Below are 72089 nucleotides of genomic sequence, written 5' to 3'. Positions count from 1 at the left end.
CCAGATTGCTTGACGTACTGGGAACCATTTATTGGGGTCAGGTTCCAACAGGTCTCTGGGCTTAAGGGAGTCAAGCTTATGTTGAAGGCAGAGGGAGAAGAGGACATAAAAATGAATTTTAATGCTTCCACACCACAAGGCATTTGTGCCAACGTGACTAATGTGTGTCAACATTAAGGAATCCTTCCTCCTGGGAACCAAGAGGAAGTTTCTCAAAACTAGGAGCGAATGGTGTTTTTCCCCTTGTATCAATCTAGCTTTGGAGATATTCTATTACTGATGTATGCCCTTCCCCCCAAACAACACTGAAATGTTCTGTGCGCTAACAACATAGCTTAAAAAAAGTAAAACAAAATTCTGCATTTTTATAAAACTTGGTAAAAAAAATAGTATTTAAAACTGTACAGTTAGCAGAGGTACACAGTTACCCATCATGCACATACTCGGCATCTCTAGCACCTTCCTGTGCCTGGTCTGTTGTGGCATCTCTGCTTTCTGCAGGGTCACTCCTGTCCTTGTCAGCCTCAGCTTTCCCCCTTTTCCCTTTGGGTACCTTCTTCCCCTTCTTTGCAGGGGTCTTTTTAGGTTTGGCCTCCGGCTTTGCAGGAGCAGGTTTAGCAGATAACCTTGCAGGTCTTCTGTGGCTCATCCTTCACCTTGGCTTTACTTCCTTTAGTATCCCCTCTAGCCTCTCTCATGGGCATCGTGGCACTGGTGGCTAGACAGTAGGCACTGGACGTGAGGATGCAGTGGCTCACGGGCTTCTGCCAGTTCAGGGGTCGTTCTTGCTTCTTCTTCGTCACACGGCTCCTCAACTTGTTTTTTACACCAAACATTTTTTATACCAAACCTACTCTTTTGGTCAGTAACTACCATTGATTGAGTCAGTGAAAGTGCTGCTATTTGACCGACTGAATATGGAATATGTGCAGGCAGGGCCCATCTTATGCTGGCTCTAGAGTCATTCCACTGATGGTGGATTATATTTCAGCTAATGAAAACTAATGAAATTTTACCTGATCTTGGTAGACTCACCTTGCCCAGAACTTGATTACCTGGCCTGAATGAAGAGTGAAGGTAGTTCCAGAATTCCAATGTTTTCTTGGTGGGCAGTTAATGCAGAATTTTCAGATATAAACATTGGGTAGTATGTAGATCAAGGAGATACTGAAAACATAAACCAGGCCTCTTCTTGGATGAATAAAATGTGACATTAAAAGACTGTTATTTGATCTCTTGCTTTTGACATTGTGTCTGGTTGTTCTACTAGTAGGTGGTACCAGACCCTTGTTCAGTCTTAGCCTAAGTGAGAACACATGGCTGGAGAATCTGTTCTGGGTAAGACAGTTATATATTTTAATTCACTATATTTCTTCCTTAATTTATTCACCATTTATTAAGAGTCATTATAGCATAGTTTTTTAACACTACTGACTCTCAAATCAAATTTTACCTATGACGCATATTAGTTATATGATCTGGGGCAAATTAATCTTTCCAAGCCTTAGTTTCTTGTTTGTAAAATTGAGATATTGTGCCTGATATTTACCTCAGCATGATTGCTCTGAGTATTAAATCAAATAATGTATGTAAAGTCCTTACTTAGTAAATAAAAAGAACATATTCAGTAAGCGTTAGCTTTTACTAGTATTGTGTGCCTATCACGTCACTGTGTCTGTCTCCTAGGGAGAGGAAACAAGAACGTAAATAGTTACAACACAAGGTAGAAGGTCATATGTCACAAAAGGAGGAAAATTAAAATGCTCGGTAGTTCACAAGAGTGTAAGAGTCCTGGATGAAGCAGCAAGGAAGGAATCATGGAGGAAATAACAGTAAGTTGAGCCTTAAAGGAAGGATAGAATGAAGACATGCAGTTGTGAGAACACTATTTCTAGAGTCAGCTATAAATACCCACTGTGACTGGACTGCAAATGATGAGTCATCCTTTTCTTCTTCTTAATCCCAGTAATATGCAGAAAGGAAATCCACAGTGGTAGCAGATTCTTGCTGCCAGTGTCCCTTCCCCTTCATTTTCTATGGAGAATACTGCAGTAATAGAGGCACTAAGTTCAAGGTCATGTAGTCAGCTTTAAATTAGACTTCAGTGCATGAACTCTCTAAGTAATCAAGAACCATGATTTACCATTTTTATTAGGCATTTACTCTAACCTAATCTTGTGGTGCTTTGGGGGTACAAAAGTAGTATGCCCTTGAAGAAACTATGATCACAATGGGAAATAGAACATAAAGATACTAAATAGTGTTATCAAATAGTGTAGAATCTAATATTCAGGTATGTAGTGTGGACTTCTTATCTGATATAAGTTCTGAACAAAAAAGATTGATAGATGGAACCTGGGATAATTTTGGAAAGATGGCTTCATGGGATAGGAATTTGAGTTTTTGGATTGATGTAGGGGAGGGGAGAGGAGAGAGAGCATTTGAGATGGGAAATTTAGTTAGCAATGCTGGTAATTCATGAATGAGAATTCATGAAGATACTGCCTTTTAAGTCATGGATTAAAATTTCAATGATGTCTGCATCTCTTCAACTGAGTGATACTCACAGAACTGTGTTTGGATCTGTCCTGTCCTCATGCTCCCCCCCGCCCCCGGCAATTTATAAACCATGCATGCACGTGGGGCACGTTCTTAGACTCCTGTTCTTGCTGATGCTTTCCACCATCCAGAAACTGTGCGTATGTGAGCTAAACAAATGTCATGTCATTGACAGGAATGATTCCCCATTCCTAGACATTTTGAGGAAATGAATAATGTTGGCTCATTTCAAAAAGGGGTCTTTCAAAGTCAGCACATTCTCTGACATTCTTCTCCCTTCTTCCCCTTTGGTGTGTGAACACCACTGATTTCTTAGGAAGATGCACTGGCTGTCATGGTGAAAACTACGCTAATTGGGTTCCTCTAGTTGATGTTCTGTCAAGCTCACTGCCCCACTGAGGATTTGGAATAGAGCACTTAACTTTTTCCTTCTCAAAGAGCATGTTTCCAGCAAGTCAGCTGCCTCAGCAGAAAATGGAAGGTATTTGAAATGTCCAATATGTTACCCAAATATTTCACCCTTCATGGGGCCAGACATACACAGTTTCACTTTCATTTGGTATCTTCTTTCCACAGAGAGAGCTGATGGAAACTCAGCTGGAGATTTTTACTGTGTTAAGTGGATTGGGGGAATTTGTAAAAAATGAAAGCACGTGGGCCAACCGTTAATTTGAGAATGGAGACCCGAGTCCAGGGCAGGGCTGGTCTGAAGTAAACTGAAGTAGTCCTTTTTTTGCAGTTGACTTGCCCTATTTTCCCCAGTGCTTGGAGGAATGAAGGAAGGTAAAAGAAGGCCAGCCAGCCTAGTACTTTCCCCACAAATTGTGATCTCAACTTGAGACTGTTCCTGATATCCCTTCTCTTCCAGTCTTTTAAAGAAAAGGGTGGCTATCTAGTGCATCAATTTACCAGGGTATTTTCTTTGCTTGGGGACTTAGAGGAAAATCTGAACCATGGTTTTCATGGCTCTGAATGATTTTACATATCACTTATGTAACTTACCATTTGAAATTGTCCTTGATGGCCATTGGGATACATATTTTGGTATTCTTTATATGATATCAGGTAAACTGTTGCCATCGTCTACATATTGGCTTAATTTTCCTAGACCTTCTTGGTAGTATTGATTCACTGAGAGATTGTGAGTATACCGTGTAGGTCTATGCTTCCGTTCTTGAGGTTGATTCTTCTGACTTTGGAGGAGCACATGCCTAGGTTGTGTGAGCTTAAGGGTTCCTCTAGGACTTTTTGTCTTTTTACTGTCTCCTGGAATACTTTTAGTGATGTTGCAAACTCATCTCAAGACCTATCATTTCATTTGTCTTTTTAAATCCACTTTTAACTGTCACTGGTCCCTTATACCTCAATGTGAATGGGTGTGGGAGAAAGTTTGGGGCACTGGTCACCTGAGGGAACAAGGAGAGGAAACACCAAGGGAAAAAAAATCTGCCCATTGGGTATTTGAGGCTAGGGAAACAACTTGCCTTTTCAACAATTTTGCCTCAGGCTGGTAGTGGGACTAATAATGATAATTATCATCATCAGCAAGTGATGCCCAATTAAGTGCCTAATTGAGCATGATGCTGTACTTAGAGAACTTCATAGGCCTATCCATTTCTGCAGAGCTTGAGGCAAACATACTGTTATAGAGACTGGGTTGTTCAGTTGTAATATTAAGTCAGTTGGTGCAAAATGTGTGGTCCACATCACACCTAGGCTAAAGATCACTTGATTTGGGGGGAACAGGGGGGTAGTGAGATTGAAAGTATGAAGGGAAATGGAACCTGAGTATTATTTTGGCTTTACTCCTCATCAATATTGAGAAATGTTTAGGCTCTTTCCTGCTTCAGAAAGTAACATCACAGATTCTTTGATGATAAAGAAAGCCCTTGCTGGGCATCAAGAACATTGTTCACACTATCAGAGATCACTGCCTACCCTTGGAAATGGGGATGGAAAAGGAGAATGATGGATGGGGACTCACACCAGAATGACCCTTGGAAGATGGTTTTGGATGGCTTTATAGAGTGTAAATATATGGTAAGATTTGAGTTCTTACTGAGTTCCAGGTGTTGTGTGAAATATCCTACATCAATTATGTCATTTAATCCTACTAACAACTACTACCTACATGAAGGAATAGAGAGTGTAACGCAGTTGCTCCAAATCACACAGCTATGTAGATTCGCCCCTCCCAATACGCCCATATTGTATTACGTTTCTGTGATAGTTTTCTTAGCATAGTCAATCTTTCTCTGCAAAAGGTGGATGCAGTTAGTTGAGGACTCCACCTAATTGGATTCTGGTTAGTTGAGGGTTGGCTCTTTCAAAGGAGGTTGCAGATGATTCAGCTCAGGCACAAATTAGCCCCTTACTGTCCACCAAATAATTACATCTCATGGTAGTGTATTGCTAGAGATTGAGGAGTCTAATATTTATACACCAAAGAAACCTGGTATATCAAAGGAGAGGCCTGAGGCAAGTAGTTTGGAGGACCTGGAACTCTGTTGAATTCATGCGGTTCTTATAATTCCATTATTGTTAAATCCCTTCCTTCCCAACAACCCACAAGCTGCCCAGCCATAAAGGCTTGTTTACATAGAGTCCCTTTAATTTAAAGGGAAAAAGAGCTTCGCAGCTCGTAGGGTGGAGGTGAAGCCTGCCTGTGCTGTAGTTCCTACAGTTTGCCCTTATATGTTTCCATAGAAACAGAATTGTTGCTTGAACTAAAAATTCTTAGAGTTGTTTGAAACTTGGGCTAACTTTATCAGAACGGAGGGAGAGATTCCTGGCTTTCCATTCTACCGGCAATTAGTGGAGTCTGCTTAGAGGGGAAAGAAGGCACTCAAGGACTCTCTAGAGAGTCAGATTTGCGGGAACCCTAGATACCAGTGGAGAGAGAGATACCTTCCTGTGTGAATCCCCTCTAGTTCTTTTCCAACTCAGTCTTTCCATTTAGCTCAGCCATCTTGCCCCAAAGCATGGGATCATTTTGGAGGTAAGAGTGTAGTTAAGAGCATGGGCTCTAGAGTCAGGCTAATTTGTGTTTGACTTCTGGCCCCACTACTTATCACCTATGTGAGCTTGGGCAAATAATGTAAGTCATCAGATCCTCAGATCCTCATCTGTAAAATGAGGGATAAAACTTGATACTTGCTCAATAGAAATAATGTGGAGGTATTATGCCTGAAACATGTTAAACATTCAATAAGTAGTAGGTTTTGAAAAAGTTACTTGTCCTCCCCCCAAAACTTTGCCAATCTCTCCTAATCCATCACACCTTTTCTCTCTCTCTCTCTCCTTTTTTTTTTTAAGTTTATTTTGAGACAGAGAGAGAGCACACAAGGAGGGAGGGGCAGAGTCAGGAAGTGAGGTGGTGGGGAGAGACTCTCAAGCAGGTTCTGCACTGCGTGGAACCCGATGTGGGGTTTGAACTTATGAACCACAAGATCATGAGCTGAGCCAAAGTCGGATGCTTAAACCGACTGAGCCGCTCAGACGCCCCTTTGAAGACCCTTTCTTGATCCCCATCTCATGTTGCCTGCTTTGATGTCACTTAGTTTGCCACTTGGGAGGTGGTTGCCAGCTGAGTTCTAGTTTTTTGTGTGGTTGTCTTTCAGACCACACAGATTGTAACCACCTGAAGACACAGGTGAGCTCTTGCCTGGTACAAAGCTGAGCACCAGGATATACTAGTTAAATACTTGTGGGAGTAAAGACTGAGCTTTGGGCTTCGCCAGCTTTTCCAGAGACTGTTTTGGAGTTGACTTTCTGTCTCCGCTGGAGTCCAGGTAGCCACTCTCTTTCTTAGCTTTTGCTGTCCCTACTAATAATACAATCTGGTACAACATATCTAATGTGACCACTTTAATAGGTTCCATCTCTAAGGACTGATGGAGATTGAAAGACTGTTATACAGCCTAAGGCTTCTCTGCCTGTAGGGCTCAGTTTATTTGGGGAAACACTGTATGAAGTTTGGTCAGCCTCAAAGACAGCCACTGGGGCCTCTTACTGGGTGTGAACTGGCAATGCCTCCAGCCAAGTGGGGCTGAGCTGGGGCTAAGATCAGCTTCACTTTAAGATTCTCCTATCGATCACCATTGGGTGGTGGTATCACTCAGACCAGAATTGTTCACCTTCGGCCTGGGCTACTTTTCTCAGATATTTTGCAGTTCAAGATCATGTCTAAGGTGAAAAATCCGTTATGAGACAGTGCTCAAGTTAAATGGTGGGAGGCTTGTAGATAGCCTGCTGGAGCAAAAAGGGACATAGTGAGGCATTATTAAGGGAAAATCAAATGTTTACCAGGGCTTTGCAAAATTTGGGGGGAAATGAAAAGAGGGCTTCTGTGATGAAAGAACAAAGCTTAATTCGCCTCACTTCTAAACTTCTCTATCACTCTAGTCAAATAGCAGGGGTTATTAAAACTCAAATTATTTTTGCCACACTGGATAAAGGAGGAATCTGAGGAGGGTCTTTTGGAGATTTTCGAGTGAAAACCACATCCCAGGGAGTGGGTAATTTTGCTGTAGTTACCACGTTGGTTGGCTACCACTTTGTAAGCCAAGTTGGTTGAATATTTTCCATGAAGAAAAAGACTCCGAGTTGGGAACCTCTCCCTCCAGCCTCCAGAGCCATCTGCGCTCCACCGAGAACCAAGGACGGGCTCCAGACACTGACTGGTTGGAAGGCAGAGAGAGGAAGGAGGGAAGTGTGTGAGAAGGGAGGTGAAGAGGAGAGAGGCAGAGAGGACAGTATCTGAGCTTATTGAGCCAGTCCGTTAATTGTGGTTCCTACAGCTGGCCCTGCCTCTCTTCAATCCATTCTCCACACAGCCACCATTGATTTTCCCAAGCATAAATCTGATTGTCTCTTTCCCTTGCTTAAAACCCTTCAGTGTTTCCTATTAAGCTGAGCACCAAGTCCAAGCTCCCTGACATGATGTACAAGGCCCTTCACAATCTGTTTCTTACCGCGATCTATCTCCCCTCTACCTGCTTTCTTTATCACACTTGATGCCACAGTAATATTGAATGGCTTACAGATCTTTCTGCCTCTCCTCCCCTGCTACACTCATACACACAAAAGGCTGCCCCAGGTCCTTGCTTATGCACATCCTTCCGCATGGCATGCCATTTCCATCTTTCTTTGTGAATTCATTTTTGCTTCAAGACACAGCTCAGATATCACCTCCTCTAAGAAGAATTTTCCAAGCCCTTCAGGTGCGGCTAGGTTTCTCTTCCAAGTTCATGGCACCTATGTACACTTAATCCATTATGTTGAAATTTATGTACATGTCTATCTTCCCCACTAGGCTGAGAGCTTCTTGGAGGATGGGACTAAAGGCATTCAATATTTCAGATGGTGGTGAGTGATAGGCAGTGGTCTTACATACCTCTCAGAAGTAGCTGTGGTTTGGCTTCCTTCCTGTTCAGCAGATGCCTGCCTTCTTGCTGGCTTACATATTTCCAAAAGTTGTCCATGCAGTTATTCATTAGACTCCTGGCTCTAAGACATGTTTGCAGTTTAAATGGTGTTTGTAGTGTCTTCTCTTTAGGGAACAGTGGAATTTCAGGTACGAAGGCAGAGATATTTTCCCTGGCCCTTGGACCACATGGTGTGGGCAGTGATCCATGAAGCCCATGTTTAGGGTCAACCCTCAACCCAGTGAACCCTGATCACTATAGTAATCTGTTAATACTCAGTTAATTTGTCTTTTCGAAAAACAAAATGTGGGTATATTGATTCTGAGGCTCTAGCTAGAGTGTGAGATCCTTGAGGAGGGAGACTGTCTCCAACTTGTCTGGGCTTTCTCAGAAGGCTGTACACTATGGGAGAGGCTCTGAGGGGGTTCTGGCCAATCTTCTGTTTTGTGTGGGGGGGGGGTTTCTCTTCTTGCATTTTGCCTACACCAGCAACACTTTGATAACAGTTCAATCAAGCTTGGTTGTCCTGAGCCTCAGTTTCCACGGTGCTATCTTTACTAAGCCTTAAATAAAAGCTTATGCAAGGGAAGTGAAGGATGGATGGATGGATGGACCATCAAACTTGGCTGCTCTTATCACGCTATCATTTCTCAAAAATGTTAAATGTGATTCTTATTGAAAAATTTTAAAAAAATGAAGGAATCATATAGTATCTGTAGGAAAATGTGCTTTAAGTAGCAAGATCCAGTCTGTCCTTATTGGAGAAATGCCAGTTTTAGTGATGGAAAAGATTTTCTCAGACCATCTGTGAGTTACAGCAGTCTGTGTTTAACCCCTTCTGTACCAACAGAAAAGAATTCACTAATCTAGTAAGTAGCTGCATTGGGTGCCATGGGGGATAAGACCTGGTACCTGGTTTCAAGGGGCTTAAAATTTGAGGAGAGATGAGAATTACAAGATCATGTATGGTGCAGGCCAAATGTACCATAGGAGGCATCTGAAGGCAGGGGGAAAGGGCAGGAACTGTGGGCCCTCTGGGTAGAGGGACCTGCATGTTCAGTGCCAATAGAGGTGCAGAAGACCAGCATAGGTCTGTATAATGGGAATAGTCTGGTGTTCTAGGAATATAGGATATGGTAATAAAAGTAGATTATTTGAGGGTCAGAAGAAGGGGTCATTTGACTGTCAGAGTAAGAGGTCGGCATGTTATTCTACAGACAGTGGGTTGTCAGTGGCAGGTTTTATAGTGATCAATACCTTGTTGAGAGCTGTGCATAGGAGGATTACTTGGGCAGCTTACGAAGTATGGGTTAAGTACTGAGCTATTTTTTCCAATCTCAGGGGAGGTAGAAATGGATTCATGGCTTCTGCTATTCAAGATTTGTTGCATTGGGTTTTAGAGACTTAGAACTGTATTTTTATTTTATTAGTTGCTAGTATACTGATAGCCCAGAGGTCATTGCTCAGGGTAAGAGAGCTAGCCCAGGGGGCCTGGGTGGCTCAGTCAGTTAATCGTCGGACTGAAGCTAAGGTCATGATCTCACGATTAGTGAGTTTGAGCCCTGCATGGGGCTCTCTGCTGTCAGCACAGAGCCTGCTTCGGATCCTCTGTCTCCTTCTCTTTTTGCCCTTCCTCTCTCTCTCTCTCTCTCTCAAAATAAATAAATAAGCATTTTAAAAAAAGCTAGCCTAGGTGGCATGGGAGGGTACATTTTTCTGTTGAACCTTGAACCTGTGTGAACTTTATGGATTTTGAGTTAAACCTGGGCCACGTTTTCAATATTAGTGTGATGTTCTTCTTTATTTTGTGAGTGTGTATGTATGAGTTTGTATTGTTTAGATTCTTTTTTTTTGAGTTTTTTGACTTTGTTTTTTTGTAGCTCCTGGAATAGAACAGGTGGAGGTTGGAGGTGGTGGTGAGGAGGATGTGGGATCATATCTGAAACATCTGTTTTTTCATTCTCCAATTTTTTTCTGGCCTAATGCTTAAGAGGCATATGTCATGGGGTACGTTTTTGGTTGGAGGGTTGGAGTAGCCCTCATGTTTGTCAAAGTGTTGCTTTCTTTGGGCACCTGTAACAGATCACCAAAGGAGGAAGCTGATTAACAACGCAGGTTTAGGGCCCTGCCTAGATTGCCTGAATCAGAGACCAGGCGTCTGCTTGTTTCCTAAGCAACCTAGGTGATTCAGATGCACGCTCAGGCTTGAGGACCACTCAAATAGGAAAAGTTGAAAAGCCAAAAAACTGAGTTGTGAATGTAAAAGGGAGATCACAAGGTAGAAAAGGGGTAGATCATAAGGCCATTAAAGGGAGTTTTGGAAAGTCTAGAAAACTTGGCCTTTTGGAGGTTTTCTTTTAGTTTGTCAAGCTAGGAGAGTTTAGGTCAAAGAAGAGAAACTTGTGGTAGGAGGATCTTCCTTCCTACTCTGGAATGGTCTTTCTTTGTCTCTCTCTGTACAGATCTGATGCATTCTGCAAGGCTCACCTCCCCTCATAGATTTCAGGATCATTCCAGCCACTGATGACTTTCTTGGTTTTCAGAGCTGCCTTTCACTTCCTGGTTGTTCCTTACTTCTTTTTCCCTTTTAGCCCTGGGTACCCTCGTGTGTTGTTAGTTTGGGGCCTCTCGTGTGCTGACAGTTTGCCCTTGAATTTGTGGGGACTTTGTCCTTGAATTTGGATCTGGGATTTACCTGCTTCTTGCCTTTTGATGTTGTCTCACCAACTCATCTCTAAACACCTTAGAGGCTGCAGCTTATTCTTGACACACCAATTGTGTAGCATCTGATACCATACTTGTCACCCAGTAGGAGCATGATCAATGCTTGCAGAGTCAATGAGAGATTTCAGAGGACATGATGTAGCTTTGCTTGAGAAAACACAAATACCAGAGCTATATTGAATAAGGGGAAAGTGAACCTAAAATGCATGCTTATGTTCACTAAAATAGTCAAGTGCTTAAAAATGAAGTGTGCAAAGTTCTCTGTCTTCTCAGAAGCTTTGAGAGAATTGCAGTGAGTCCAAATTCTTTATTTTCATTTATGAGAAACCCATTTCCATAACTCGCCTTCCATTTTCAACACTTTCTTTCAATTCCAACTATGACTCAGGCTTGCTTTTTGTTTCTGGCAGCATGTTGTCTTTTAACTAGGGAGTGAAAAGAACTTGGAACAATGACTTTCAAACTTCCCTAGGCCTTCGATAATAGTTCGTCTTAAGTGCTGAGGGATAGCCAGTGGTGCATTCACTGATTACATCATCCATTATCCCGGCCCTGCCATGGAATCTTTTCCTTTTGGGATTTGATAACTGACCCTGTTGGATTTCATTTGTCAAAATGCATCTTTCCCATTTCTCCCTTCCCCCTCCTTCTTTCTTTGAAGGCACAACTTCCCTGATTCTAGAGTGTGGGGGATTAGGGGTGGGTGGGAGTCGATGCCTGCCTGGGCTTTTTAAGTACCAGCAGCAACATTATTTCTATATTTTTTGTTCTGCAACTGAAAATGCCTCAGCCCACACATAACTAGTTCTCATTCTCTTCTTGTTCCCCCACCCACAACCTCTTCCCGCTCCCCCTCAAATGCCTGCCCCCCTTCTCGGTGGCTACTTTCCTTCACAGTTCCAGAATGGTTTCATTCATCACTGTCACAGTCCCTGTCGATGGGAAACTCTTCCATCTTATCTGTGACCACCAGTAAATGAGTTTGCATTTAATATTTTAAAGAGTTTTCTTTGTTTCTGACATTTCTCCACCCACTGATACTTGCACTTATGTGGCTTGCTGTCACCTTTTTCTCTGCCAGTTGGTTGGCAGGAACCAATCTCCCCCAGAAAATGCAAGAGGATCATCCTGTCACTCAAGAAATCTGTTTAATTTTCATCTGACATTGGTTACAAGTGCTCACTTTCTTCTCTGGGTGAGGAAGGCAGACTTAAGAAGAGGAGGGACAATCTAAGAATTTGGCAGAGGAGGCTGAAAGTTGCGAATGATTGGGCTGGATGCTGGGAAGTTTTGGATTTGAGTTCCTGCCTTGGGCTGACCTGCTGTCAGTTCTGTGTAAATTACTCTGTCCGTGTCCCCTTCTGTCCTGTGGGAATGATGTTAATTTCTCAGCTGGCAGTGGAGGACAGGAGCAGCGGATACTATATTTGGAAAATGAAAAGAACGTTGACAATAATGATACTGCTTGCCGAAAGCTTGGTATGTGCAAGGGTGGTAGATTATTTGCACACATAATCTCTGCTCCTCAAGACAACATTGATAAATTTGTGGCTCAGAGATCTTCAGTATCTTGCTCAAGACCATATGGCTTATAAGCAGTGTAACAAAGTTTTGAACACAGTTCCGTCTCTCTAGAGTTTACACTCCTAGGATTTTGTTATGCAAGTTCAGGGTGGTACTGGGCACAGTTGGGTGTTCTCAGTGATTTGTGTCCCCTCTTGCCTTGTTTTCCCTTAAGACCTACACTAATATGGGAGTGATACATGACCAGGAGTGTCTGGGTTTGAATTTCAGCTCCACCATTTACTATGTAAATTCGGGCCAGTTATTTAGCCTCTTTGTGCCTGTTCTGTCTGTGAAATGGGGATGATAAAGGATGAAAACCACTTCTACCCCCTAGGTTTGTTGTGGGGCTTAACAAGTTAATACATATGTAGTACTTTTGCTTAACACATTGTAAATCCTCAGTGATCATAGCTGTCACCAGCATCAGCCACAGGAGTGATTCCTCACAGTGATTCTGCCTGGACCCGTTCTGTGTGGCTGGTTGGCTTGTTCCAGATGTCTTCTTCCTTATTAAACAAACAAACAAACAAACAAACTCTTTATTCTATGTCTTCTTTTCAGAGAGTCTTACTCTGTACCTCCCAAGGTGACTGATCCTTCTAAGGCGAATTAACTCATTCTGGGGTATGATACGTTACATTTGACTTGAGGTTTCTGATGATACTGTTCTTTAAACCCAAGAGGTAAAATCACTTAGTATAGATTTTAAGTTGTGAACTTGAATGGGATAAGGTGTGGGGTGGGTTGTGGTATGGTTAGGACTAGGGTGTGTTTTATTCAAATACAGCAGGACCACTTTTAGATCTTTTATGCATACATTTAGCTTCCTGGTAAAATGTTGTTGGAATTATAGCAAACACTTATATAGTAACTACTTTGTGCCTGACATTGTTTTCAACACTAAAGATTATTTCATGTAATCCTCAAGACATGCTATGTAGTAGACCTTATCCTCATTTTTCAGGAGAAATTCAAGTACAGAAAAGTAACTAGCTTGAGGCTAAATAACTAGTAGTAGGTGGCTGAATTGGGATTCAAGCCCAGGCTGTACTCTCAGCTACCACACTGAATTGCTTCTTTTTGAAGAAAATTGTGTCTTTTTTTTTTTTAAATAAGTTTGAAAAACATCTGATCTTTAATAATGAAAATTTAGGGCATTGATTTGTGGGGAGAAGGTTAGGTGATAACAGAAAGCTTTCGCTCCGAGACTGTATTTTTCTTTGAACATTTAATTTACTCTTTAGTAACCAATGCTGTAATTTTCAAGCAGTATTCTGCCACCAGGTAGTGGAAGAGAGTTGTAAGTCCTATGATTCATAAGGCTGGAGACAGAAATCAAAATGTCTACACGTCCTTCTTAAATTAAAATACTCTTATTAGCACAAAAACTCAACATGAATCTTAATTTTTAAAGAATTCCTTATAGGACAAAATCACAATGATATATAGCCTCTACAGACCATGGCATGCAAACAAAATGGTTGAAAGAATTAAGGTGTTTCACCTACAGAATGGAGACTTCTGGAGATGAGAGAAGTGTTTTCGGAAATTGGAGCATCAAATGATTGTCATGAGGATGTTGGACTTGGGTTGCTCTTTTTGTCTGAAGGGTGAAGCTAGAGCTAATCTATAAAAGTTATAGGGAAAGTAGATTTTGGCCATGTGTAAGGGAGGTTTTTAAAAAATAACCCCTACTTAATGTAGCAAACTTCCTAATGAGTGGTCTACTATGACCGCAATATACTTGGGAAAAAAAAGACTTTCTGAGAGCTGCTTATTAGGGAGGGCTTCATAGATATCTTTTCTTAGATATTATTAAGTGTTGCTCTTTCAATTTGGTAAAATTTGGCTGTAGGAGCCAGTGGTCTCTTCTGTGCACACATATACCACTTATTGGGTTATTAAGTCTCACACCTGTTTGGATCACTACTCAAAACTTTTTTTTTTTTTTTTTTTTTTTTTGGTTTATGGCTGCCACTCTCTTTGTAGGCAGCCTCTCATGTGTGTTCTTGCCTTTGCCTCCAGACTTAACTTAGGAAACCCAAGAGACTTGATCTTTGATCTGTGAGAGCACTAGAAATCTCCCATACCTCCACCACAAGAAGGGAGAGCGTCTAATTGTCTTGGCTGGTTGACTGAGTTTCCTGGCATCCTAGCATTTTTCCTGAGCAATTTCCTTAACATGGAAGGAGAGTAGATTATCAAATAACAGAATTGGGGCACCTGGGTGGCTCAGTTGGTTGAGCGACGAACTCTTGATTTCGGCTCAGGTCATGATCTCATGGTTCATTATATTGAGCCCCATGTCGGGCTCTGCACTAACAGTGTGGAGCCTTTTTGGGATTCTCTCTCTCCCTTTCTTCGTACCTCTCACTCTTTCTCTCTCTGTCTCTCTCAAAATAAATCAACATTAAAAAATAAAATGACAGAATCTTAGGGTGCCTACGTGGCTCAGTCAGTTAAGTGTTTGACTTTGGCTCAGGTCATGATCTTGCAGTTTTTGGGCTGCATGTTTTGCATGTTGGGCTCTGTGCTGACAGCTCAGAGTCTGGGGCCTAGTTGGGATTCTGTGTCTCCATCTCTCTCTCTGTCCCTCCCTAACTCGAACTCTGCCCCTCCCCCCCTCTCAAAAATAAACATTAAAAAAATTAAAAAAAAATCTTGTAAAAACAAAATGGAACAGAATTGGCAAAAAAGTTTTAAACATTTTATTTAAATTTCAGTTAACATACAGTGTAAAATTAGTTTCAGGTGTACAATATAGCAATTTGAGACTTCCATAAATTGCCTAGTGCTCATTACAACAAATGCACCCCTTAGTCTCCATCATCTGTTTAACCCATAACTCCCCCCCCCCACTTCCTTCTGGTAACCATCAGTTTGTTCTCTGTAGTTAAGAGTCTGTTTCTTGGTTTGTTTCCCTGTCTCTGTCTCTCTCTCTTTTTTTCCCCCACTTTGCTCATTTATTTTGTTTCACAAATTACACATATGAAGTCATATGGTATTTGTCTTTCTCTGACTGACTTCGCTTAGCTTAATAATCTCTAGCTCTATCCACATCATGCCATTTCATTCCTTTTTATAGATGGTTAGTATTCCACTATATATGTATATATATATAATTTATATATAACATACATAAACATATAATATGAATATATGTCCATTATATATCATTTATAAATAACATATAAAGACATATATATAACTTACATAAGTTATATTTATATAACATATATAATTTATATATAACATATACTGATTCAAAGGGATACATGCACTCTTTATATATTATATATGTATGTACGTGCATATACATCTTTATCCATTCATCAGTCGATGGACATTTGGACTCTCTCCATAATTTGGCTATTGTAGATAATGCTGCTATCTAGATAAGGGTGCATGTATCCCTGTGAATCAGTATTTTTGTGTTCTTTGAGTAAATACCCAATAGTGTAATTCTGGATCATAGGGTAGTTCTATTTTTAACTTTTTGAGGAAACTCCATACTGTTTTCCAAAGTGGCTGCACCAGTTTGCATTCCCACCAACAGTGCACAAGTGTTCCTTTTTCTCCACATCTTCACCAAAACCTGTTGTTTCTTGTGTGGTTGATTTTAGCCATTCTGACAGGCATGAGGTGATACCTCATTGTAGTTTTGATTTGCATTTCTCTGATGAGCATCTTTCCATGTGTTTCTTGGCCATCTGTTTATCTTCTTTGGAAAAAGTCTTATTCGTGTCCAGAATCTGAAAAATGTTTTTTAATGTTTTATTTTTATTTTTGAGAGAGAGCACAAGCAGGGGAGGGTCAGAGAGAGAGGGACAGAGGATACAAAGCAGGCTCTGCGCTGACAGCAGTGAGCCTGATGCAGGGCTCAAATTCACAAACCGTGAGATCATGACCTGAGCCAATGTCCGATGCTCAGTCAGCTGAGCCACCCAGGCACCCCCCAGAATCTGAAATTTTTAAAATCACAAGGTGGACCTTGGAGTAGCCCATAATAACGTCAAGATATTTTCCTTTTTTACCCTTCCTGTTTTGAACCTTTGGGGAAAAGATTTTATCTTGGAAAGCATAGTTTTGTTAAATAAAGAACTTTTGTTTCTTTTGGAGAGCAAACTCCAGTGAGAGCTCTTGAACTATGTTCTTCAGGATAATTCTGAGACAGAGTTGAAGTTAAAGATGCGATTTCATCTGTGGTGTCCTGGTCATATCAACTATTCCCTCAATTTATAATCTATCAAATTTCAGGATCCCATGACAGAAGACCACTTTCATGAAATGCTTAGGAACAGATAGTGTATCTTGTGGGTCACCCCTAAATATAGTAAAATTTTAAACTATTTTTAAAAAATTTTTAATGTTTATTTTTGAGAGAGAGACAGAGACAGAAAGAGTGTGAGTGGGAGAGGGGTAGAGAGAGAGGGAGACACAAAATCCCTAGCAGGCTCCAGGCTCTGAGCTGTCAGCACAGAGCCCGATGCGGGGCTTAAACTCACAGACCATGAGATCATGACCTGAGCCGAAGGTGGATGCTCAACCAACTGAGCCACGCAGCCACCCTGATGTTAAACCATTTAGAAATCACTTTTGGAAGTATGCAATAGTTTATTGGTTGAAAAACCTGCAGTAATTCCCTTTAGTTAAAAGTCAAGCCAGGGGGCGCCTGGGAGGATTAGTCAGTTAAGCATCTGACTCTTGGTTTCGGCTCAGGTCATGATCTCACGCTTTGTGGGTTCGAGCCTCACATTGGTCTTTATGCTGATAGCGCGGAGCCTGCTTGAGATTCTCTATCTCCCTCTCTCGCTGCCCTTCCCCCGCTCCTGTATGTGCGCTTTCAACATAAATAAATAAACTTAAAAAAAAAAAAAAGTAGACCAGGTCCGCCCCAACCCACCCTCAGTTTTCTGTTAAATATTTTCTTCTTATATCATATGCATGGCTAAATGTTATGTCCCTCCAGATTCCTGTTAGGAAAGAGGAGGAGATGTATCATCATTTTTTTTTTTTTTGACTAAGCACACTAATGAGTCATGGATAATAAAGACAAATTAATCTCTCAAATCAGACTCCCCAGTTTTATTGAGGGTACACTCTGACTATAAAGCTTTACATGGAGCTGTTAAACATCTGTCTATCTTTCCTACTTGAAGTTCACCTCTTTTGTTTCCCTAGTCTGACAGGTAAGGCATCCAAGAACACGTTAGGGAAGAAGCAGCCTGGAACCCAATCTATGATTGGCTTACTATCTGATATTAATATCTTAATATATGATGGGCTCAGCTCTTCCTCAATGCATGAAAAATAACAAGAATCCTACAGAGAGCTGCTTTTAGGGAGAGATGATTATTTTTTTAAATCACTGGTTGCAAACTGAGGTTTGGATAATAACAGGAGGTGGAGTTATAATAGCTGCTAGAAGTGGTATTCCATTTTTTAAAAAGAATATATTTATTTTGAGAGAGACTGAGATAGCACGAGTGGGGTGGGGACAGAGGGAGGGGAGATCGAGAATCTGCTGTCCGCACAAAGCCCAATGTGGGGCTGGAACTCACAAACTGTCAGATTATGACCTGAGGTGAAGTCAGCTGCTTAACTGACTGAGACACCCAGGTGCCCCCAGTATTCCATTTTTCACATGAGTCAATAGAGAGAAGCCAACTGCTCTGGACTCTCACTTTTTCCTGGGCCTGTGGTAAGGAAGCCTCTATTATACTGAATGCTGGGGTGTAGGAAGAAGGAAAGCGAGGAAGGTTATGATTAGTGGAATTTTTCACGATTACTTGTAAATCCTGTTTCTCTCTCTCCTTTGAAACTCTTTCTAAAACATTTGAATAAGAATATCTGCTATTAATTGGGGCTCAACTTAGTGCTAAATTTATAACTACCCTGGGAGATAGATGATAAATAGATTATCCTGATTATACAGAGGATAAATCTGGACTTTGGAGAGCTTAACTACATTTTCCAAGGTCATTCATTAAGGAAATAGAATAACAATGGTCTGAAACCAAAAGCTTTGGCTCTTGTTCAGTCCATTTTACTACTTGTGGATCATGTTAAATGTTAGGGTTCCCTTTTGGTGTCAGGAACTATCTAAGTAGTGGAGTTACTGCTTCCTCTTTGAGTGTCCTCCACGATCAAGTCTTTGATTTTATTCTTGATAAAGACTGTGCATAGAGGGTTGGTTGCTTTCTAAACGATGCAGGAGTCCAGGTTGTCATTGCTGGGGTATGACAGCCTAATAGGAATAGGATACACTTACCCATTTTAATACTGAAAAAGAAATCACTGCGTTTTGTCACTTGAAAAGAGCTAACCACCACACACATATGACAGTATTTCTGTAGGCTTGCAAGTTCCTCTTTACAAAGGTTCAGTGACCACCGAAAGCAAGACCTCATTTCAGGGATGCTTTAAATGTCATTAAGAAGTCAAGACCTGATTCAGGAATACTATGAGTATACCCAGAATCTTCCTAATCCTTAGCCAGTCTCTTTTTTGTACGATGTATGATGTATCTCAATTCTAGATGCATTTTGATGGGCATAGTAGAAATATTCCCAAGAATTCACTAGTTAGCTAGTGAGTATCCGTTTGGCCAATTGAATTATTGTTACCTGGTGCTTGTGAAGCTATTATAAAAATCCTGTGGTTCATCTTTTTCAAAATAAAGCCAACCCCCCCCATATTGAGCTGTTTTTATAAGTTTGAATTTTTGTCTATTGAACAACATAAGATATAGCAGATCAACACACACAAACTGGGGGTGGGGTGTCCTCACTTTATTATAATGGGATTTTAAATTTATTTCAAACTCTGGTCAGATGCCAAGGGGGTAGTAGAGGAAAGAAGAGAGCTAGTTTCTGGGAGAGGCTGTCCTTTCCTCAGCAATGGGAACCGTACAGCTTGTCTGTTTTCTTCTTAATGAGAAATGGCAGGTGAAATAACTTTTGGTATGCTGCATTTCTGATAAATACCATGAGGATTCTCACTGTAATTCAGTTAGGGCAGGCCTGCAAAGCATATTATGGGAAAAAAATCGTGCAGAGTGTCTAAGAAGAGTGTGTTGCATCAGATGTTTAAGATGTGGTTTAGAGGGAAAATGTCAAGGAGAATCTTGTAGTAAAAAACTGAAGGCAGTTGCCCCTTCTTTACTGGAGCCATGTGGTTGGGTGGCATTGTTTGGTAATTGTGGGCCAAGACCAAATCTGTAATCAACTGTCTGTATAATTGTAGAGGCATCCAGGTTTTCATTTTGGTTCTCGTGGCTATTTCATCTATGTATGTACTGAGAAAACAAAAGATAAATAGGAATAAATTTATTGTGGTTTACACTGAGGAAAATGCATAATTAATAAAGGGGTCCTGGGGGCGCCCGGGTGGCGTAGTCGGTTAAGCGTCCGACTTTCGCTCGGGTCATGATCTTGCGGTTCGTGGGTTCGAGCCCCGCGTCGGGCTCTGTGCTGACTGCCAGCTCAGAGCCTGGAGCCTGTTTCAGTCTGTGACTCCCTCTCTCTCTGACCCTCCCCTGCTCACGCTGTCTCTCTCTCTCTCCTAGAAATAAATAAAACACTTAAAAAAAAATTTTTAAAAAAATAAAGGGGTCCTGGATGCAGAACCACATAATACTCTCCTCATAACTTGCAAGCAATTTATAGATATTAATTTCCATTAATTTCCACAATGGAAGAAGTAAATATTATTGTCATAGATAGACGTAGCCTGTCAAAATGTCATGAAGGGATCTGGATGTATGTTTCAGAATTGTTTTTTGGTCCTTTAGGAACATCTGGTAAAGCATCAGCATTAGCTAGTGTATTTACGAGGAAAAATCAACCAGTAAATTCCCTAGTCAAAGTGAACTGTTTAAGGGAAATAGAGGATCAGTATTCTACAAAGCATGTCCTTAAGAACAAAAGTATGTCTGAGTCTATCAAAATGTATTAGTAGTTTATTCAAGCCACATGTCTAGCACCGAGGCTACAAACTACAGTTTGTGAGGCAAATATGGCTACCACCTGTTTTTGTGAATAGTGTTTTATTGGAACAGTCACACCATTTTTTAAATGTATTATCTATGGCTATTTTCATGCTGTAGCAGCATAGTCAAGTAGTTTCAGTGGACACAGTATGACATGCAATGCTTAATATTTATATTTACTCTCTCTACAGAAAAACCTTACTGATCACTGCTATATAGTATTTCAATGAAGGATCTGTGCTGAGACAGCATTCATTTGCTCACTTTTGTAATTATGAATGCATTATTTCTTAGAGTAAGAAATTACATTGCTTTACAATATAGTAGACCCTTGAAAAGCAAGTTTTTTGAACTGTGTGTGGACTTCTTTCAGTAAGTACAGTGCAGTACTAGAAATGTATTTTTTCGCCTTATGATTTTCCTAATAATCTTTTCTCTAGCATACTTTATTGTAAGAATCCAACATGATATATATATTAAATACAAAATTAAATATTATTAATCTGTTAATTGATTATTTCTGTTATTGGTAAGGCTTCCAAACAACTTACTGTAGGCTATTTGGAGAGACCAGAGTTGTACAGGAGACAACATGGATTGTCTCCACATTTTGGCTATAGTGTGTAATTGTTCAGTGAACATTGGTATGCAAATATCTGTTTAGGTCCTGGCTTTAAATTCTTTTGGAGGGCGCTTGGGTGGCTCAGTCAATTACCAAATTAAGAGATAGAATTATCAGATAAGAAGGCCACCTGGGTGGCTCAGTCAGTTGAGCGTCCGACTTCGGCTCAGGTCATGATCTTGCAGTTCATGAGTTTGAGCCTCACATCTGGTTCTGTGCTGACAGCTTGGAGCCTGGAGCCTGCTTTGGATCCTGTGTCTGCCTCTCTTTCCCTCCCCCACTCATGCTCTGTCTCTCAAGAGTAAATGTTAAAAATTAAAAAAAAAAAAATTCTTTTGGATATATGCCTCAGAATAGAATTGTTGGGTCATATTGATAGTTCTATGTGTAACCATTTGAGAATCTGACAAAGTGTTTTTCACAGTGGCTGCACCACTGAACATTCCCTTCAGCAATACTATGAGGGTTGCAATTTTAGTACATCCTCTCCGAAACTTATGTTCCATTTTTAAAAATTATAGGTATCCTAGGAAGGTAAATGTGGTATCCTTTGGTTTTAATTTTCGTTTTCCTGATGAGTAATTATGTTAAGTATCCTTTCATGTGCTTATCCACCATTTGTATATTTTTGTTTTGGGGAAATGCCTATTCAAATCCTTTTCCCATTTTTGAATCAGGTTTTTTTGTTGTTGTTGCTGAATTTTAGGAGTTCTTTATATTTTGGACATTAATTCATTATCAAATATTCAATTTACAGATATTTTCTCACATTTAGTAGTCTGAATTTTCTTTTATGGACACAGGTTTTAAGTTTGATGAGGTCCAATTTATCTTTTTTTTTTTCATTAGTTGCTTTTCACATTATATGCTTGAAATTATTGCCAAATCTAATTTCAGGAATATTTTTTTCAATGTTTTCTTTTTAAAAATTTTAAAAATGTTTTTATTTATTTTTCAGAAAAAACAAGAGAGAGACAGAGCATGAGTGGGGAGGGTCAGAGAGAGAGAGAGACAGAGACAGAGAGACCTAGAATCTGAAGCAGGCTCCAGGCTCTGAGCTGTCAGCACAGAGCCTGATGCAGGGCTTGAGTTCGTGAACTGGGAGATCATGACCTGAGCCCAAGCCAGACACTTAACCGACTGAGCCACCCACGCACCCCTTTTCAGTGTTTTCTTCCAGGAGTTTTATATTTTAAGCTCTTGAGCTCAGATCTTTGATCCATTTTGAATTAATTTGTCTTTATGGTATAAGCTCCTGTTTCCTTATTTTGCAGTAGCTGTTGAAAAGACTGTTCTCTCCCCATTGAATAGTCTAGCATCCCTTTTTTAAAAGCAATTAACCATATATATGAGATTATTTCTGGCCTTTTTATTCTATTCTATTGGTCTGTTTGTCCTGATGCTAGTATGGTAATTTTTTACTTATTTAACAATGATAAGACTTCTATCCAGGAACAGGGGATGCTTTTCCATTTATGTAAGTCTTTAACTTCTTTCACTAATATTTTGTAGTTTTTAGTAAACATGACTTTCAAATCCTTGGTTACATTTAATCCTGAGTGTTTATTTCTTTTAGATGTTATTGTAAATGGACATTTTTTTTTAAACATTGATAGTGTACATTTGTCTTGGACAACATGGGGTTTTAGGGGTATTGAACTCCACGTATAACTTCTGACCTCTCCAAAACTTTACTAGTTTCCTACTGTTGACTGGAAGTCTTGTCAGTAACATAAACAGTTAACACATATTTTGTATGTCATGTATGTGATATACCATATTCTTAAGTTAGAAGGAAGAAAATGTTAAGAAAATTATAAAGAATAGAAGATACTTTATGGTACTAGTAGTTACTGAAAAAGTGCATGTGTAAGTGGACCTGCACTTTCAAACCCATGTTGTTCAAGGATCAGTAGTATAGAAACAACTGATACTTGCATGTTGGTAGTGTGCCCTGTAACTATGTGGAATTATTAGCTCCAATAGCTTTATGGATTCTTCTGTTTTCTATATATAAATTCATGTCATCTATATATAGAGATATTACCTCTTTTAAATTTTGATGCCTTTTATATTTCATATGCCATAGCTTTGACTAAAACTCCCAGTACATTGTTGAGTAACATTGATAAAAACCAACATCCTTGTTTTGCTGCCAATCTTAGGGAGGGAGAAAGCTTGCAGTTCTTCACCATTAAGTATGATGTTAGCTGTGAGTTTTCATAAATACTCTATATTCTGGTGAGAAATTTTTCCTCTATTCCTAGTTATCTGAGGGTTTTTAACATGAAATGGTATTAGGTTTTGTCAAGTACCTTTTCTGCATTGGAATGATCATGTGTTTGTTTTTCTTTATTCCATTAATGTGATGTTTTATAATGTTTGATTTTTTTATGTTGAACCACATTTTAAAAAAATTATTTTGAGATAGGGAACATGAGTGGAAAGGGGAAGAGTGAGAGGGAGAGAGGAAGAAAGAATAAATGAGTGGGGGAGGGGCAGAGAAAGAGAGAGATGGAGAATCTCAAGTAGCTCTGCACTGTCAGCGTGGAGCCTGATGTGGGGGGTTGATCCCAGGAACCCTGAGATCATGAGCTGAGCTGAAATCAAGAGTCAGATGCTTAACCGATTGAGCCACCAGGTGGTCTGTAATTTACTTTTTCTTTTAAATGTAAGCATTTACAGCTGTAAATTTTCCTCTTAGCAGTGCTTTCTCTGCATCCTATGTTTTGGTGGGTTGTGTGCTTTGATCTCTGACAAACTGCCTTCCTCTATTGGTTTCACATTCAGCTGTTACCTTCAACTAATGTCAGCTGCCTGCAGTATAGTTTTTGATAAATATGCATGTGGATAAATTACAGGATATATTGCTGCATCTGATCCAGTTACATGTGGACCCATTTGTAGAGATAATGTTGGAGGCATTTTTAAAGCATATTCTGACCCCGGTAGGACTCTTCTTAGTTCTCTCCCTTGTATAGTCCTTTAAACTGTCTGGTGTATGGTTCAGGTTATTGCTCTTGTGGAGCTACCAACCACCTCTTCATTTCCTAGGGCAATAATATTCCTTGTTTTTGATAGCACCCTTAGGCCTGAAAATATCTGTGGTTTATTCCAAATAGAGCTCTCCCCTGGGGAGAGTTACATAGTCCTCTCTTAACCAACCCCCCTCCCCCCATCACAGTTTCTGTGCCAACGTTCTGGAGCTGTGGATGGGACAGTTTTCCATTTCTCTTTAAATGACACTCCAGATTTATGATTTCAGCACTTGGTAAGAGTGGTAGTTTCTGATTATCCTGGTTTGCCTCTCCTGGCATGGCTCTATGAGCAAGCTGGGTTGAAAGTGATTGAAGCCCAAGTGTACTTCTCCTGCTATGTCTGGGGTAGAGTTATGGGTGTGGGCTGAATGCAGGAATGGAGTCCCAGACTTCTCAGCTGCCCTTACCTAGAATATCCTTCTGTAACATGAAGTTGTGGATGAATGGAATTCTTACGGAGAAATGTAGCTCTAGATTGTAAGCTCAGGGAGAGGGAGCTCTGTGTTCTTTGCTGCACTTACTAGGAATGGAGTTTCCATTGTGTGGAGTGTGGGGGAGGGTTGGGAGAGAGTAGGTCATGGCTCAAATGCCACAGGCTCTTGCTGTTTTAGTAGATTTTGTTGAGTACATGTTTGTCTTTTTACTGAATGGTCTTAGGGCAATTTCTTTTTTTTCTTTTCTTTCTTTTTTTTTTTTTTTTTTTTTTTACAAATAGTTTATTGTCAAGTTGGTTTCCATATAACACCCAGCGCTCATCCCAACTAGTGCCCTCCTCCATGCCCATCACCCCCCTCCCCCCCACACCCATCAGTCCTCAGTTTGTTCTCAGCATTCAAGAGTCTCTCATGGTTTGCCTCTCCCTTTCCCCCACCATTTCCCCCCTTCTTCTCCCCCATGGTCCTCCGTTAAGTTCCTCCTAATCCTCCTATACGTGCAAACATATGATATTTGTCCTCTCTGCCTGACTTATTTCGCTCAGCAAAACACTCTCAAGGTCCATCCACGTTGCTACACAAGGCCAGATTTCATTCTTTCTCATTGCCATGTAGTATTCCATGGTATAGATAAACCACATCTTCTTGATCCATTCATCTGTTGATGGGCACTTAGGCTCTTTCCATGTTTTGGCTATTGTGGAGAGTGCTGCTATGAACATTGGGGTACGTGTGCTCCTATGCATCAGCATTTCTGTATCCCTTGGGTAAATTCCTAGCAGTGCTATTACTGGGTCATAGGGGAGTTCTATTGTTAGGTTCCTGAGGAACCTCCACACTGTTTTCCAGAAGGGCTGTACCAGTTTACATTCCCACCAACAGTGTAGGAAGGTGCCCGTTTCTCCACATCCTCGCCAGCATCTAGAGTTCTCTGATGTGCTCATTTTCGCCACTCTGACTGGCGTGAGGTGGTATCTCAGTGTGGTTTTGATTTGTATTTCCCTGATGAGGAGGGATGCTGAGCATCGTTTCATGTGTCTGTTGGCCATCTGGATGTCCTCTTTGGAGAAGTGTCTGTTCATATCTTCTGGGTCTTAGGGCAGTTTCTAAAGGCATCAAGTGGTTATCCTTAATTTTTACCAGTTACAGTTATTTCTCTGGGGAGAAGATCAGTGTAGCTCCTTCTAGTCCTGTTCCTGTCACTTACTCTTTTAACTATGTACTCTACTGCCTTTTGAGGAGGCAATAGGAATTTTATTTTTTCCCTTAATAAGAATTAGCAGATGAGATAACTTTTGGCATGTTCAAGATTTCTGGGAAAAAATGGGTATTCTGATTATAATAGAAATATTAAAAGGAATATTCATTTTCAAATTACTTTTTGTTCTGTAGACCTTTGTTGAGTCTCAGTCTCAAGCTATTTTAACACCCAAACCACTTCATTTGTTTTAACTGAATTGGTGCATGTTCATTGTATTGGGCTTGGGTTTTGCTGCAAGATGCAGAAAACCCAAAATCATACTGGCTTAAATGTGACAAAATTTTTATTTTTTCTTATGTAAATTACATGATTTGATAAGCATTCTGGCAGCTCTGTGATCAAACAGGAAATCGCCTCTTTCTGTGTTTTGCATCTGAATTCTTACCACTTCTACCTCATAGTCCAAAGAGTTGTTCCAGTTGTAGACATCATTCATGGACACTTTGTAGCCAGCTGGAAAGAGGAAATCATTGGAGTACATTTCTATTTTCATCCTATTGGACAGAACTTAGTTAAGAGGCCAAACCTTGCAGCAGTGCAGTATGGAAAATAATTATTTTTTCTGTGATGACCATGTTACTGTCTACAAAATAAAGGTTATATTTCTAAGAAGGAGGTAGAGAAAGAATATTGGTGAAGAACTAGTCTCTGCCAAGGCCAATTGTATAGTGTTCGAACTAGTGTCATTTTTTTTATTTTCCTGAATAGACTCTCATCAGTCCATTAAGGCAAAACAATCCATTCCCCCACTTTTAGAACATAAATTTGGGACTGAGATTCTAAAACCATTTCATGGGAAGTATAAAACAGTTAATTACTTCATTTCTTCAAAGAGTGGGGCATGCATAAATATCCTGGGGAGAGTTGCTAGATTAACCAGCAGTCAACATGTATTTCTCTAGCACCAAATAGTTGCCTGGTTCCGTTGCAAGTGCACTGTGTGTTAGAGGAACAAGATTAGTATGCATGAGGCAAGTTGAAAACAATAAAAGATTGTATTTCTTTGACCTTTGCCAAACGCTGTCATCACTTTATTAACCATATAGATGTATCCTATATTTTGTCTCTGAACTCTTTGAATTTGGGGGCCACACATGATTCATCACTTTGACATCTTCTGTACTCAACATCGTGTTTGATATATAGAAGGTGCTCAACATGTGTTCCAAGTGGATGTTAAAAAAATGAGCTATTCTTCAGCATCTCAAGTCAGAGCTCCAGAATCTTCTCTAAACCTTCTCTACCTTATTCCTTATATCTGGTTCATCCAGCAAGCTTGGTGGTTGTAGCTCTAAAATATATCTGGAATCCAGGTTCCTTTCTTCACCCCTATTCTTGCCACCTGGACCAAGCCACCGTTCTCCCTAACACTGGACTTCTGCAGTCGCTTTCCAGTTGATTTTCCCACTTTTATTCTTTTTTATAATCAATCTTTTTTCACAGTAGCTGGAGTTCTAGTAAATCTGACAATGTCACTGCCCTGCTTGAAAAACTCACAACTTCCAAATGTACATAGAATGAAACAGAAACTCCTTACCATAATTTGGCCCCTGGACACCTCTCCACCTTCATCTTTCCTCTCCTATCCAGCTACAGTGACCTTCTTTTAGGTTCCAGAACATGCCTAGTTCATTTTCACAGTAAGACCTTTGCACTCGTGCTTTCCTCTGCCTGGAATGTTCTTACTGTACATGTGTGTATGTCAGGCCATCTCTTACATCACTTTCTTATTGAACCCATCTGTGACCATGCAATCTAAATTAGCCGCACCTCCAAATCAATTTGGTTCCTTGAGACCAGGAACTTTGTCTGTCTTGTTCAGTGGTGCATCCTTGATCCCTAAAAAGTGCTTGATATACAGTAGGTCTTCTATGAATATGAATCGAATGAATGTTTACTGAAGTAAAATGCATTGGACATTTCTTATAGTGTTGCCTATGCTGTCATGGCTTGGTTCCCTTGAATGCAGACTCTGATACGGCATTTAGACTATAGTTTGTTTATTTAGGAGTACCCTTTGCATCAAGACTCATGGAAGGGAAAGGAAGGAAGTCGGAATGGACGGAGGGAGAATTTGAGCTATAGTTCAACAGTAGCCTCAGTTAACTGCACAGGGAAATCTGGAGCTAAAAAAGGTCCTTTAGAATTTTCCGGAGTTGAGCCAGAATGGCCAGGTCATCACCCTTTCGTCCATCAGTTATTGGCTGTAGGATGCCCTAAGAAGGATCCTGACTGTGGACAGTATGGCTCTCTACAGTTGAGGTAATCTCTGAAGGGGCTAATAGCTTTATGCAAAGCTGCTTCGGCAAGAGAAACATTAGGTATTTCATTGGAGTGCATCACAGTGTCTACTCCTTCTCATACTTCCAATTCTTCAAATATGTTTTGGTTGCATTTTTTTTTCAGGATTCTATAGCCCTCTCTTCCTGGAGGGAACTTAGAAAGGGAAGGTTATTGGTAAAAACACAGCTCCCATGACTGAAGATGATCTCAGGGCTGCAACTGGTACTTTCCCTCCTCCACTGTCAATTCCAGTTTTCCTTCAACCTCAGTAGCTAGTGTTCATGGTTGCTTACCTGGGGACCCATTTTCTGATACCCAAATGTATTTACCAACTGTGTATTCTTTCTAAATACTCCTTTTAAAATTGTGATGAAGTGTCTCGGTGGTTAGCTGAGGTCATGTTTGCCCTTTAGCAGGCAGAGTAAAATCACCTGAAGGTGTTTTCTTCACACTACGGCAGCAGGTGCAGCCTTGGAATTGAAAATCTAAATGTGTCATCGAAACAAATTAATGGTTGATGAATTTTTTATAGAAATGTTTTCAGGTGCTGAAAGAGAACTGCCCATGGCCCCTTTCCCAGCATAATAAGACAGGAAGAAAATATCCAAACTCTAAATGAGCACTATCAAAATCTGCAAAGCTTAATTTGAGACTTTACTTAAACTCTGACCTTAAGGAAGGCAGAACACTTCAAAAAGGCTATCACTCACATGTTTCTAAATTCTTACAGTTTTGCTACTCCTGGCCTCTAGTAACTTTTTGCTATTTGAAAATTACGACTCGTTTCCTTATAGAAATTCCCCCCATCTCTCTTTGTGAATTACCATGTTGCATTTCCTTTGTAGTTTATAGAGAGCTAGAACAAACTCTTTTCTTGTTTTCTGGGTCATCATATAAGCATCATATAAGCCATAGAAACAATCAGGGTTACTTAATCAGGAACTTTTTGCTGCTAGTAGCCGAAAGGAAAAGTGGGCCCATGGACACACTGAGGCCCAGCTTAAGGCAGATTGTACCATATCCTCTATCAAATGTACTTGTTTTGCGCGAATACCATAAATTTTCCAAAGTTTCCAATGAGGACTTTCTTGCACTGTGTTTCCTCCCCATCCTACCCCACTCCAGTCACTGGATACCAGTGGCCTGGATTTCAAAGTTCCTGGCCCATGTCTTTCCTTCCTCCTTTCCTATACTTACTCATATCCTCTTAGTGAATAGGAGTAATAATAACTTCAAATACTGAGTGCTTATTGTGTTTAGTTACTTTGCAGTGTCTTACATGTATTCATTAATTTAGTCTTTACTGCAATTTGATGAGGTAGGTAGCAGTGATCTCCTCATTTTACAGATGAGCAAACTATGACATAGTTTATATAACTTACCTAAGACTATTGACTCATTCACCAAACATGCCCTGTGTACTTTCTAACTTCCAAGAGCAATTCTAGATACTTTGGATATGATAGCGAACAAAGCAAATGATAGTTCATGTCCTAATTTAGCTTATATTCTAATGTATACATCTGGAGATACACAGTAAGCTGAAAAATCAAATTTACTGTATGTTGGAAGAAAATAATTGAGGGAAGGCATATCAAAGCCTGGGATGGAGGGTGTGGTTATGGTATTAAATTGGAGTAGTCCAGGCCTCATTGATAATTATATTTGAGCACAGCCTGCAGTAGTCAAGGGAAGGAACTATGTAGATAAGCAGAGTAAGAGTTTTCCAGGTAGAGTGAACAAAAAGTACAAAGAAGATGAGGTGGAATATTGCTTAGTTTATTCAAGATAGAACAAGGGGGTCACTATAGTTAGCATGGAGAGAGTTAGATGGAGAGCAGTTGGAGATAAGTTTAGAGGGATAGCAGTAAGATAAGAGGGCCTTTAGTAGGCTATTGTAAAGATTGTAGCTATTGCCTGCATGAGAAAATCCTAGGAGAGTTTTAAGCTGATGAGGGATAAGATCTGGTGTACATTTTTTTTTAAATTTATATATTTATTTTGGGAGAGGGAGAGAGAGAGCACACACAAGCGGGGGAAAGGTAGAGGGTGGGGAGGAGAGAGAGAGAGAGAGAGAGAGAGAGAGAATCCTAAGCAGGCTCAACGCTGTCAGCGCAAAGCCCTATGTGGGGCTCAGTTTTACGAACCGTGAGATCATGACCTGAGCCAACATCTAGAGTTGGACGCTTAACCAATTGAGCTACCCAGGTGCCTCTATCTGTCCATTTTAATAGCAACCCAGGCTGCTCTGTTGAGAACTGACTATGAGGGGCCAGTGACAAAAGCTGGTAGTTCAGGTTGAGGCTAGCATAAATAGTTCTTGTAAGGTATTATGGTGGCTTAGATCAGGGTGGTGATAGTATAGGTCTTGAGAAGAGGTTGAATTTTGGAGAGATTATTAAAGTAGACTAGTGGGACTTGCTACTTAAAGGAATTGAGATATGAAAGAAAAGTAGGAGTCAAACATGATCTCAAAGTTTTTGGCCTCAGCGGTTGGAAATTGCGAACACCTGAAATGGAAGTGATGGTGGGATGAACAGGTTTGAGAAGGAAGAGCCACAGTTTGGTTTTGAATATGTTAGATTTTAGAGGCCTATCAAGCAGTCAAGTGGGAGGTATTATGGAAGTGGTTGCATATATATATATATATATATATATATATATATATATATATATATAGTTCAGAGGAGGTGTACTGGGTAGAATTATAAATTTAGGAGGTATAAGTGATTCAATGTGAGGAGACTGAAGGAGTTAAGCAAAGATGAGTATATATAGAAAGAGAAGAAAGTTCAGAAGCGAGTCCTGGGGCACTTAAGCTTATAGACATTGGGAAGAGGAAGGAGAGCCAACTGGGAAAGTAAGAAGGAGAAATCAGTGAGGAATGAGGAAAACCACAAGAGTGTGTTGCCCTGAAATCCAGGTAAAGAATATATTTCAAGTTGGAGAGATACATGGTAAATACTACAGATAGTCAATAAGGTGGGGACTGACAATAAACCATTGGTTTAGCAACATATGGATCATACTTGACCTTGACAAGGGCAGTGTTGTGAATGGATGAGGTTAGAAGCTTGCCTGGAACAGACTGAATCCATACAGCCAGGAAGTGACATAGATTCACAGGTATTAACTCAGACAGCCATATTCCAGAGCTCATGCTCTTAATCATTACCAGATGTATTTTTTTCCCAACAGATTATATTGTGCCTTTACCTCATAAAGATTTCACTATGTCTGTTGCCCTCAAATAAGATGAGAGTCATTGTCTTAATGTTTTACTAATGGTGGAAACTTAAGGCACCATTAAGAGCCAGTGTGGCCCACAGCTAACATAATACTCACAGGTGAAAACCAAATACTTTTCCTATAAGATCAGGAATAAGGATGCCCATTCACTTTTATTCAACATATTATGGAAGTCCTACCCACAATAATTAGGCATGAAAAAGAAATCAAAGGCATGTAAATCGGAAAGAATGGCAGATGACATGATACTATCTATAGAAAACTCTAAAGAATCCACCAAAAACTATTAGAGCAAATGAATACAGCAAAGTCTCAGGATACAAAATTAGCACACAGAAATCAATTACATTTCTATATGCTAATAATAAGCTATCAGGAGGAGAAATTAAGAAAATAGTACCATTTACAATTGCATCAAAAGGAATAAAATATCCAGGAATAAATTAAATGAAAGAGGTGAAGTGATTGATTAAAAATATTGGAGACAACGGGGCGCCTGGGTGGCTTAGTTGGTTAAGCGTCCAACTTTCGCTTGGATCATGATCTCGCGGTTGGTGGGTTCGAGCCCCGCGTCGGGCTCTGTGCTGACTACCAGCTCAGAGCCTGGAGCCTGTTTCAGTCTGTGACTCCCTCTCTCTCTGACCCTCCCCTGCTCACGCTGTCTCTCTCTATCTCTCCTAGAAATAAATAAAAAAAAAAAAACATCAAAAAAAATATTGGAGACAGCACAAATAAATGGAAAAATATTTTGTGTTCATGGATTGGCAGAATTAATATTTATTGTAAAAATGTCCATCCATACTGCACAGAGCAATCTATAGTTTAAATACAATTCCCATCAAAATACCAATGACATTTTTCATAGAACTACAATGAAGTTGTATGAAGTTACGATTTGTGTAGAAACACAGAAGACCCTGAATAGTCAAAGCTATCTTGAGAAAGAAGAACAAAGCTTGGAGGTATCATTTTCCTTGATTTCAAATTATACTACAAAGCCATATTAATCAAAAAGATATGGTGATGGCTAGAAAATAGATACATAAGTGAATGGAATAGAATAAGAAGTCTAGAAATAAATTCATGCATATATGTGGTCAACTAATCTATGACAAAGAGGCAAGAATATACAACGAGGAAAGAGACTTCTTAGTAAATAGTGTTGTGAAAAGTAGACTGCTACATGCAAAAGAATGAAAATAGAACATTTCTATACGAAAATAAAATGAAAATTGATTAAAGTTTTGATGGCCACCTGGGTGGCTCAGTCAGTTGAGCGTCTGGCATTGACTCATGTCATGATTGCCTGGTTTGTGGGTTTGAGCCCCAGGTTGGGCTCTGTGCTGACAGCTCGGAGCCTGAAGCCTGCCTCAGATTCTGTGTCTTCCAATCTCTCTGCCCCTCCTCTGCTTGCTCTCTCTCTCTCAAAAATAAACAATAAAAATTTCAAAAATAAACATTAAAAAAATTCAAAATTGATTAAAGTCTTGAGTGTAAGATCTGAAACTATACCATAAATCCTACATGGATTATAGTCTTGAATGTATGACCTGAAATGAAAAAACACCTAGAACAGAACATAGGTGGTAAACTTATTATATTGATCTTAGCAATAATTTCTTAGACCAGTTTCCATAGGCAAGGGCAACAAAAGCTAATATAAGCAAATGGGGTTACATCAAACTAAAAAGATTTTGCACAGTGAAGGAAATCATCTAGAAAATGGAAAGGCAGCCTAGTCAATGGGAGTAGTTATTTGCAAATGATCTGATAAAAGATTAGTATACAAAACATATAAAAACTTATAGAACTTAATATTGAAAGAAACAACAACTCAATTAGAAAGTGGGTAAAGGCCTTGAATAGACATTTTTTAAAGAAGACCTACAGATGGACAGCAGACATATGGAATGATACTCAACCAGTCATCAGGATAATGCACATTAAAATCACAATGAGATATCACCTTACACCTGTTAGAATGGCTAGTATCAAAAAGACAAGAAATAACAAGTGTTGGTGAGGATATGTGGAGTAAAGAGAAGCTTTATACACTGTTATTGGGAATGTAAACTTGTGCAACTACTGTGGGAAACTGTATGGAGGTTCCTTAGAAAATTCAAAAGAGAACATATCCATTGAATAAGTTTTGGGTATTTATCTCAAGAAAATGCGAATACTAATTCAAAAAGATATATGTATCCCTATGTTTGTTGCAGGATAATTTATAATAGTCAATATATGAAAATAATGTTAGCGTCCCATCGATAGGTACATGGATGAAGAAGTGTGTGTGTGTGTGTGTGTGTGTGTGTGTGGTGGTATATATACATATATATATATACATATATATGTATACACAATGGAATATTGCTCAGCTATAAAGAATAATGTAATCTGGCCATTGGTGACAGCACAGATAAACCTAGACTGTATTATGTTAAGTGAAGTAAGTCAGAGAAGTACAAATATGGTATGATTTTACTTAATATGTGGAATCTGAAAATCGAAACAAATGAACAAAACAGAAACAGACTCATAGATACATGAAACGTAATAATAAATACACAGCTGAGTCTTGCCAAATGTCACACTATCTGTTATGGTGAGTGCTTTTTCTCATATAATTTTATTCTATATGTTATGTCTTCAAAAGTAATTTATAAATAGCTCTTGGCTAAGTGCCCAGACTTTTACTTCTTCATGTACTTAAGTGCTTAATAAATCCACTTTTGCCAGCTAGAGAACACACACCTTTGAACAGAGGTTGTGCTCCCCAAAATACAGTTTGGGTGTATGTTATGTCTTGGTAATAGGCTTTTCCATAATGTGATGCTCATTTTTTTTTCAAAATTGAAGCATAACAGAAATTTTGTGATGTTTATATAAAGAACATATAGAAGTAGAATTTGTTTCATAATAATATAGCTTATTTATATAATATATTTTTAAATGCTTATTTATTTTGAGAGAGAGAAGGAGAGAGGCAGAGTATGAGCAGGGAAGGGGCAAAGAGTGAGGCAGAGAGGATCCCAAGCAGCCTTCATGCTGTTGGTGCAGAGCCCGAGACGGGGCTTGATCCCACGAATTGTGAGATCATGACCTGAGCTGAAATCAAGAGTCAGATGCTTAATCAACTGAGCTACCCAGATGCCCCAAATTTGTGTTTCTTTAGGTTGTTGGAATGTTTCACTGCAATGCTTCCATGTTGAATAAAAGTGGATTTGTGCTTCTGAACTTCTGAGTCTTTGGTATGGTCTCTGAACAAAATCTAAAGTACTGCATGTTTTTTAATGTATTCAAATGCCACAGCCTGTCCTTGATTCCCAGTTTATGTCAATGCATGAAGGTTATTCATATACATGTGCTCCAGCAGGTAATGGAGTATCATTCTCAGTAGATGCCAATTAGAAATTCCTGGGCCAACTGGGCCCTAAAGGCATCCAATCTTGCATAATATAAAATTGTAATCAGCTGGATGGATCAACACCACATTCCAGAGCCATAAATCTAGTTAGAAATGCCTTCTCAGTAGCAGATGGCCTCTTCAGGAAAGGCAATGGAGAAACTCCTTCTGAGATGTCCAGAGAGCGATCCACAGTCCTTCTGAAGAAGATGTTAGTTATGTGATCCATAGAGTCCCCAAGAGATAATAATGAGAGAAAAATTGATGTCTTTAAACTAGCATCTGTAAAATTATTGCTAATCAGTAGTGACTTTATGCATAACAGGAGCTAAGAGAAACCATGAAGGAATACTTCCTGCTCCCCAAACCTCTCCACTATGGTTCGTTTGATGCCTACATTGTTGTCAATTGTCAGTCTTGACTTGGGTGTTTGGGTTATGGCTGCTTTTGAGAATTTCATTCATTAGGTATACAGTCCTGGGAAGGGCAACACTTAGCAACATTATCAGTCATGGCTGCCTTTGCATGGAGGTTTTTGTTGCTCTTGTGTTTTCTTTAATTTTTTAAATTGTTTGTTATGAGAGAGTGAGTACAACTGGGGGAGGGGCAGAGAGAGAATCCCAAGCAGGCTCTGTACTGTCAGCGTGAGGCCTGAACTCACATACTGCGAGATCATGACCTGAGTCGCAATCGAGACTCTAAGTTTCCACTGACCGAGCCACCCACGTGTCCTGCTGTTTTTGTTTTTAATTAGATGTGTATTTTGGCAAACAGGTATAAGATGTTTGAGGAAATGTGACACATGAATAGGGACATTTTCTGGATCAAGACTAGGTGTCGGTGTTCACATTCCTTAGCCCTGACGGGACCTGCATGGTGTAGTAGAAACAGCACTAGACTGGGAGTTGGAAAGCTGTGTTTTGAAGTTCCATTTCTGCCACTAATGAGCATATTGACCTTCAGCAAATCCCTTTGGTCCTCTAGAGTCCTGTTTTCCTTCTTGAAAAAGGAGTGAATTTAAACTAGGAATTCTCTAATTTGAAGGTATATAAGAAATATGCAAAGGAGTATGTTAAACGTTCATATTTTTGGTCGTTATTCATTTCTTTATTTTTTGAGTCTGTAAGTTTGTTTATTTTTGAGTCTGTAAATTTAGATGAGGCCAAGGAATCTTGGTATTAAGAAGTAACTCAAAGGGTCTCCAAAGCTTAAAGGTCATTAAAATGTTTTTAATGTTTATTTATTGAGAGAGAAAGGCGGGCAGGGAGAAGGAGAGAGAGCTCACCTGTATGAGCCTGGGAGGCTCAGATAGAGAGGGACAGAGAGAATCCCAAGCAAGCTCTGTGCTGTCAGCATGGAGGAGCCAGACACCAGGCTCAATATCATAAACTGTGAGATCATGACCTGAGCTGAATCAAGAGGTAGATGCCTATGAGAAAGAATGAAATCTGGCCATGTGTAGCAACATGGATGGAACTTGAGGGTGTTATGCTGAGCAAAATAAGTCCTGCAGAGAAGGACACCTACCATATGTTTGCACATATAGGAGGATTAAGAGGAACTTAATGGAGGACCATGGGGGAGAAGAAGGGGAAAAATAGTGGAGGAGGGGGAGGGAGGCAAACCATGAGAGACTCTTGAATGCTGAGAACAAACACCACTGATGGGGGTGGGGAGGAGGGGAAGGGGGGTGATAAGCACAGAGGAGGGCACTTGTGGGGTTGAGCACTGGGTGTTATATGGAAACCAACTTGACAATAAACTATTTAAAAAAAGTATAGCGGTAACCACATTGATACCTTGATATCAATATCAAGGTAATTTGTAGTAATTTGTAAAAAAAAAAAAAAAAAAAAAAAAAAGGAGGTGGATGCTTAAGCAACTGAGCCACCCAGGTGGCCCTAAAGGTCATTCTTTTAGAATCTAGAATAGATGATTTATGAGGATTTTTGCAGCTCTAAAAATTCTTTGTGGTGGCTTTACCTCTGTTTGGTAACCATTTTTATGCCTTCATTTTCCCTTCTCTCTTCTATTTTCTTTGTTTGTATTCCTTCCCTGTTCTCCCTCCTTTTCCCCTTGCCCCACCCTCTCATCCACAAGGTATTATTTGGCTCCATTTGGGATGGGAATGGTTCAGTGAACACTGACTCTGAAAGTACTTACTACATGGGATCTCTTTTTGGCATGTGGTAAGAGATGGGGACAGCTAAGCCACAGTCCCTGTTCTTAGGTGGAGAAATACTATATTTATCTCCTGGTCATGAATGACATGGGGATGCATGTTTTGAGAGAGCTATAAACTGTGCACAGTGGTGTGGGTCACAGAGGAGCAGAGGACAGAGGTTGAGGGACTTCTGATGGGTGTTCTTGAAATTCTCCTGGTTTTAAATCTTCTCACTTGTGTTCTATTGAGTATCACTAGTACTTGGAGGGACTGATGGAATACAAGTAGTGAGGAATGCTATTCATATCTATTGTGGCCATTCAAACCAGTTGTAGGCCCATTTGTTCTCAAGCTGGCTGTACATTAGAATCCCCTACATGTCCTATAAGGGTACCACCATCTTGATGATGCTATAGAGTAATTGAATTCAAGTCTCTGAGAATGGATGTTGTTGACACCAGCTTCTTTTAAAACATACCGAGTGACTGTAATGTGCAACCAAAGTTGAGAACCAGTGCTGTCGGAGGTTACTTGTGGAAGTGAGAGAAATAAGACTTAAATAATTGGTCTTCTAGCACATGGCTAAGCTGCTGGCCAGTACTGTTCTGGTAAAGTAGGCCTAAGAGTTTGTTTTCAGTATTCTCTCTCTCCCTATCTCCTAAAATGTGGGTTATAACTTCACTTACAAAGCATGTGCCTATAATGCCAACTTCCATTTATACACCTAGACTCTCTTGCCTGGATGTCCTCTTACCTACGCTCAGTTCTTGATTTCTGCCAGTGGTATACAATACTCGGTTTTAGGGTTTGCATAATATGGAATTGCTTTAAAGAAATCAAGAGGGCTTTGGGCTTTATTGTAGTTGGAAGCTTTGAGGCCACTTACTGATATTGTCCCAAGTTTAGCTTTTGCATGTCCTGTGAATTCCAGCAATAAAAACTAAATTTGTGGAGTTAATATGGCTGCGGCCAGTGAGCATGATTCTGGTAGTTTCTGTCTGTTTGCAGGAACCCCAGGTGTAGGGTCACAGTGCTCTCAGCCAGTGCCAAGCCAGGGGTAAAGCCTAACGTGGACCCTCTGGACTTGAACCCCTACAATCTGGAGCTCTTAGCTCTAGCCAGGAAAAAGCAAGGTTGGGGTTGGGGGGGACAATGTGGCCCTCCCTTGAGTTTTGGCACTGGTTGTGAGTTATTAAGGTTATTAAACCTCAGCATCATGTGGAAACACTTGTTGAGCATCACGATGGCCAGGTTGTGGTTTCAGCATCCACTTGGAATGAGCCTTTAAAAAAAAAAAAAAAGCACCTTGACAGCATCAAAAATGTGGTGGCCTAGGAGAGTAAAGGAATCAACTTGATAGTCTTCCAACCCCCTGCTTGGGAGGCAGCAGCAGCCCGGAGGAGAGGACTACAGAGTGCCATGACAGGAGGTGGTGCGCGGTTGCAGGAGCCTCCGAGAGTCTATGACTGAAACAGAAGCATTGTTCCAAATGTGTAAATATAAAGCTGTGAGCTGCTACATCCTTCTGAAGCAAGCATCTGGAGGAATGGCCAGCTTGCAAGTTTTATCCACTCATGTAACAGTGGAATGTTATTACTATTTAAGGTCATCCTCCCCTCCCCGGGAATGTTGTGTGTGTGTGTATGTGTGTTTTAATTTTTTTTAATGTTTTATTTATTTCTGAGAGAGAGTGAGCTAGTGAGCGTGAGCAGGGGAAGATCAGAGAAAGAGGGAGTTACAGAATCTGAAGCAGGCTCCAGGCTCCGAGCTAACTGTCATCACAGAGCCTGATGCGGGGCTTGAACCCATGAACCATGAGATTGTGACCTGAGCTGAAGTTGGACGCTTAACCGACTGAGCCACCCAGGCGCCCCTATATGTGTGTTTTAATCAAACATGTGAGAAAAGCAGTTGCCAATTGTAATTAACTTTCACAGGTCAAATTAAATGTTGTTTCTCAGTTAAAGAAGAAACACACATTATGAACAAAAACATAATAAAACAAAAAACTGTAAATATGTGAAATGAGAATTTTCTCTGATTTGGCTTGAGTCTCCATTCATTTTCTTCTAATGCTCCTTTCTAGTTACCCACTGAGGAGAACATTGTGGGCTTTATTGATTGGTACCCTTTTATATGTTGTTAGTGAGCATGCCCCTTTATATCTTGTCTTTGGAAACAACAGAATCTCTGGCATGCTTGCTGTCTTTGCTTGCTCCCAGCAGTGAAGTCACTGCATTACACAATGAGCTTTTGAATCTATTCTTTCATTTGATCCTTACAGCAAATATGTGCAGTAGTCCTGGCCTGAGGTGTTAGCATTTAAAAACATTTTTTTAAATGTTTTTAATTTATTTCTGAGAGAGAGAGAGGGAAGGAGAGCGAGCAAGCGACAGAGTGTGAGCAGGGGAGGGTCAGAGAGAGAGGGAGACACAGAATCTGAAGCAGGCTCCAGGCTCTGAGCTAGCTGTCAGCACAGAGTCTGATGCGGGGCTCGAACCCACGAACTGTGAGATCATAACCTGAGCCGAAGTCGGAGGCTTAACCAACTGAGCCACCCACATACCCCGTTAGCATTTCTTTCTTTCTTTTTTTTTTTTAAAGACCGGAGATTGAGGTGCAGAATGAAAGTCCCTGGCCCCACATTTTTGTAGTCGGAACTCAAAATCTATTTTCTGCATGGCACCTATCATTCACATTGTTTGCTTATTTGGTTGATCATCATCTGTGTTCACTGCTCCTAGAATGCAATGAAATATTAGCAGGAGTCTTACCTGTCCTGTTCATGTCTATATCCCCAGAGAGGAGATTAGTGCATGGCATATACTGAATGCTTCGTTGAATCCTGACGACTTGGTCTTTTCACGAGTCCTGTGGTCTTCTTCATTCTCTATGGCCACTTTTCTTTTGCCAAAGGTCAGAGATAGATGGAAAGATGCACAAATGGTCGTGTAGCTAGTAATTAGTGGAGCCAGCACCAGAACCCGGTTGTTTACTTCTCACTAGGTTTGTGTTAACTTTAATGTATTTTTGGACACTGACAGACCCAATGCTATGCTGTGTGTTTTAAAAGATCCTTGAGTGTGGTTCTACATACTGTAAGAGGACTGACTGAGCCTACCTTCTGCAGAGTTCTGGAGTGGGAAAAGTTTGTCTTCTTTGTCTACACATCTACCTCCCTTTCTACCTGAAGCTCAGCTACTCTGTATTCTCTGGTTGCTTAGTGCCCCCCTGCCCTGGGCCTCACCCTAGCATGCACTGCAGTGTTAAAGATCTTTCTCGATCCCTTCTCTCAAATCTTTTCTGTCTTTGCCCACTCTTAGTGCAGATGTCAGTAGCAAGCTGGATGGAGTCAACTTACCTTTTTGAGTCTCAATTTCCTTACCAAATAACAAGGTAATATTTCCTTCTAATGCCGTTTGTGGGATATGAACATATAAAGCATTAATGTGTATGTTATAAAGCATTTTACAAATTATATTTTGTTATTCGTTTTTTCTAGGCACTTGCCTAATGTAGCAAATAACAAATTCTTTTAGGACCCTAGGGTTTTTTTGTAATTGTTTTGAGTTACCTTTTCTGGGTTACCTAGTTAAATTTTAACAAGGATATTCAATACCTTTCACCTAAAAGAGTAATTCCTATGATGGGAATTTTGAGAGTCTTGGCAAGTCTGTGACGGATAGTTTTTATGTGGGTGTGGGAGAAGGCAAGGTTTTTAGGTTATTGCTATTCAGTCTTTGCAACACAAGGCACCTTAACTCTTTGTTCCTCCTCTGCTGAGTCCAGAATTTTGGTCAGGATTGTCAGTACATTGTGATGGACGACTTGGCTTCAAATGATGTGAGGTGATCCTACCTATTTGGAGTCCATGTGGTGTACTTCCAGAAAGATGCTCACTATAACTCTCTCATGCTGTTGCTCATTAGGCCACAGATCTCTACTGTGCAGGTACAGCTGATTTTGGACAAAGCGTTCCTTTGCTTGTTGTTCGGTGATTGGTGGATTGAGGCCAGTGAGATGAAAGATGAGGGTCAAATAAATAGTGCACAGAAGCCCACATTTGAACAAGCTGGGGCCAAACCAGAGGGTGTCTTGATTCATATGGAAACTTGCCCCAAGGGGCCCTTATGTCAAAATCTGTCAACCAGCAGCTTTTGCAGAGTTGTGAGACCCTGAGGTTGGTGTCTTTCTAGGCATTTTCTTGTCAGAGCCGTCATTACAGAAAATTATAGAGTGTGGACTGAAACTAAGATTATAGGTTTAAACAGCCCTTGCCTCTCTCCAACTAGGGACAGGCTAAGCAATGCCCAGAAGCTAAATTTGGTCTCAGTCATTATGAAAATTGAAAGTAATGCTTTACAATTAAGAGTTTGAAAACAGCCTTTAATTTAGCTTCCATAAAACATTGATGGGGTGGGGGGGTGTGATGGCTGAGGGCTCAAGGGGCCTCTATTAAAGAAGAGTAGAAGCTTTTAAAGCTTTGTTACTAGTTTCATTGTGGTTCAAGGGTCTTGGCAATCTCAGGACATTGAGATTGGTTGGTTGTTTCAGGCCCTGTAAAATGGAGTATTCAACATCTTTGTAGCCAGAATCATGATAATTACTCCCTAGAAAGGCAAAATGAACACTAGGATTCTGGATAGGTTAGGTGGACTCCAAATAAATGGACCTTAGAAATAAAGAAGTAAAAGAGACTGAATTTAAGAAATAGGGATATTTTGGAAGGACTGAGGAAATTTAAAATAAAGATAGAAACCTGTGTCCGCCTGAAATGTAAAAAGAAAGGAACAGTTAACATAGAGTGCAGATGGGACCAAATTGGAAAAGAAAAAGCACAACATAACAAAACAAAACATTGGAAGATGTCCTATAACTCCCCACTCAAAGGGAGAATCGCAGCCTAACCAGAAATAGTCAAAATCCTGAACCTCATAATCTCTCCCGACTTTGGAAGAGCCAGGGCTAAAATGGAACTTAATCGGACTCTGATGTAGAGACCATCCGTCTGAGGAGGTGCTCATCTGAGTCTGGCCGTCAGTGGAGAAGTTTCACCAAAGAGAGGAAAGTTCCTTAGAGAACATGTGTGTGCGTGTTTGGGATGGAAGAAGAAGGAAGAAAGTTAGAGGCATCTAAAATCCCGCCAAGCTGAGATAACCACTTGAGGATGACAACCATTTTTGTGTAGTTCATTATGAGTATATGCATATGTTATTTTTCATAGATGGCATCAGAGTCTAAATGCTTGCTTTATTGCTAAGGGTACCTTTAAAAATTTTTTTTTAAGTTTATTTTTATTTATTTTAGAGAGAGCTAGCATGAGAGGAGGAGGGGTAGAGAGAGAGGGAGAGAGAATCCAAAGCAGGCTCCAGGCTGTCAGTGTGGAGCCCTATGCAGGGCTTAATCTCAGGAACTGTGAGATGATGACTTGAGCCAAAATCAAGAGTTGGATGCTTAACTGACTGAGCCACCCAGGTGCCCCATAGTGGTACGCTTTGAGGGACTTTGGCCTCCTCTCCTCTTCCTTCTCATTATACTCTCACATGAAAACCAAAGTTAATACCTGATGTATATCATTCTATACATTTCTCTACATTTACTTCATATAATTCAAACACACACAGAGGTTTTGTTTGGTCAATATTGTATAAAATTGGTTATCATGTTAGACATTTTTCTTTATCTTTTATTTATTGATAATCTAGTGGATTTGGTGAGATCTCCACAGTTCTCTTACTGGCAGTAAAATAGCTTATAATATGAATATATGAGACATCATTCAATCATTTCCATCTTAATGGGCATTCATTGTATTTCCAATTCTTTTTTGCCATTACCATTCCTGTTGCAGTTACTATTCTTGTATTAGTTCAAACCGTAAGAAATGACTGTTTTTGTAGACCCAAAGAGCCAACTATCAACAACAAAATTATAACAGTGGCTTGTAATAAACAAATCAGCAATAGTGTTCAGGTTTGAGGATGCGGAAAATAAAATCACTTTTTGGTTCAAATGTAAACTCTCCCAGAATGCAGAGAAAAAGAGCAAGGAGATAAAAGTAATGAAAAAATCAATAATAAATATAAGGCCCAGTGAATGGAGAACCAGTATGTGGCCAGTCTATGTATCTCAGGAGACAAGAATAAATGCAATAGAAGCAATAATAGAAGAAAACATTTCTTAAATGAAGAAATAGCTGAATCTGCAGATCAAAATGGATCACTAGGTACCAGTTGAACTAACAATATGTGACTGACATCTGAATAATCCTGGTGAATGTCCTGGATTTTGAGAATAAGAAAAACCTCAAGCACCCAGTCAAAAAAGAGAAACAACAAAAACCTAAAATAAACAGGTCACCCCAAAATTAAATAAGTTTTTGACATTTTGGTATAAGTATTAAATGCAATAAGAACAATAGAGCAGCATTTACCTATTTGATAGAACAATATTTTGACCAAGGTGTTCTCTACCCTGATAATGCAACAAGAAGATCCCTTCAGAAATATTCTACCCATGTAGAATCCTTGGAAAAGGAGTGTGGTAACTCAAAATAGATACTTAGAGCCACTGGAAAACCATGAAAAAATAAAGATCTTAAGAAAGTAGACTTTGGTATAAATAGATTGATGCATATGTTGAATTCATTGAAACTTAGAATTACTTAAATGATGTTATAGATGGGGTTATAAAAACACAGATATTAATAATCCTTGAAAGAGTAGGTAACATTGTTTCAAATATTGAAAATACGGAGTTTTGTCTAAAATATACTATGCCACAATTACCTGGGAGATCAGGATGGGGAAGGAAAGTTTCAAGGAGATCCATCGAGTCATGTGTTTTAAATTTAAGGGTAACCACATGTAGAACTAAAAGCAGAAAGTATACTTTCCAAATTACTAAAGCAGAGAAAAATCAAAGATCCTCCATATTAAAAAAAGGAAATAGGAAGAAAGAATAATTAAAATACAACAGAAGTAAGACCAAGAAATGCCAATAAATGTCTGAGTTAAACGTTATAGAACAAAGATTCCCAAACTGAACTAGGAAACAAAATACATCTGTACTTCCTGTGGTTTACAAAAGGCGTGTGTAAAAGTAACTTTTAAAGGTGAAAGGTAGAAGGATAACATATCAGCAAATGCAAGCACAAAAAAAGCATATTAATAGACAAAGTGGAATCTAAAGCAAACTCATTCATAAAATAAGGCCATTTATTGTTAATTTAGACTTGCTCTAATAGTGTAGTCATTAGCTACAGATTGCTGTTTGAACTTAAATCTATTTATCTTTCTATTATTTATTTGTTTATTTTTAATGTTTGTTTATTTTGAGAGAAAATGTGAACAAGTGGGGGAGGGAGGGAGAGAGAGAGAGAAAGAGAGAGAATTCTAAGCAGGCTCCATACTGCCAGCGCAGAGCCTGATGTGGAGCTAGATCCCACGATCTGAGCCAAAATCAAGAGTCAGAAGCTTAACCAACTTAGCCACCCAGGTACCTCAGCATTTAAACTTAATCTAATTAAAATAAAATTGAACTTAAAACTTCTGTTCCTCAGTAAAAATAGCCACATGTCAAGTGTTGAGTAGCCACATCTGCTCAAGTGTTCAGCAGCCAGCATATTGGACATCACTGACCTAGAACATGTCCATCATCTCTGTTCAATTTGACCATACTGGTAAGGGATTAAAAGAAGTGTAATAAAAGTATAGTATTTATAAACCTTTATGCACAAAATAAGATCCATTTAAAAATGAAAATTGAATAGTGCCAGGTACAAGGAGAAATTGATAGTATGACAATGGGAAAGGAGTTTAACATGTAAAAATACAATGTATGAAGCATTATAGAAGATCTATTAAAAATTTTTTTAACATTTATTTATTTTTGAGAGACAGAGAAAGAGCATGAGCAGGGGAGGGGCAGAGAGGGAGGGAGACAGAGAATTCGAAGCAGGCTCCAGGCTCTGAGATGTCAGCATAGAGCCTGACACAGGGCTTGAAGCCACAAACCACAAGATCATGACCTGAGCTGAAGTTGGACGCTTAACCAACTGAGCCACCCAGCTGCCCTGCAGACAGATCTGATTAATTACTAAAGTTAAAGTAATCAATTCAAATAAACTTTTTTATCTGAAAGAACCAGATCTTCTTTTGTGTACCCATGGAATGTTAAGGAAATGTAATCATATTGGCCACGATGTAAAGCCCAGTTCTACAAAGCATACATAGTACATATTCAGTAATATTTGCAATCAATAATAGACCTACAAATGGAAACCTTACTTATTTCCATATACTTAGGAAATGGAAAACTTTCTTTAATAATCCTTGCGTTGAGGAGGAAGGCAAAAGCCACAGTTCACAATACTTGAAAAATTAACCACAAGGATATATTGTGCCTTAATCTAAGAGGGATAGCTGAGCTTTAATCAGAGGAAAATTTATAGTTTTACAAAGTTTCTTTTAGTAAATTTTCAGCCTCCAAAGCTACAACATAAATGTAAGGAAAACATGAGGAAACAATAAGATTAGGAGCAGATGTTAATGAACTAGCAAACAGGAAACCAGTGAATTCAACTAATCCCTAAATACTTTTTCTTAAAGGTAGGTGGGTGGGTGTGGGGGACCAAATTTTAGCCTAATAAAAGTAAGAAAGGAGGAAAATCCATAAAATCAAAAATGATAAAGGGAACATAACCATAAATATTGATATTTTCAGTTATACAGAAGTCATGTGTAATTCTATGCTTTTAACTTGAAGATCTCACTGACGTAATTTTCTGAAAACATAAATTATTAAAATTGTTAAAGAAGTAGAAAGCTTTAGGGGTACCTGGTGGCTCGATTGGTTAGGCATCTAACTTTGGCTCAGGTCATGATCTCCTAGTTTGTGGGTTTGAGCCCTGCATCTGGTTCTCTGCTGTCAGCACAGAACCCACTTCTGATCCTCTCTCCCTCCCTCCCTCTCTCTCTCTGTTTGCCCGGCCCTGCTCATGCTTACACTCTTACTCACGTTTACTCTCTCAAAAATAAATAACCATTAAAAGAAAAGAGAAATTCTTTAAAAAAAAAAAAGGCAGTAGAAAACTTTATAGATAAAGAGATGGTACCCTTGGGTATAACTTTACAGATAGAATGTGTCCTAATTTTTTATTTTCATCTTAAACGTTAATTTTTAAACAGTAAATTCATATTGATTTATTTTTATTGTGCATAAAAACAATATAAAATTTCAATCTTCATGATTTCCAAGGGTATAGTTTAGTACTGTTAAGTACATTTACATTGCTGTGCAGCTACTTGCCAGCACTTTTTCACCTTTCACAATTGAAACTCTCAACCCCTGAGACAATAATTCCCCTTTTAATACCTCCCTCAGGCCCTCATATTCCACCCTCTTACTTTCTGATTCTATGAGTTAGATTACTTCAGATACTTCATTTAATTGGAATGAAGCATTATTTGTCTTTTGGTGATGGGCTTATTTCACTTTGCATAATATTCTCCAGGTTTATCCATGTTGCATCATATGGTAGGATTTCTTTCCTTTCTAAGGCTGAATTATATTCCATCATATGTAATACATACCACATTTTGTTTATCTGTTCATCCACCAATGGACACTTGGGTTGTTTCTTAAATTTTTAAAAATATTTATAAAAATAATATGTACTGCTCTACATTTTGCTTTTTGATATTAAATATGTAGAAAAAAATTTTTAATTTTTATTTAATTTTTGTTTTAGAGAGAGTGCAAGCACAGGAGAGGGGAAGAGGGAGAAAGAGAATCATTTTTTTAGATTTTATTTAAAAAAAATTTTAATGTTTATTTATTGAGGGGGGCACAGCATGAGTGGAGGAGGGGCAGAAAGACAGGAGAGAGAGAATCCCAGGCAGGCTCCATGCTGTTAGCACAGAGCCCAGTGTGGGGCTTGACCCCCCGAAACTATGGAAACTGAGCCAAATTCCAGAGTCTGACACTTAACCAACTGAGCCACCTAGGTGTCCCAAGAGAAAGAGCATCTTAAGCATGTTCCATGCTTAGCATGGAGCCCGACATGGGGTTCGATCTAACAACTGTGAGATCATGACCTGAGCCTCTATCAAGAGTCAGATACTTAACCGACTGAGTCACCCAGGCACCCCTGTTTTAGAAGAATTTACTTCATCGGGATGGTATAAATTATCAGTAATTAAAGATTTGCAAAATATATGTGTGTCATTGTCAACTTGGACATTTCAGGAAACTGGCAATCAAGAAGGGCTTGTTTCATGACGTCTGTGTGACTTAGTTGGCTGAGCATCCGACTCTTGATTTCAGCTCAGGTCATGATCTTGGGGCCATGAGTTCGAGCCCCACGTTGAGCTCTGCACTGGGTGTGGAGCCTGCTTGGAATTCTCTCTCTACCCCTCTGCTGCTTGTGCTTGGGTGTGCCTGCTCTCTCTCAATATAAATAAGTAAACATTAAAAAAATAAAAAGAGCATGTTTCAACCAAGTGGACAGTCCTGGGGACCTAGTATGTGATGTGGGTTGAATTTGTATAGGTAGTAATTAGGATCATGATGGAAAGGAGATTCTTTTCATCCATTGCTTAATAAGACCTACTTCATTCTACTTCATTAGGGAGCATTGTGAAGTGGAAAGAACTGAATTCAAACCACATCTCAGCCACTTGGTTTATATGTATAGTGGGGAGATACCTTAGTTCCCCAAACCTTAATTTTTTCATATTAAAAAAAGTGGGGCAGAACCTACTCAATTCACTTTTTCAGCTTTGTGAGGTGGAGTCTGTGACCATATGTTAAAAATTATATTTGGTAAATAGTAAATTTCTCTTACAATGTAATTTATCCAGTAGATATTTTCCCCAAATAGAATGTGCCTTTTTCATAAAAAAAAATATTTATTGAGCTAGAATTTACATACAGGAACTGCACATATTTAATTTGTGCAGTATGGTGCATTTGGACCTGCTCATTTACCTATGAAATCTGGATACCAAATGCTTCCATAATCCCACAGAGTTTCCTTGTGCCTCCTTGGCAGTTCATCTATTTCTTTACCCCTGCCTCGTGGTAACCATTGGATCACTTTTTATCATCATAGGTTAGTTATTTTTTGGAGTTTTAAGTAAATGTAATCTTCTGATATATTCTCAATTTTGTCAGGCATCTTTTACTCAGCATGATGATCTTGAGATTCATTCATGTTGTATGTATCAGTACTTATTTCATTATATTGCTGAGTATTCTTTCATTATATGGCTCTGGAACATTTTGTTTATCCATTCACTTGTTGATATCCCTTTGGGATGTTTCTAGGTTTTGTTTTGTTTTTTTTGTTTTGTTTTGTTTTTACTTGTTGTTTTTATTATGTACTACATTAATACACTAAATAACCTTCTAGAAGGGGTAGATGAGCATTACTGAGTTACTTTTCAGCAGAAAGTGCTTCCTTAATTGATATTCTCCAAACACTTTGACCCATAGTAACAATTAAGTCCAGAGACACATACTCTTTGCATCAAACTCCAGTGATAGAATTATGGGCAACCCTCTTTTCTTTGCCCCCAATAGTGAACTTGTGGATATATGCAGTGGCTTTAATGGTGATGGTCAAGCACACGGCCATGACGCTGATCCTGGGCAAAATCTTGAACTTCATTGCACCGCGATTGCTAAGGCCAGACCCTTCCTTCCTGGTCCCCTTCGGGTAAGGATGTGTGTAGTTTTGAAGTATTCTGGATAAGGGTGTTATGATCATTCATGCACAAGTCTTTGGATATAAGTTTTTACTCTTGGGTAAATACCCAGGAGTGTAATAGATGGGTCATATAGTAGACATTTAATATTTTGTGAAACTTCTAAACTATATTCCAAAGCATTTATAGTATATTTGTTTCCACTAGCAATGTATTTAAGTTTTAGTCGTTCTACATCTTCTTAATGTTACTGTTCTTATTATCTTGAGGCATTACAGTGGATATTCAGTGTTTTCATTGTGATTTTAATTTACATCTCCCCAGTGATTAATGGCATGGAGCATTTGTTCATGGGTTTATTGGGCATTTATGTATCTTCTTTATGGAGCGGCTTTTCAAATATTTTGCCCATTTTTCTACTGGATATTTTTTAAATGCTCATTTTGAGAGAGAGAGGGAGCGTGAGCAGGGGAGAGGCAGAGAGGGAAAGAGAGAGAATGCCAAGCAGGCTCCACGCTGTCAGTGCAGAGCCTGATGTGGAGCTCCATCTCACAAATGAGGAGATCAGGACCTGATATGAAATCCAGAGTCCAATGCTCAATTGACTGAACCACCCAGGTGCCCCTGGATTGTTTCTCATGGTATTATTGACTTCTTTTTTTTTTAATTTTTTTTACAGTTTTCTTTTTAATATAGTTTGTCAAGTTGGTTTCCATGTAGCACCCAGTGCTCATCCCAACAAGTGCCCTACTCCATGCCCATCACCCATTCCCCCTCTGCCCCCCATCAACCCTCAGTTTGTTCTCCATCTTTGTTCTTTAAGAGTCTCTTATGGTTTGCTACCCTCCCTTTCCTTAAGTATTTTTTCCTCTTCCTCTCCCCTATGATCCTCTGTTAAGTTTCTCCTGTTCCACGTATGAGTGAAAACATATGGTATCTGTCCTTCTCTGCCTGACTTATTTCACTTAGCATAACACCCTTGAGTTCCATCCCCATTGCTACAAATAGCCAGATTTCATTCTTTCTCATTGCTGTGTAGTATTCCATTGTATATATATAAACCACATATTTTTGATCCATTTGTCAATTGATGTTTAGCCTTTTCCCATGATTTAGCTATTGTTGAAAGTGCTGCTATGAACATTGGGGTACATGTGCCCCTATGCATCAGCACTCCTGTATCCCTTGGGTAAATTCCTAGCAGTGCTCTTGCTGGGTCCTAGGGGAGTTCTATTGTAATTTTTTGAGGAACCTCCACACTATTTTCTAGAAGGGCTGCACCAGTTTACATTCCCACCAACAAGGTAGGAGGGTGCCCGTTTTTCCATATCCTCGCCAGCATCTAGCATTTTCTGATTTGCTCATTTTAGCCACTCTGACTGGCGTGAGGTGTATCTCAGTGTGGTTTTGATTTGTATTTCCCTCATGAGGAGGGAAGCTGAGCATAGTTTCATGTGTCTGTTGGCTATCTGGATGTCCTCTTTGGAGAAGTGTCTGTTCATATCTTCTGCCTGTTTCTTCACTGGATTATTTGTTTTTCAGGTGTAGAGTTTGGTGAATTCCTTTCTCATGGTACTATTGACTTCTAAGCATTTTTAATTATAGTTTAGAAAAATTGATTTGGCTGATATGAGTTGCAAATATTTTCTGCCTATGGCTTGCTTTTTAAAAATAGACTTTTTTCATTAATTTATTTTGAAGAGAAATTACTTATACTCAGTACAAAAGACAAAAGGAAGTGTGTATGTACAGGGCAAAATAAGTTTTCTCCTTCTCCTGTCTCTTGGTTTCCACATTGGCCTATACTGCCAGAAATTGCCAGAGAAGGCACTGCAGATGGTTGTGGGCCATCAAGAGGGAGAGTTGGCATGGCATCATCTTGATCTTGTACAACGGGGCTGCATAGAGGGGTATGAAACTTAAGCCGAAATATGTAGGGCGTCCACTGCAGGATTCCCATGGGTTGTAGAAAGAGTCCCAATTAGCAATCTAAACTGATTTTAGAGGCAACTGGAGCTTCAACTGTTGGGTCAACAGAAGAGATGACTCATTGAAACAGCCTAGGAAACATGGTCTAGTTTAGCTTGTGCCTGTCCCCAGGCTTAGACCCCCAAAGCACTAAGTGAGTCAGGTGAGAATGATCCTCTCCCTTAACTCCCCCAGTCCTTTGACTTGGACTTTCCAAAATATGGGAGTTGGGGAAAGCATGATCAGGGAGAGAAAAGACTAGCTGGCAAAAGGAACTTCTGCATCACAGCTGCCTACACTGAGCCAGAAGGAAAGACTTGATTTGGGTAAAGGTAGGATTTTTCATTATTGCAGGAAAGGCAACATGCGTGGGGATTGCTCAAAAAATTAAAAACTATATGATCCATCAATTTTACTTCTGGCTATTCATTTGAAAGAAACAAAATCACTACCGTGAAGAGATAGTTCATTCCAGGGTTACTTACCAAATCAGTATCGTTCATTCCTGTGTTATTCACAGTGGCCAAGACACATAAACAACTTAAATGTCCATAAGTGGATGAATGGGTAATGAAAATGTGGTATATACACAATGGAGTATTGTTTAACCATAAAAGGAAGGAAATCCTGCTATTTGTGACAACATGGCTGGATCTTGAGGGCATTATGCTAAGTGAAATATGTCTGGCAAAGACATAGTATATGATCTCACTTAGAAGTGGAATCTAAAAAGAGCAAACTCCTAGAAATAGAGAACAAATTGGTGGTTGCCAGAGGCAAGGAGTTAAGGGTGAGGAAATTGGGTGACTATAGTCAACAGGTATAGTCTTCCAGTTATAAAATAAATAAGTGCTGGGAATGTAATGACAAGCATGATGACTATAGTTAACAATACTGTGCTAATAGAGTAGATCTTAAAGATTCTCACCATAAGAATAAAAATTTTAACTGTGTGACATGATGGGTGTTAACTTACTATGGCAATTATTTGGAATATATGCATATCAGATCATTATATTTTACACTTTAAACTTCTACAATGTTATATATCAATAAAATTGGAAAAAGTGAAACTGATTATGTTTCTTTTTCATTATATGAAAATTATTTAACTAATAGAATTGTTGAAAAATATATATACTGTATATATTTTGGTAGAGGCAAATGTAATGCTAGTGACGCTAATAGGAAAGTTTGTAAGTTATTTGCTTGGGGTTTATTTCTATTCTTGTTGTAATGAAATATGGGTTAAGATTCAGTCTCCTTTGTTCTTTTTTGTTGTTGTTGAGATATAATTGCCACATGTCCAGACATAGTGCGGACCCCTAATTAGGTACCAGGTTTACATTATGTATCTGTATATTTGCTTTAAACATGCTGAAAGCCTAGTTTGTCATGAACCACTGCCTTGGGATTATATAATAACATTCCTGATCAGTAACTGTGTGAATATTCCTATAGTTTAGTTCTCAGAGTTTGACCAGGGGGTTATTGCCATGGCTACAGAGATAAGGAAGAACTGAATAAAATTGACCTCCTACATTAACTCCTCATATAGATTTTATAAGGCTTTAGTGTGTGTGTGTGTGTGTGTGTGTGTGTGTAGAGGAACGAGAAAGAGAGTAATATTATTCTTGCCAATAGTTTGTACAGTTTGTATGCTCTTTCTAGTTTTTGAAATGGTTCCTTTTGTAAGTAGGGTTAATCTTCTTAATCCTCCAGTTTAATAAAAATGATGTCATTGACTCTGTATGAGTGAAAGCAGAATAAATCTACTTTACTACTCCTTCCGTTTCCTCCCTCTCCCCATTTAGTTGGTTATATCATTTTCTTAGTTTATTAGTTTAGCTTTATCCTTTTAAATATGCCTGTAGGTCTGACTTGATTTATCTGCCCTAAATGATGTCCTTTGATCCCCAGCCTTAAAATAGGAAGAAATCCATAGATTAGTATTAACACCCACCTTCTATTTCCTTGCCTATCTTTACTTTTTCTTAGCTATATAGATTTTTATAGACTCTTAAATAATTTTTAGTTGTGCATTTTTATTTATAAGATTTATATTCCACTCTGTAACCATAATTTCCGAGGTTATTTTAAGTATTATTCCTCTAGTTAGAGGGTTTCTGTGCTTAGTGCTAAACCTCTTGCCAGAGATTCTCCATCCATCTTTTGAGTAGGCTGACGTTTGTCCTCCAGCAGGTTTTTCAGGATGTGCTCATTGGAGTGATATCCCTAAATCTTTATGTGATCCAAAACATTTTTTGCTTTTCTTCATGAAAGACTGTGTAGAAGATGTGGCTTCCATGTTTCTTTTTCTGAAGATTTTGTGGACAGACATTGCTTCCCTTTTCTCTAGTATTGAGTGTTACACAGGAGACCTCTGAGGGCAGCCTGATAATTTCCCTTATTGATGACTTTATCTTTTTTTTCTGGTTGCCCAAGGATTCTTATTGTTGAAATCCAGTCATTTTATGAAGTTATGTTTTAGTGTTAATTGTTCGGTATCAGTTTTTCTAAGGTTGTCATATATTTGTTCTTTTTCAATGTATACATTTGGGGTTTTTGGTTTGTTTCTGGGAAGACTTAAATGTTTTCTAATTAATGGTTTGGTATATTCTTTGTCTCTGTATTTTTGTATTGGATCTCCTTTGTCTATTTCTCTATCTTTCATATCTATTGCATCATTTTGAATCCTGTTAAAGTCTTTGTTCATTTCCATTTAAAAATACCTTTCCAAAATTCTTTATGCCGTAGATTTCTTGCGGGGTTTTTATCAGTATTGATTCTTGTGTTCTTTAGAATAGTATTTTATTTTTTTCTTCAATTTTTTTTTTGTTTACCAAGTAAGCAGTTTTAGTCTTACCCATGTTAGCTCCTATATTGAAACCATTCTCTACAATAATTTGGTTTATCAATTTCGTATTGAAGGAATATTTCTTCCTAACCTCCACTCATCTTTAAAATTTTAGTCTAGATATTGTATCTTCCAGGAAACTTTCTCTGATCTTCATACCCCCCAAACCCATGCTCAGCTCTTAAAGCCTTCAGTGCTTTCCTGATTATTTATACCACTTAACATAACAGTTTTGAACATTTTTGTTTGTTTGTTCTGGAAAATAGACTCTAAGCTTTTGGGAAGTCAGGGACTGTGTTTATTGTTCTTGTTCAGTGATGCTTCTCCTGCATCTGGCCTCTAATAATCCTGCCATTTCTGTGCTAAATTGTCTGGAAGGGCTTCAAGATGAAGCTCACCAGAAGGAACACAATCCTGTGAGTTGCCAATTATGATCATGCATTGAATCTTTAGAATGGTGCAAAAACCAGTTTTGTACTTTTTCCAGTTGTTCAACCTAACGGTTCTAAGTGAAATGAATTCTCCAGGAGTCCATTCTTTCCCTAATGACCCTCCAGCTTCCATTTCCATTGCTTTTGCTCTTCCCCACCATTCTCTGTCTCTAGCAATCAATGCCTTGGACTTTATTTTGATACTTTTTTCTAAGGAGGACTGGGGATGGCTTCTCTGAACAAGTTGATTACTTAAGTTAGGAACAGGTTTAAATCTTTTCAGTTACTTTGGAGTGGCACATCTCTATGACAGATATTTTTCTTATTAATATTGCTTGGCTCATTATTTTGCTAAAATTGCCATCACAATTAAAGATGCCAATAAGAATGAAGGTGATGGGGGTTAGGGGTGAAGGATTCTGCTCTGTCAGGTCTAGGAGGCACTCAGTAAATATTTCTTGAGGGAAAGAAATGAGTAGTATAGCTAGGCTGTGCTGCCATTTTTTTTTTATTTCCTGTGCATGTATGCACAAGGATGTGCACACACATTTCAAGTATTCCTCAACATGTACACAGTATATTAGAAATAGCCTAAATGTTTTATACCTTAAAACTTGAAATGTAAAGAAAGACATTTAAAGTGGGGCTTCCGACCATCCAGTTACCACCTCATAGGGTATGAACTGACTCTAAAAATGATCTTCAATACCTGCCTCAGGGCCTCCAACCACACCATCCTTTGGGCTGAGGCTTCAGGACATTTGAATGATGGCCCAGAATTTGATGCAGATCTTTTCATGATTGGATTTAGGGGACTGGGATGCTCTTGAATTCCTTTGGATGCTTCATTACCTGGGATACTCTCTTATTCAGTAGAGCCCCTTGAGCTGGAGAAGGAAAACGTCTAGAGAATGAGGTTCACCTGAAGGTGGGAATGGGGATACTTTACCAGTGGCAGCGCAAGGACAGTGGGTTGTCCTGGCGACATAATTCTGTCTGAAGTTCTCTCCTGGCTTGATGCAGCTACCTACTCTCTGCCCCTTTTTAATAGTTTTAGCATCTTATAATTCTACCTGTTTTCTCCTTTCAGTTATGGGGTCGCTTTCTGAGTTGCTTTGTTGTTTTTGAGCCATCCAGTAGAAAGTAGGGAAACAAAACCAAAGGGAAGCAGTTAGTGGTTGGTATGTGACGCTCTGCTTACCAAGCCCCAGGGACACCTGAATTGAAGCCAAACAAGTAACAGTTCTTAGGCTGACATCAGGTCCTGTGCTCGATCCCTAATCTGCAGCTCTATACATCTTATGTTTGGTTTCTCCTGGTTTTGTGCCTCTCCAAGGACTTGTTGCAGGCAGCTTTGTGTAGGGGATGGTGAGGGAGATGCATGGCCGCTTCCTCACCCTCTCAAGCTCTGTGCTGGGGTGCTTGCTGCCTTTGTTCACCCGAGTTATTTCAAATGGAGTGCCTTCTTCCTAACTTCTCTAAATCCTACTGGTTGTTTTTTTTTTTTTTTTTCAATATTTTGCTCAAACTCTGCCATCTCTGTGAAGCCCTCTGTGATTTCTCCAAAGTGGTCTTCTTGTTCTGGTCTCTCAACCTGACTGGATTTGAATCCGAACTTCCTCATTATGAGAAGTGTGACCTCGGACATGTTACTTAACCTCTCTGTGCCTCAGTTTCCTCCCCTGTCCAGTGAGAATGATAATTTTGTCTACTTCATCAAGTTAGCTGTTGTGAGGATTAAATGGGTATATATATTTAATAAACTGATTGGTGCCTGGTACTAAGAATAGTACCTGCTCCATAATTATTGGTTATTTTTCTTATTACTTCAATTGTGGCTTACAGCATACACTTATTTTTTTTTTTATTTTGGGTTTTTATGCCTGCATTTTATCTCCTTAAGTGAACTTGAGGTAATGTAACAGTGGAAAAAAGTATGGATTCTGGATGCGGAATGCCTGAGTTCGAGTTCTAGCTCTGCTACTTACTAGCTTTCTGATCTTGGAGACATTACTTAACCTGTGTGGGGACTAGTTTTACAGTTGTATGATGGGGATGCTTACACCAACCTACTGCAGAGTCTTTGTGAGGGTTAAATAGATAGTGTTAAGAGGGTACCAGATACACTAGATGCCCCTAAATTGAAATGCTATTGTTACATTTTCTAGTATTCTTTGTTCTTAGGCCCAGATTAAGCTCTCGTTACATGTTTGCTAAATGGTCCAGAAGAAAAATATTCTGCTTTCTCAGGCATCTGTCTTTTGCATTATTCACAGAGTGAGCAGAAAACGACAACTGCATCTTTGAGCTCTTAAAGTCAACTCCAGGGTCAGTATTTTCTCTATCATGTTGTCCCTTTTTGTTATGTTAGGCCCAGTCATGCTGCTGCTGCTGCTGCTGCTGCTGCTGCTGCTGGTATGTTAGGTCCAGTCATGAGGAGGAGGATGATGATGATGATGATATGTTAGGTCTGTCTAGTCAGGATGATGATGATATGTTAGGTGTAGACATGATGCTGCTGATGATATGTTAGGTCTAGACATGCTGCTGCTGCTGATATGTTAGGTCTAGTCATGATGATGACAATGATATGTTAGGTCTAGTCATGATGATGATGATATGTTAGGTCTAGTCATGATGATGATGATGATATGTTAGGTCTAGTCATGATGATGATGATGAGTCATGATGATGATGATGATGATGAGTCATGATGATGATGATGATGATGAGTCATGATGATGATGATGATGAAGGAGGAGGAGAAAGGAAGAAAGAAGAAGAAGAAGAGTAGCTACCCTGTGTGTTTCCTATGTGCGGTGTATGTGCTAAATTCTTCACACAAGTTATCCTAATTGTGTTTCCTGTCCTGCTACAATCTCTCCCTGACTGATCTCAGTCATAATCTTGGCTTCAGATACAATCTATGTCCTGATGACTACCATATTTCTATCTTTATTCCAGACTTCCTGTGACCTCTAGACCCATCTATGTAATAAAAACTTGACATTGGCATTTGGATATTCCAGAGGCAACTGAAACCAACAGTTTTCAAAACTGGACTGTCTCTATAGTTTTCCCTACATGAATCCCATTGTGGTCTTTCTTCTGTGTGTCCTGTCAACATGCACAATGCCTGCCACCTAATGATTCCCTGGCATTTCACATTTAGAACCTCAGCAAATTCTTTATTTCTTTTTCTTTAATATATATTTTAGTATATATGTTTATTATATTATATATATTATTTATATATATTTATATATTATTTAATATATATATTTTTTGAAATATATTAAATCTATTTCTTTTCTTCTTCAATAACACTGCCATAGTGGAAGCCATCATTCTTTTTTTGTGTGTGCATTATAATAGCTTCCTCACTGGGGCCAACTCTTCTATACTTGACACCCTCCAATCTGTGTCTTCACTTTGCCCAGGTATTTTCTTTCTACTTTAAAAAAATTTTTTTTAATGTTTTATTTATTTCTGAGAGAGAGAGAGAGGCAGTGTGAGCAGGGGAGGGTCAGAGAGAGACAGAGACACAGAATCAGAAGCAGGCTCCAGGCTCTGAGCTATCTCTCAGCACAGATCCCAGCACGAGGCTCGAACCCACGAACCATGAGATCATGACCTGAGCCGAAGTCAGATGCTTAACTGACTGAGCCACCCAGGCACCCCTTCTTTCTACTTTTTACATTGTAGTTTGACGTACCTACAGCTGTATGTACAAGATGCACTACTCTTAAGTATAGAGCTGGATGAACTTTTCCATACATAGATACTCCTATAACTATCCCTCAGATCAAGAGGTAGAGTATTTCCAGCACCCCTGAAGGCTTCCTTGAGTGCCCTCTCAGTGGTGACTTCTATTCAGCAGTCAGATTTTTATTTTATTTTATTATTTTTATTTTTATTTTTTTTACAAATAGTTTATTGTCAAATTAGTTTCCACATAACACTCAGTGCTCATCCCCACAAGTGTCCTCCATGCCCATCCCACCCTCCCCCCAACATCCATCAGTCCTCAGTTTTTGTCAGCATTCAAGAGTCTCTCATGGTTTGCCTCTCTCCCTTTCCCCCACCATTTCCCCCCTTCTTCTCCCCCTTGTTCCTCCGTCAAGTTCCTCCTAATCCTCCTATACGTGCAAACATATGATATTTGTCCTTCTCTGCCTGACTTATTTCGCTCAGCATAACACCCTCAAGGTCCATCCATGTTGCTACACATGGCCAGATTTCATTGTTTCTCATTGCCATGTAGTATTCCATGGTATAGATAAACCACATCTTCTTGATCCATTCATCTGTTGATGGACACTTAGGCTCTTTCCATGTTTTAGCTATTGTGGAGAGTGCTGCTATGAACATTGGGGTACATGTGCTCCTATGCCTCAGCATTTCTGTATCCCTTGGGTAAATTCCTAGCAGTGCTATTGCTGGGTCATAAGGGAGTTCTATTGTTAGTTTCCTGAGGAACCTCCACACTGTTTTCCAGAGGGGCTGTACCAGTTTACATTCCCACCAACAGTGTAGGAGGGTGCCCGTTTCTCCACATCCTCGCCAGCATCTAGAGTTCTCTGATTTGCTCATTTTAGCCACTCTGACTGGCGTGAGGTGGTATCTCAGTGTGGTTTTGATTTGTATTTCCCTGATGAGGAGGGATGCTGAGCATCGTTTCATGTGTCTGTTGGCCATCTGGATGTCCTCTTTGGAGAAGTGTCTGTTCATGTCTTCTGCCCATTTCTTCACTGGGTTGTTTGTTTTTCGGGCGTGTAGTTTGGTGAGTTCCTTATAGATTCTGGATATTAACCCTTTATCTGATATGTCATTTGCAACTATCTTTTCCCATTCCGTTGGTTGCCTATTAATTTTCTGGGTTGTTTCCTTGGCTGTGCAGAAGCTTTTAATCTTGATGAGGTCCCAACAGTTTATTTTTGCTCTTGATTCCCTTGCTTTTGGGGATGTGTCAAGTAAGAAGTTGCTGCGGTGGAGGTCAAGGAGGTTGTTTCCTGCTTTCTCCTCTAGGGTGTTGATAGTTTCCTGTCTCACGTTCAGGTCCTTTATCCATTTTGAGTTGATTTTTGTGCATGGTGTGAGAAAATGATCTAGTTTCATTCTTCTGCATGTTGCTGTCCAGTTCTCCCAACACCATCTGTTAAAAAGGCTGTCTTTTTTCCATTGGATATTCTTTCCTGCTTTGTCAAAGATCAGTTGGCTGTATACTTTTGGGTCCACTTCTGAGTTCTCAATTCTGTTCCATTGGTCTATGGGTCTGTTTTTGTGCCAATACCATACTGTCTTGAGGATGACAGCTTTGTAGTAGAGGCTGAAGTCTGGGATGGTGATACCTCCCGTTTTGGTTTTATTTTTCAGTATTACTTTGGCTATTCGGGGTCTTTTGTGGTTCCATACAAATTTTTGGATAGTTTGTTCTAGTTTTGAGAAGTATGCTGGTGCAATTTTGATTGGAATTGCATTGAATGTGTAGAGTGCTTTAGGTAGTAATGACATCTTAACTATATTTATTCTTCCTATCCATGAGCATGGAATGTTTTTCCATTTCTTTGTGTCTTCTTCAATTTCCTTCATAAGTTTTCTATAGTTTTCATCATACAGATCTCTTGTATCCTTGGTTAGGTTTATTCCGAGGTATTTTATGGTTTTTTGTGCAATTGTGAATGGGATCAGTTTCTTGATTTCTCTTTCTGTTGCTTCATTATTGGTGTATAAAAATGCAACCGATTTCTGTACGTTGATTTTGTACCCTGCAACTTGGCTGAATTCTTGGATCAGTTCTAGTAGGCTTCTGGTGGAGTCTGTCGGGTTTTCTATGTAGAGTATCATGTCATCTGCGAAGAGTGAAAGTTTGACTTCCTCTTTGCCAATTCTGATGCCTTTGATTTCCTTTTGTTGTCTGATGGCTGATGCTAGGACTTCCAGCACTATGTTAAACAACAGTGGTGAGAGTGGACATCCCTGTCGTGTTCCTGATCTCAGGGGGAAAGCTCTCAGTTTTTCCCCGTTGAGGATGATGTTAGCTGAAGGCTTCTCATAGATGGCTTTGATGATGTTTAAGTAGGTTCCTTCTATCCCAACTTTCTCGAGAGTCTTTATTAAGAAGGGATGCTGTATTTTGTCAAATGCTTTTTCTGCATCTATTGACAGGATCATATGGTTTTTATCTTTTCTTTTATTGATATGATGGATCACATTGATTGATTTGCGAATGTTGAACCAGCCCTGTAACCCAGGAATGAATCCCACTTGATCTTGGTGGATGATTCTTTTGATATGCTGCTGGATTCGATTTGCAAGGATCTTGTTGAGAATTTTTGCATCCGTATTCATCAAGGATATTGGCCTATAGTTCTCTTTTTTTGCTGGATCTCTGTCTGGCTTGGGAATCAGAGTGATGCTGGCTTCATAAAATGAGTCCGGGAGTTTTCCTTCGACTTCTATTTTTTGGAATAGCTTGAGAAGAATTGGGATTAATTCTGTTTTAAATGTCTGGTAGAATTCCCCAGGGAAACCATCAGGTCCAGGGCTCTTATTTGTTGGGAGATTTTTGATCACTGATTCGATTTCTTCACTCGTTATGGGTCTGTTCAGGTTTTCTATTTCTTCCCGTGTGAATTTTGGTAGTGAGTGTGTGTTTAGGAATTTGTCCATTTCTTCTAAGTTGTCCAATTTGTTGGCATATAATTTTTCATAGTATTCCCTGATAATTGCTTGTATTTCTGAGGGGTTGGTTGTAATAAGTCCATTTTCATTCATAATTTTGTCTATTTGGGTGCTCTCTCTTTTCTTTTTGATAAGCCTGGCTAGAGGTTTGTCAATTTTGTTTACTTTTTCAAAAAACCAACTCTTGGTTTCATTGATCTGTTCAATTGTTTCTTTGGTCTCTATGTTGTTTATTTCTGCTCTAATTTTTACTATTTCTCTTCTTCTACTGGGTTTAGGGCGTTCTTGTTGCTCTGCCTCTAGCTCCTTTAGGTGAGCTGTTAGATTTTGGACTTGTGCTTTTTCTAATCTCTTGAAATAGGCCTGGAGAGCAATGTACTTTCCTCTTAGGACTGCCTTGGCCGCATCCCATAGATTTTGAATTGTTGTGTTTTCATTTTCATTTGTTTCCATATATTTTTTAATTTCCTCTCTAATTGCCTGATTGGCCCATTCATTCTTTAGAAGGGTGTTCTTTAACCTCCATGTTTTTGGCGGTTTTCCAGACTTCTTCCTGTAATTGATTTCAAGTTTCAAAGCATTGTGATCTGACAGTGTGCATGGTATGATCTCTATTCTTTTATATTTATTGAGGGCTGCTTTATGTCCCAGTATGTGATCTATCTTGGAGAATGTGCCATGCGCACTTGAGAAGAAAGTAAATTCCCTGGCCTCAGGATGTAAAGTTCTAAATATATCCGTCAGATCCATCTGGTCCAATGTGTCTTTCAAGTCCATTATTTCTTTAGTGATTTTCTGTCTGGTTGACCTATCCATTGCTGTAAGCGGAGTATTAAAGTCCCCTGCTATTAGCACATTCTTATCTATAAGCTTGTTTCTGTTTGTGATTAATTGTTTTAGATATTTAGGTGCTCCCATATTCGGTGCGTAGACATTTATGATTGTTAGTTCTTCCTGATGGATGGACCCTGTAATTATTATGTAGTGCCCTTCTTCATCTCTTGTGATTGTCTTTAATTTAAAGTCCAGTTTGTCTGATATAAGTATCGCTACTCCGGCTTTCTTTTGATTTCCTGTAGCATGATATATATTTCTCCATCCCCTTACTTTTAATCTGAAGGTATCTTCCCGTCTAAAATGAGTTTCTTGTAGACAGCATATTGATGGATTTTGTTTTTTAATCCATTCTGCTACCCTATGTCTTTTGATTGGAGCATTCAGCCCATTTACATTCAGTGTTATTATTGAAATATGTGGGTTTAGAGTCTTTGTATCTTTTGTAGGGTTCATGTTTGTGGTGGTGTCTCTGGTATCTTTGTTCCTTGCAACCTTTCCTTCAGAGCATCCCCCTCAGGATTTCTTGTAGGGCTGGCTTCGTGGTGACAAATTCTTTCAATTTCTGTTTATTTGGAAAGGTTTTTATCTCTCCTTCTATTTTGAATGACAGGCTTGCTGGATAGAGGATTCTTGGCTGCATATTTTTACTGTTCATCACATTGAAGATTTCCTGCCATTCCTTTCTAGCCTGCCAAGTTTCAGTAGATAGGTCTGTCACCACTCTGATAGGTTTCCCTTTGTATGTTAGGGCCCTTTTCTCCCTAGCTGCTTTCAAAATTCTCTCTTTGTCCTTGTATTTGGCCATTTTCACTATGATATGTCGTGCAGAAGATCGATTCAGGTTACGTCTGAGGGGAGTCCTCTGAGCCTCTTGTACTTCCACATTTACTTCCTTCCCCAGGTCGGGGAAGTTCTCTGCTATAATTTGTTCCAGGACTCCTTCAGCACCTTTCCCTCTCTCTTCCTCTTCTGGGATTCCTATGATACGGATATTGTTGCGTTTGACCGTATCGCTGAGCTCTCGAATTCTTCTTTCCTGTTCCTGGATCAGTTTGTCTCTTTTTTTGTCAGCTTCTTGTTTTTCTATAATGGTGTCTTCTAAATCACTTATTCTCCTTTCTGCCTCTTCAATCCGTGCATTGGAGGCCTCTAATTTATTATGGATCTCATTTATCGCATTTTTTAATTCTTCATGCCTATTTTTATTTTCCATTCTGTCTGTAGCCATAGTTTCTTTGATGTCCCCTATGTTTTTTTCAAGCCCAGCTATTAATTTTACCATTATTATTCTAAAATCTTGTTCAGTGATGCTGCTGATATCTGTTTTGAGCAGTTCATTAGCTGTCATTTCTTCTTGGAGTTTCTTTGGAGGAGAGCTCTTTCGTTTCGTCATTTTAGTTAGCTTTCCGGCTCTTGTTGGTTTTAAAGACTTGTTATGCTCTCTGTTTCTATGAGCGCTGCTATATCCAAGAAGACTCTTTGACTTTCCAGGGCCTATCCTTTCAGAGAGTGTTTTTTTTTTGAATGGTATCCCCTGGTCTCTCTTGTTGGGACCTTGGTTATTTTATTTTCCTATTTGTAGTGATATTTGGGACTCTCCACCTTGTGTACTCTAGCTTGTTTCTTGAGGTAGCCCTGGAAAAGAAAACAGACAGACAAACACACAGGGAGCAGGAGCACACAAACGCACAGGCTAATTCAACTAACATGCAAAGCGAGAGGGAAAACGAAAAAGTTAAGAGAAAAGATGGAGGAGGGAGGGCGAATAATAGGGAGTATAAAATACATAAAAGGGTCAAAAAGGGGGAAAGGAAAAAAGAAAACCGATGGACAAAGAACGGTTTAAAGCATATACCTGGATTTCCCAGCTACAGTTAAATAGCCGTGTGTATGCAGTGCTGCTTGAGGAGCATAGAGAAAGAGAGAGAAGGCAGGGCGAGATGAGGCATAATTGGAAATAGAATGAACAGGCAGAAGGGATAAGAAGCTTTTTTCAAAGAGGTAAAGGGTAGAATATGGTTGGATAGGTGAGAGAAGGGTGCTGGAATTATCCAACGAAACTGTATAGTCTAATTACTCCTGAGAGAAATAGCTGAAAATGTCAGTAGGTGTAGAATTTACATTTACACAATGGACTGGTGATTGTTTAAGCAAGCTGGCGACAAGAATTAATCAGGTCAGTGTTCTGGGGAACAAAGAGAGAAAAGAGAAAGAAGAAGAAAAAAAGAAAGAGCAAAAAGGGGAAAAAAAGAAAAAAAAGGAGAAAAAACAAAAAAAAGAAAAAAAAAAGGGAGGAGGGCACCTCTCAGGCAGGGATGGGTGTGGCGTGATCCAATGCCTCAGGCGGGAGCTCTGCCTTGACGGTTGTGGGGAGGAGAGTGACGGTGCTCCAGTCCCTTCTTGAACCAAGTTCTGCACCTCGCTTTTTTGGGTGTGTAAACTCCCCGTACTGGGGGTGCAGCCGAAGTTGGTTGCACTCTTCAACCCAGGCCAGTTCCAATCTCCAAATCCCAGTCCGTGAGCCCCGCTGAAATTGCCTTACACACAGCTTCCCAGGCAACCCCCTCGGGCAATTCCAGGCCCCCTGCCGAGCTCTGGGGGTGGAGTCCGAATCGCTGCTTCCTTCTCTGGGTCAGGCTGGCGAGCATGGGCAGGGGCTTACCTGCCGGGTGCTCTGAGCCTGAGTCCGCTGGAGTGAGGAAAACCGTGTCCCTCTATGGCTCGTCACCCGAAACACGAACTCACAGGCTAATTTCCCAGTTTTTAGTTCCTTGCCTTCCCTCTCGAGTTCCAGCCAGCCAGGGGCGCGGGCGCCCGGTGTCTGCGCGGCTCTTTCAGGGGCCCCAGCCGCCCAGGAGCTACAATGGCGGCAGGCGCGCCTCTACTCTGAAGTCCTTCCTCCAGGAGCCAGCACAAAGAAGCAGTTTGTGTGCTCAGCTCCCCCCAGGACCAGTTGGCGTGAGGGGACCTGGTGTGCAGGTATTTGGCAAGTACGGTCTTTCTATGCCCCGAGCGGAGGTTTTTCTGTTTCGGACTCTCTCCTTTTCCCCTCTCACTCCCCGTAGAGGGTAGAGGGGGATCGCCTCCCACCCTGGATTCTCTGATCCTGGCCCGATTTTTTCTTCCCCGGTTCGCACTCACGTTAGAAGGCTCTCTCAGTGGATTCTGCGTCTTTTTTCTCCCAATCTCTCAGGTTTTGTAAGGTTTCCAATGGCTTCAGATCTTTTCTGTGTGATGTATGGGCGCGAGTGCAAGTACGGAGCTCCTTATTTCTCCGCCATCTTGCCCTCTCCCACATCCAGCAGTCAGATTTTTAAATGTGATTATTAGGGGGAAAGAAAAAATAAAATAAACATTTAACTCTAGTTAATGGTAGCCATGTTAAAGTATTTAGTGGGAAGTGTATTGATGACTGCAACTTCTGAAATGCATATGAAAAGAAGACTGCTTGGTTGCATAGGGAGCATAGATGGATACATAGATCATGAAGTTGATGCCAGTTAGAGGCTTGTAGGGGTGGGATGCAGGTGTTCACTGTAAAATTCCATAAAACTTTCTGTATGTTTGAAAATTCTTATTTTAACGTGTTGGGAAAAGGGGATCTTTGGAAAAACACAAAATGATCTTATATTACCAAAAACTCTCCAGTGACTTCCACTTGTACTTGATATAAAATATAAAGTCTTTAATATGTTCCCAAAAGCTCAAACTTGCTTCTCCTGGACTTTGCACTTTCTTCCTCCTCCACTCTATCCCCCCAACTGTGATCAAGCCACACTTGCCTTTTTTCCATTTCCACTAGCAGTCAATGTTGAATGAGTGAGTAGAACTTTTTAATAGGCAGGCAGCATCCAACAATGAGGCAGCCTAGGGAAGGGGTACTTTTTCAGAAATACAGTAGTAGTGTTTGTGTTAAAGGTGGGCCACATAGTGTTGTTTGTATTAAAGGTGGGCCAGAGGCCTAGTTTCTAGTTTTTAATAATCTCCAACCACCAATTGCTCTTGCTCTTCTGTAAGCATGAAGTCATTTTATTGTTTGGTGGAGCCACTGTTATCTTCCCCTTGTGATTGTAAGTTCCATGGGGGCGGAAAAAGCTTTTTTCCCCTGATGTATGGGCAACACCTAGCACAGTCTCCGAGAGCCATAAAACAGACATTCCATAAACATTTGTTGAATGAAACAATGATGTCATTAAATTGCTACAGCAGCCTTCTCGGGTACTCATTTGACTCCCATTTTGAGATAAGGGAACTGAAGCTCACCAAGGTGAAATAACCTACTCATGCTCACACAGGTAGTAGTAGAAGCTCTAGGATTCAGTCCCACATTGGTCTGTTTTCAAAGCCCCGTGTTCTCTGTGCTTTTCTGCCTTCCTTAATGCAGTCCCTATACTCTTTTGGGGAAGTTGCTCTGAGAGTGCAAAGGGCAGGTCCTCAGAGGGCAAAGGAGAGAGGAAAGCGTGGCTATTTAGGCATAACAGAAGTGCTAGATATTGGTCGACTGTGGTGATTTCCTCTCATAAAGTCCTTTCTAGTGGTTGCTGGGAGCTGCAATTTGGTGCCCACACCTGGAAGTGAGCTGCGCCCCTGCTGAGCCAGCACTCCTCCCTAAATTGGTGATTCATTTTGGCTAATCACCTTAGTTATACTCATTAGTTTCCTTTTCATTAAGCAAAAGGTAATAACCGCCATTTTAGCTGATGTGGGGTTAGGGTTGAATACAGCACTACAATGAGAAAATTGCAAGCATAAATGAAAAAAACATCTTCCCTCACCAAACTAGCTTGGGACACTCTTACAGAGCAAGGAGATCTGAGGCAGTCTCTGCATCCTGACTTTCCCCTGGCCATTGGACCAAAGCACTCCTGGGTCCATCCCTAGATGGAGTAGGTAGCTGCCTCCTTGCTGTGTAGTGAGGGGGGCGGTTAACAGTCCTTGATATCATCACTTCTCCCCCCTTGGATATGCCACAAGATTTGAAACCTGCATTGAAATCATTGCTTCAGGTTGAGGCACCCCTAAGGCCTCTATTAAAGTGCAAATATGCCCTCCAATACGGGCCATCTTCATGTTACTAGTAGCCATTATCCTCTTAATTTATTAGCTCTTGCTCTGTTTCCTTTGTAGTCTGTCCTCCTCAGCTTTTCCCAGATGAGCCGACAGATCTCCAAAACTATACATCGTGTCATGCTTCCTGAGCCAGCCCTGAATGAGAAAAGAAATAATAATTACACTTATGAACATTTAATGAGTGCTTACTGTGTGTTAAGTTACCATGTACTTTACATATACTGTGTCAATTTAAGTTTTATAACAACCCAATGAAATATTTTTGCCATGCTTGTTTTGTGGAAGGCCAAACAGAGGCACAGAGAAGTTCAGCAACTTGCCTAAGGTTACATAGCATGGACAAGCTAGAGTTTTAATCCAGATGGTTTGATCTCAGAACCCATGGTCTTGTTTTTTTTATGTTTATTTTTTTGAGAGACAGAGTGTGATTGGGGGAGGGGCAGAGAGAGAGGGAGATACAGAATCCAAAGCAGGCTCCGGGCTCTGAGCTGTCAGCACAGAGCCCGATGCGGGGCTCAAACTCACAACCGTGAGATCATGACCTGAGCCGAAGTCGGATGCTTAATCTACTAAGCCACCCACGCGCCCCTCAGAACCCACAGTCTTAACTGCCTTGCAGTGCTGCATTTGCAGCCATAGCCTGACCATTCCTTATGTCCAGACCTAGTGTACTTGTGAACTCTGAACTCCTGCATGGTCATGGGCTTCAGAATTGGCCTAGTGGAAGGCAAGGGTAACCAAGCAGTTGTGTTATGGTTTGCTAAGTAACTCTTATAATAACAACACTTCTTGAGGGGTTATTCTTTGCCAAGCACCACACTATGTCCATTATTTGTATTAACTCATCTGGAGACATTAGTTTCAGAGGTCCTGTCTTGATCCCCATCGTGTCATCCACATTATCTAGGAATATCTAGGGTAGGTTCCCATTAGGAGCATTGACTCAGTTAACTTTGGTTCTAGCCCCCTAAAAATTCTTGTCAGTACCTTCTTAGGGGGTTAGATCTTGTTCCCTTTTGGTTAGCTGCTGGTTTAGGGACTTGTTCTATATGGAGGAATTGATTACAACCTGACTACTGACTGTCTGTCTTTGATGTGTTTGGCTACTTCTCAGATTCCTAATTGATACAGAATGTTTTCTGGTTTTGAACAGAAAATATCATAGCCTTTGGGAGACTGAGCTACCTTCTCCAAGCTAGCCTGTGGAATTAGTTTCTCCGTTTCTATCTAGACTAGTCCCATCATCTTTTCAATTAACAAAGGTGACTTCTTGGCAAGGTCCCAGCATGCCTTGGGTCAAAGCCTTCTTGAGTTATAACAATGGCTATTCAAGTGTAAGACAGCAGCTTAAACTGTGTGTGATTTTTTTTTTTTTGGATGGGATGTTAAATTTCTTCTAAGCTCTTTAGTGGAAGTCGGAAAAGGATTCAGAAGCCCAGTGAATCATATGAAAATTACATTTCTCTTTAGACTGTTGAATTTAGTTTTTACTTCTTTATTGGGTTATGATTGACAAAATTGGACACTGGATAGCCAGCGTATTTTGTTTTTTTTTTTTTTTTTTTACATTTGGAAGTAGAATCTTTATTTATTTATTTTTTTTCTCTTTGGGGTACATTTTATTTTATTTTATTTTATTTTATTTTTTTACAAATAGTTTATTGTCAAATTAGTTTCTACATAACACTCAGTGCTCATCCCCAAAGTGCCCTCCTTCATGCCCATCCCCCCCTCCCCTCCACATCCATCAGTCCTCAGTTTTTGTCAGCATTCAAGAGTCTCTCATGGTTTGCCTCTCTCCCTTTCCCCCACCATTTCCGCCCTTCTTCTCCCCCTTGTTCCTCCGTCAAGTTCCTCCTAATCCTCCTATACGTGCAAACATATGGTATTTGTCCTTCTCTGCCTGACTTATTTCGCTCAGCATAACACCCTCAAGGTCCATCCATGTTGCTACACATGGCCAGATTTCATTGTTTCTCATTGCCATGTAGTATTCCATGGTATAGATAAACCACATCTTCTTGATCCATTCATCTGTTGATGGACACTTAGGCTCTTTCCATGTTTTAGCTATTGTGGAGAGTTAGCCAGCGTATTTTGAAAGGACCTTAGTAGGGTACTTTCCTCCATTTTATATCCATCTACAAAACATCACTAGCCACATTTCTCCCCCTCAGCTTGACTCACAGAGGATGTTTTACATATTCATGTAAAGACACAAACGAGCGTGGAGCCTGCTTAAGATTCCCCCCTGCTACATCTCTCTTAAAAAAATAAAAAACTTGCTATAAAAAAAGGTGGCATATAAAACTATTATATTTGAGTTGACTGAGGTAAAATATATTTTACTTTGTAATAGAAAAGGTAGTGCTCCTAAGCCATTCTTTTTAAAATATGTGCTCTATATCTTTAACTTATTTACAGGTAGCTGGGGTGTCTTGCATAGGTCTAGCCATACTTTTATGCCCAGACCTTTTCTTTTCCTTCGTTGGTGATTGGAAATGGATAGGCCCTGAGAAGAGATGGAGAACAGCGATCTAGTTCACATGTGGCTTAAACTCCTAACCTTGGCATGGTGAGCTTTATGCCTTAATTTACTGACTTTACCCTCAGGTTTACACATTTACTTATATGTGCAACTACCTTCTTTTCACTCCACTCCTCCATCTCAAATTTACAAGGGCATTTTGGTTCATCTGGAAAGACTACCTTTACACAGGTGCCAAGAGCTCTGAGGCTCAAAATCATGAAGCACGGCCCCTTAAAATGTGAAGTGTCATAACCTTTTGATATAAAGATGTTACAAAAGGTACACCTTTTGGTATAAAGGTATACAAAAGGAGTATCTTTTGTGATTTGCAGGACAAAAAAACCTGCACATTATATACTTGGAAAATTGAGCTTGTGTGGAGTTAGAAAAACAGATAAAAGAAAGTACTAGCTCATTGTTGGGCAGGATTTGTTTAGCATGCCATTACTCAGCAATACCGAGGGATCAGGATTGTTTTTAATTGTGTACATGGGCTAGTTTGTTTAGATGAATCCCAAGTTCACTCAAGACAGTCAGCAGGGGTTTTCCTGCACAGTTCTATAGGTGAGCAAATTGTATTTGACGTGCTAAGCCTGTTTCTAGGTCAGTGTTTCTTAACGTGTGTTCTAAATGGCCACTAGCAGAACTGTGTAGGGCATTTGTTGAACATAAAAATTTCTGGGTCCTATTCCAAACTTAAGGAGTCAGACTCTCTGAGCATGGGGTCCAGACCTCTGCATATTTAACAGATGCTCCTACTCTGATAACCAGTGCTCAGCGCTTGTAATGCTTTTAGCCTTATTCTTACCTGTGAATCGCCTGCCCATCTTCAAGGCCCATTTCAAAGGGTAGCTCCTCATTGAGGCCACCTGGATACACTCCTCTCATTCTGAACAGAAAAGTTGGCTATGGAATGAGGAACGTGGGGATATCAGAACTGGGGTGCAGGGAAGACATGGGATAGCTTGGATGGAATTGGGAGGCACACTCTTGAGTCTTATAGGGAGATTTTGCCCCAGGTTTTGCATGTGTGTGTACTACTGCATTGGAGAGAAGCTGCCTAAACCACAGAAAAAGTAACAGTGAGCCTGATTGGTCAGAACATTAAATTCGAGTTCCATAGCAACCCTGTTTGAGGAGGAGGCTTAGTGGCCATATCAGGACAAGGAGGTAGGAGGAAAACAGAGCCAAAATGCCCACTTGACAGCAGCCTCAAGAGTGGGGAGGAATAAAATTATTTTAAGAACTTCACAAAATACTTGCAGGAAACTTATTAAATATATTACTTGCAAATGTATATAGCATTTCTTGAATGTATATATTCTGGGCTTCAGTAACTATTTGTCACTGTTTTCTCAACCACCGTTTGTGAAGTATAGCTGTTAATACATGGAGGTCTGAGAGAATGTTGGATGGTAAAGAGAGGTTCTCATATTTTGTGGAAGTAGCTAGAAACTATTAACCTTGTGTCTAAGTCCCTCTGGCTGTTCTAACACCATACCATAGGCTAGGTGGCTTATAAACAACAGAAATTTATTCCTCACTGTCGAACGTTAAGGTGCCAGCATCGTTAGGTTCTTGGCTAAGGCCCAGCTTGCTGGTTTGCAGATGGCTGCCTTAGTGTGCTGTCCTCACACAGTGGGAGGGTTGAGGGAACTCTGCCCTCATGAACTAATCCCCTCCCACAGAGACCCTTCTAATACCATCACATCGTCAGTTAGGGGTTCAATATATGTTCTGTGGGGGACACAAGCATTTAGTCTGCAAGACCTACTTTTGAGGTAAGACAGTGTACAGTTTGAGAAAGTCTCCTGAAAAGAAAAGTCAACCATTCCTAGTGAGTTCTCTGTTGGTATCTGAAGTTCTCGTGATGTAAAAGGTCAATCCCAGCAGAACTGGGCTTGGCCTTGGTGGCGGTGGCAGTGGTATATTTCCCCTTCCAGTATTATCCCTTGGAGATCACTCTGTGTGTTTCTGCTTGCCTTCCCGTGTACTTCTTACCTCGAGCACCCAGCAGTGCCCACCACCCCATCAGATGGGGACTGTCCTCTTTCTTGTTGCCAGACAGTCTTGGTGTGTGGATGAATCATTTGAGCCTGAGCTTGTACTCTTTTCCTACTAATTTGCTGTCATGCTAAATGAGGTACCTGGCATCCATGAACATTAGGCCTATCTCCCAACAGTTCTAAGGAGACAGATAGAAAAGAAATGACAAAAGGTCACATGTTGGTAAAAATAATGTTGGATGTCACAGTGCTCACTGCTTTGAAATATAAGAGCTGTTACATTTTTCAAAAGCCAGTTTAATGATCTTCCTCATTTTAGGATGCAAAAGCATCTAATTAAAAGGCCTTGGCAAGGATAAACTGTCATCTACAAGCAAACTGCTTTGTGACATGCAGTGATCTGGTTGCCTTGAGCTCTCAAATTCCATGGGTGTGAACACAATAAATAGCTAGTTTTGGGAAGCACAGTAGATGCAAAATCTTTGATGCTCTTAGCCACCACCAGACTTCCCATGTGATCATGTAATGACAGAGCTCTTTATTTTCCAAAGCCCTCATTTCATACTTGGGGAAACTGAGGCCTAACGAGGCACTGAATCATGAAATCTCAATGTTTCAAGGCCTCCTAACCTAGTGAAGGAACTGGCTCAAGATTACCTGTTACCTACCAGATGAGGCAGGACACTATTCCTGAGAGAATGTATCATCATGGTTACTTTTAAAACATGGCACTTACCATGTTCTAAGCACCGTTCTAAACTTTTTTACAAATATTAAATTATTTCATCTTTGGAACACCCTCATGAGGCAGGTAATACTATATTCAGCTCCATTTTACAAATATGAAACAGAGTCACAGAGAGTAAGTAGTTTTCCCATTGTTATCCAGCTACTAAATTTTTTTGTAGTCTAAATCTCAGGGAGAATTAACAGAAATCATATCTGTGAATTTCTTAGCATGGACTTCAGATGAGTATAAGTTCTCAATATTACAGTTATTTTTATTACATGTCATACTGGGAAGAAACACATTCTGAAGTTACATGTACCTGAGTTCCAATTCAGGCTTTCTAGGAATTGCTTAGGTGATCTCTTAAGAGCCTCACTTTCCTCATCTGTGAAATGAGCATGATACTGTTTCACAGGGCTGTTGTGGATTTCAAATGAAATTGTCTTTGTTAAGTATCTAATGCAATATCTGGTACATTACAGGTGCTGTATTTTCTGTTGCTATTGTAACAAATTATCGTGTTTGTAGCTTAAAGAACACAAATTT

The 72089-nt window shown here is 39.8% G+C and overlaps 3 pseudogenes; 1 reads left to right on the top strand and 2 right to left on the bottom strand.

The window, feature by feature from the left end:
• Positions 1 to 424: 424 nt before the first annotated feature.
• LOC120225808 lies at positions 425 to 704 on the bottom strand (annotated as a pseudogene).
• A 37006-nt stretch (positions 705 to 37710) lies between these two features.
• LOC120225807 lies at positions 37711 to 38192 on the top strand (annotated as a pseudogene).
• A 9992-nt stretch (positions 38193 to 48184) lies between these two features.
• On the bottom strand, positions 48185 to 48393 carry LOC120225806 (annotated as a pseudogene).
• Positions 48394 to 72089: the final 23696 nt, after the last annotated feature.

This window comes from Hyaena hyaena, unplaced genomic scaffold (genome assembly GCF_003009895.1).
Source record: "Hyaena hyaena isolate Hyena2069 unplaced genomic scaffold, ASM300989v1 scaffold_1517, whole genome shotgun sequence".
Taxonomy (NCBI): Eukaryota; Metazoa; Chordata; class Mammalia; order Carnivora; family Hyaenidae; genus Hyaena; species Hyaena hyaena.
The sequence above is the reverse complement of the archived record's forward strand: the minus strand, read 5'-3'. Positions and strand labels throughout refer to the sequence as shown.